The following is a 58,087-nucleotide window of genomic DNA, read 5'->3' as shown; positions in this document are numbered from 1 at the left end:
TTTCTTTTTCTCTTCACTCTTTTACGTATACTGCATATACGTCTTACAACCCATAATCTTTCGAAACATTTTTTCTAACAATTGTATATAAAATTCTGTCTTTAGATTGTTGGAGCAATATTAGAAAATATGAAAATAACACAAGAATTCTAGTGATAATAATCATAAAGAAAATCACAACATCAATAGTATACAAGATTAATATAAACAACTAGAGATAAAGTTAGAAAAACTGACAAACTTAGAGATTGAGGCTTGCATAAATGCAATGTCCTAAATACATAATTTCGCCCTTATTCTTGTGCTTGTAGTTCGGTGGGCATCCATCTCCTATGATTTAACAATCTATAATCCGAAGTCAAAGCACTTCAATCTTCAAACTCTGGCGAACTTTATATATTCTGTACTCTTAAAACACGACTCGAAATTTGACACACGAAGCATGAGAGAAATGAAGTAGGGAAACCCTATTTCTCAAGAGTAGAAATTAACTCTAATTTTTCTACCTTAATATGATAGTTTTATAAGTTTATATAGCACCCAAGTACTTCTTGTTAAAGAGATGTAACTTTTCATCTATAAGTATACATTATTTGACAAGGGAATGCACCTAAATAACATAACCTTTCCAAAATATAGTTAACACTATTTTTCTTTTAATTATTAAAATTATATATTATAATATTTTAAAGGGTAAATGACAAAAAACTACCTCAACTATTTGTGTCATGACACTATCGTACCTGATCTTTTAAAGTTGATAATGTCATACCTCATCTTTAGAATTTGGTCCAATATTATATCTCCGTTAGCTTATCCATGAATTTCTCAGTTAAATGCTGATGTGGCTTGATCTGGGGCCCAGTTCCTTGCCTATATGGATTCCACATGGCACCACATCCAATGTTTTCCCGCCAAATGACATCCAGTTGAGATTCCCAATACACGTGGCTTTCTCACAGGACGACACATGGATATTCCATTAGAATTAAAAAATTAATTTAAATTAAAATTGAAAAAAATTAAAAAAAGTAAGGGAAGTTGTAAATTGTGCCTTTCGAATTGGTTTTCCCCTCGGTACACCTAAATCCTGTTGATATAATTCCATTCCTAATTCTAGAAAAACAAGAACCCTAACCCTAGTTCTCGCAACTCCAAATCTTAAACAATCAGATTAGAAATTGATGAAAAACCCAAATCATCTTGTCGACTCGCTTCCCTGACTTCGTTGGTGTTGGAAGGAGGTTTCATATGGGTTCCATTGGCTTTGAAGAAAAATCGAAGGATTCGACATGGGGTGGTACGTGCGCGAGGATCCCACAAAATGATGCCTACCTATCGTAAGCTTTTTTTGTGCTTTTGATGATTCCAAATGCATACTTGACTTATTTTTTGGAATGGGTTGAATGTGGGTTTTGTTTATTCTTGTTTGAAAAGGTGGATTCATGCTTGGTGAATTCAAAATGGTACCTGAGGTGTTGGAATGGGTTAAATGTGGTTTTTGTTTATTCTTGTTTGAAAATGTGGATTTATGCTTTGTTAATTCAAAATGGTTCTTGGGATGTTGGAATGGATTGAATGTGGGTTTTGTTTATTCTTGTAGCATTGTTTATTCTTGTTTGAAAAGGTGGTTTATGCTTTCTTAATTCGAAATGGTTACTGAGTTGTTGGATAATGGGTTTGTTGCTGTGTTGCTTTGTTTATTATTGTGAAGATAAGGTGGTTTGTTGCTTTATTGCATTGTTTATTCTTGTTGAGAAATGGTTAATGTGCTTTGGTTGTTTGCATATAGTTGTGGTTTGTTGCAATGCATTGGTTTTTGTTGTTGGCTTTTAAAATGCAATTAGTTGCATATAGAATGTTGTGCATTAGTTGCATATAGTTGCATATAGAATGGTTTGTTAGTTTAAAATGCAATTGCTTCTGTTTGTTGTTGGCTTTTAATTAGGGTTTGTTTTTGTGAATTTTAGTATATCCACTATTCTCTATTGAATTGTATCATGATGGGGAGATAAGTTATGACATCTACGTTGGGGGAAAAGTGACATATATAGATAACTGTGATAAATCATGTCACTGCCCGTGATAGATGACTTTTTATAGTTTTTTATAACTGTGATAAAGACCTCATATCCACAGGCGGAAGTAATGGAAGTGGTAACTTTTTATAGCTTGCTTGGGACAACCCAATCTGCAATACTATCTTTGTTCCTAGAAAGAAACCCAAGTGCTTGGAAATTAAAACTCAACAGGGAGCTCCTTCTCATTGTTTTAACAGTAAGTAATTAGCACTGAACATATGTAGTTAAATTGTAATTAATCATCCCCTTGAACTTCATCGTTCGGGCTCTTTGTTGTAGGCAATTTTCGGGGGTCTAGTTCAAGGCTGTGTTCAACATTGGTGTATGAACATGAAGGGTCCATATTATGTGCCATTGTTCAAGCCATTTAGGATTGTTTTTGCAACCATTTTTGGTGTCAGTTTATCTGCAAATAGTCTTCGTTATGGAAGGTAATTAATTAGTCTTTGTTGCTTTTGAATTTCCTTTTTTGTTTTGGTATTCTATGAATTATAATCTTGCAGTGTGATGGGAGCAGTGATAACTGGAATGGGGTACTTTATTATAATCTGGGGACAAATCAGAGAAGATGAAATACATGATCAAGATCAACAATGTGTTGATGAGAATCTGGAATCTAGTTCTGAGAGGAAGGTCCCTCTCTTGCAAGAAGAAAATGCATAGATTAATATTAATTCTTAAACGGGAAAATTTACCTAGCACTGGGTGTATCCCTTTCTATGTCTCTCCTCTCACGTGAGAAGGTATGTAAACCTCTTTCTCTGTATCTTTCTTCTCAAGTTACTTGAGGAGAGAGATAGAGAGAGCAAAAGAGTATACACCTCGTGACATGGGACTTCTCCTCGAAAAGACCAGAAAGCTTGAGACAAAAGAAGGCTCCTAGACATTAGAATTGCCAGTCTGCTATGGCCAGTCGTGGATGCGCAGCAAACTCCTCACGTTTGATGCATTAGAATCTGAGCATATTGCGTGGCAACTGAGTGTACAAAAATTCTTGTAGGTTAATACATGATGTGCAGGGATTCAAGATCAATTGTATATGTTTTCTGGTGTCAATGAATTTTTTGCACACGCTTTTAATTTCATACGTAGCAGTTTGGTTTATAGGGGAAAGCACATGTCTTTGAAGATGGATACACAATCATGTGAAATGCAAATGAAAAAATTGGTATGTAAAAAATACCTCCATTTACTCAAACACACTTCAACTGTCAATTACAACATCATTGATATCATTTGGGGTCATCACAAAAGCTTCTGGCCAAGGACAAGGTCCCTGATGGATTGCAACTCAGTTACAACATCACTCATATCCTTTTGGTCTCTCGGGGATTCATCAGAACACGAGATTCCTATTTTAAATATTGAACTCAAACACACTTGGATTTTTTCAGCACTCATGATGCTGCTTTGGTCGGGAGTAATAGGGTCGAATAGTGAATCTGCAATTTCTGCAACTCGTTGTGGCAAATCCATCTTGACAAAATTGTGAAGGTTCAAGCCGTCACTAAACATAGGGTCGGTGTGTCTCTTCCCTGTAAACATCTCTAACAAGAGAATACCAAAGCTGTAGACATCCCCACATGTTGCAATCTTGCTTCCCATGCCATACTTTACAATTCAAACATCACAAAAGAGCAACATGAACTCGTTAGTTAATTAACTTTATTTTTCCAGCCAAGTAAATGAATGATCAAAATGAAAATAGAGAATCACATGAAGATGTTTACCAGGAGCAGCATAACCAACCGTTCTTCGTATTCGAATGGAACTTGTTTGACTTCCCACAACGTTACTGGTCAGGTTTGAGAGAAATCTTGCCAGTCCAAAATCAGAAACAAGTCCAGTCAAGTCGTTTGTCAAAAGAACGTTGCTAGGCTTGAGGTCACAAGGAACAATTGGTGCCTCGCAATGATTATGAAGATAATCCAATGCACAAGCAACATCAATGGCAATGTCTAGCCTCTGCAGAAAACTTAAATTTTTGGGTGTTCCGGCAGTTGGATGCAACCACTCCTCTAAGCTCCTATTGTCCATGAGCTCATAAATTAAAGCCTCGAAATCATTACCAGAAAAGTCCACACTTGAACAAGACGTTACAACCTTGACAAGATTCCGATGTTTGATATTTCTCATCGCCTCACATTTGGCTATGAAACTCTTAGAGGCTCCCTGGCGTAACATGTTAAACACCTTGACTGCAACAAGCTGACGAGTTCCATTGTCAACATCAAGAACTCCTTTATACACGGACCCAAAGCTGCCCATGCCAATCAGATTAGTTGAGGAGAACCCGTCAGTAGCCTTCAAGAGAGTGTTATATGACACTTGTAGAGTTCCCCAAAGCACTTGGACCTGCTCCTTTCCCTTTCGTTCTTGATGAACAAACAAACAGTAATGACAACGCTATAACCATTCCCAGAAAGGCAAACCCAGCTACAAAAGAGATTATTAGTTTCAATCTAGGAGACAATCTGCCCTTATTCTTGCACTTGGGAAGTTGGAGATTACCAATATCAATACAGAGCCCGGTGTTTCCAACAATTGAAGTTGCAGTTGCATTTTTGAAAACACCTTCAATCGGTACTGCTCCCAAAAGTTGATTGAAAGACAAGTTGAGTTTCATCAAGACAACAAAGCCCTCCAGAAAGTGTGGAATGTCACCGGAGAAATTGTTGCGAGAAAGTGTCCTCAATCCCTCTCAATGAACTCAAAGATGAGGGAATGGTCCCGTTGAAGAAGTTGCCTTGAAAGTGTAGGACTTCTAAACTCACACAACCACCAAGACTATTGGGAAGTTCTCCTGATAACATGTTGTCTGAAAAGTCCAATTTGCCTAAACTGCTCAGTTTCCCACTCTCCAATGGAAGAGAACCAGTTAACTGGTTTCTAGACAAGTTGAACAAAATCGATAAGGAGGTGAGACTAAGAACTTCTCGAGGTATTGAGCCACCAAAGTTATTTTGAGAAAGATCCAAATGCAATAGCCTTTGGCATTTCCCTAGATTTGAAGGGATGTCACCATGAAGATTATTTCCTTGCAACTCAAGTTTGGCCAACATTGGTAAAAAGAATCAACCTCTGTAGCATTGCAAGCTTTCCTATGTCAGTTGGGATATTCTCTGTCAAGTGGTTATTCCCCATACCTAATAATTCCAAGTTGACTAAATTGGATATCCCAGATGGGATGTTTCCATAGAGTTGGTATGCTCCAACCCCAAGCACTTTAAGCTTGGTTGAGAGATTGAATAAGGATGTTGGAAGCATCCCTCCAAAATTGTTATCCTGGATAAGAAACAACCTTAACTTCGTGGCATTGCTCAAGCCCGAAACAAAACTCAAGTCACCATCAGTACCGGTTCCAAGGCGGTTTTTAGTGTCTCAAGGTTACAAAGCTTTTGTTGATTTGTGGCATTGGATATTGAAATAGGAATGGACCCGGAAGATTGATTACCGGCAATGTTAAAGCTTTCGAGATTTGGAAAGATTGTAGCCAATTCTCTGGGAATCCCTTGACTTAATCAGTTGTATGAGACGGGAAAAGTAACTGAATTGGAGAGGTTATAAATGGAGCGAGGGACAATACCAGACAACTTATTTAAGCCTAATGAGAAAAATATCAACTTTTTCAACTGACCTAGGGAACTAGGGATGTCACCTGACAAGCGATTGTCGTAAAATGCAAAAACATCAAGTGATGAAATGTTCCCCAGGAATCAGGGATTGCTCCTGACGAAGTGTTGCGTTGACGAACAAGTTTTTCAAGTTTAGGGAAGGAGCCAAACTCTATAGGAATTTTACCCACCAACTGATTGGAGCCCGAATAGAAACCGATGAGGTAAAGACAATTTGACAAATTGACAGGAATAACACCAGTGAGTGAGTTTTGGGTCAAATTTAATACCTGCAATCTGCGCAAACGCCCGACTTCTGGTGGGATTTGACCGACAAATGGTTGTCGCTCAAATGTAGTACCCTGAGGAAGCTTAGATTTCCTATGTGTGGGGATATGGTACCCAACAAGCTTTGGTTCCCTAGGTTTAACCTAGTGATCCATTGTTGATGTCGTTGGCTGCATATGACACCTTGTCATAGGCAGAAGTGATATGATTCGTTCCATCTGAGCTTTGATGGCCAACAACGCCATCCTGTCTGTTTCGTTCCCGCCTAGTTTCGGATGCATGGAGAAGCTGAAGCAGCAGAGAAATACGTTAAAAAGTGAGCGTACACGTCCCGTTTCTTATCTTTTCTAACTGGAAATTGTGGTTCAGTAAGTTCCCACCCAACAACTAGGTTCAACAACAATCTAGAAAAACTTACAAGTCCAAACTTACAATTGTGGTTCAGAAAGTTCCCACCTCTTTCTTTTTTAACGTTATTAGTGCTCAGAAATATGATGTCACCTTCTTACCAACAGTGACGAAGGAGGGTGGTGCTGGAAAAAAGAACTTTGTCGCTCATGCCTATCCTCCCGACTACGTTGATGGGTTAATTTGCCATTTATAGGCTTTAAGTCTTTGTCTCCGAGTCCTATATTTTCTATCTCTCCATATGTGTCATGGTAGTGGTTCTCTCCGGTGTGTAGGATACACATGGGAATTGAACTAGCTTCTAAGTTCCCTCGTGAAGGATATTTTTGGACAAAGACCAAGTCTTCTTGAAAGAAAATTCTGAGTCTAACAACATTATTATGGTCGGAAAATCTCCATGGAGAGATTCAATTGCGACATTTGATTTACATGATAAATGAGACTTAGACAAAAAGCAACGTAATAAACAAGTGGGAAATTGCTAGGTTCACGCATGGACCGACTTGACTTGTTGCAGTAAACAGGTGAAGTCTAGGTCACGAGAGTAATGCTTAGGGTTAGGGCATATGAGCAAACGAAATAGTTTTCAAAGAACGAGGATTCTCTTCGGATCCTCTCATCGTGTCAATTCATCGTAAATATTTTAAATATTTTTATTTAAAATTACACACAAATAGTACTTGATAAAAACTAACCGCACAATGTACGATGAACAGAAACGATGGATCCTCACAAAGAGGATTCGGAAATGATCTTCATTCAGTATTCAAACTACCTTTATATATATATATATATATATATATATTTTTTTTTTTTTTTTTAATTTTAGTTTTTAGTTTTTGTGTTTGTGTTTGGAACTATGGTTGACAAAACTGAGTTCTGATTCACGTACCATGTGAATTTAATTAGAAAAGGATTCTTGCCAGATCATTTTTCTGGAGATACTAGGGATCCCGTGATTGTGATCGTGATCGTGCATCGTATATCATGCAGTCAGAAATCATTTCAAAATTTAAAATTTAAAATTAAATATAAATAGCACCTAATGAAAACTGATCACACGATGTATGATGAACGGTCACGATCAAGAGATCCCTAGAATTACCAGGAAAAGGATCCGGCAAGGATCCTTTTCCAACTTAATTAGTCTAAATTCATAGCACAAAATCATCGTGCTTATTTTTATTATTATTTTTTTAAAATGCTAGGTGGATTATCTCAAAAGTGGGATTCATTATGAACTCTGTCATCTTATATTTTTGGCATAATGTCCTATAATGTTGACATGAAAATTGACATTAAATTGTAAGGTAGCAAAAAGCCTCTTACAGTTTAACTATAATTAGTCACTTAGTACTACGGTTTGGTAGTATTCATCTTCACTTAGAAGTGAGAGGTATTAGGTTCGAATCTCGTGGATGACAAATTTGATACCAAATTAAGCTGCCCATTGTGTGGCTTAGCCGAACTTCCCCTCCCCTTAGTGTAAAAATATAGATATACTAAAAAAAATACTATAATTATTTCATACTTTTATTTTTGGGTACATCTATCAAATTCACATTACTTAATATGCACAATTAATTGAGCAAAATAATAATTTTGTGTCTCGATCTTAAATTTTTGTTCGAATCTTTCTTTTTTTATTAAACCTTATAAATAAGTGACTCCACTTAACTACTACTTTTCTTATTGACTTATCTTTAGACAATAACTAAGCGTTAGAAAAGAGGTAGGCAAAAGAGGAAATAAATGTGATCAAAGGCGGTTGGTAGGCTCTGACAAGGGAATTGATCATTGGGTACAATGAGGTGGAAATAGATCATCTCCATATCTCTTCCACCAACGTTATTCGATCAATTGATTCGGATCTTTAAAATTTCATCCAACAGTAAAAAAATTATTATAGTTTTTAAGAGATCAAAACAAGTGGGCCGTTAGATAAAATTTCAAAGGCAATATCACTTGATCCGGTAACTTTGGTGGAAGAGATCCGGAGAGTATCTCCTTCCCAATGAGGTAACTCACTCTGTCCTTAGTTAACTTACCTCCAAACTCAAAAATTAAAGTAATGCTGTGAGTTTTTTCGACCACTAAAAGGTTGGATTATCATGGTGAAGTAACCAGTTAAATCTTTATATTTAAAAAAAAAATCAAAAATAAATAAATTAGAAAAAAAAGTACTGCTATTCCAAATGGAGTAACGCTATTCATACCATATTTTTGTACCACATTTTCATATCATCTTACGTGGCATTTGATGTGGACAGCCACATCATTTGAATTAATCAGATTTTTTAATTTAATTCATTATTTAATAAACTAATAATTAAGAAAAACTAGTTAATTAAGAGTAATTCTATTTATACCATATTTTTGTACCACATTTTCATATCACTTTAAGTGGAATTTGTTGTGGGTAGCCACATCATTTGAATTAATTAGATTTTTAAATTTAGTTCATTATTTAATAAACTAATAATTAAGAAAAACTAGTTAATTACATGATGATTGTGATATACGAGGAGTCTTTCTCCTTCATTTCCTTGGGTTTTACAAATTTTTCAAATGATATGGTTGTCCACATCAAATACCACCTAAGGCGATATAGAAATGTGATATAAAAACATGATATGAATAGCATTACTCATTAATTAAATGATAATTATGGTATACGAGGAGTCTTTCTCCTTCCTTTCCTTAGGTTTTGCAAATTTTTCAAATGATGTTACTATCCACATCAGATGCCACCTAAGATGGTATAAAAATATGGTATGAATAACATTTCTCTTCCAAATGACATGTTTTTCTTTTCCTTCTTTCAAATTGTACGTGCGATAAAAGTAAAAGTGAGTGGACACAAACATTGAAACATTATAGGGTGCAATCTCCAAACCGAAAAATATTATAGGGTGCAATCTGCTTACAGATTAGGGTTTAGATCAAACCAGCTTTGTGCATTAGCATGCACACTTCGACTCATCTTATTTATTTGGCCATTATTTATTAAGGAAAAACTCCAATGATCTTCAAAGCTAGCTTATTTAAGCTTGCAAATAATTAATTAGCCAGAACATAGGCATCCAGCTCCAGGAAGTTCTTGGCAGCAAAATCCTTGATGATGCTTGGTTCGGGAACCTGTTCGTGTGCTTTCTCATACACAGACGACCATTTCACCAAGCTCCCGTCTCCCTTGGGAGTCACGGTTAGGGTGCACTTGAAGCTCTTGTAGTACTTGAGCAGATCTCCGTCGATCACCTTGTAAGCAACCGCCTTTCCGACTTCATCCACTGCATCGATCGTCTCCTTTGATACTTTCACAAGTGCAGAACCTGCCGGCAAGGACATACATTATTTATAAGGAAGTGTTCCCTCGTCAAGCTGTAAATTTGTCTCAGACGTACGTGAATTTATAATTTAAGTACATAGTAAGATAATATATGCATGTAACTACCTTCAGCATATGTAATAAGCCGAACGGATCCAACAGCTTTGCCATCGCCTTCGAGGACATCGATGCTTTTGTAGTCATGAGGAAATGCCTTGGGGAAGACAATGGTGGAGTCCCTAAGGGCTTCCCAAAACTTTTGAGCAGGAGACTTCACCTCAACTTCTACTTCAAGCTTTCCATCACATGAAGCCATTTTATATATATGGATGTGGTAGCTTTGGCTATAACAAGAATGTAATCAGAGGAAATTGACTGATTTTCTTAAAGAATTGCTTGAGATTTCTGAGAATTAGGGATCCATATATATACTAGTTTGAGTGCTTTGGAGGTCTTAAATTCAGTAGGAATAAGCTCAACTGCCACTTTATTAACCTCCCTCAGAAACACCACAAAAACTGATAGCATGCCATTCACGTGCATCATGAATGTGCAAGGAATGGGAGAAGGACCCAATACTTTAATTGGTGTTTTTGGTTTGCAGGCGTCACTTAAAAGAATAGGAAAATGTTAAACCTAGCTACAAATTTGTCGTTTGGCAGTGTTTTGCTATTTGATAAAATATCAATTAAAGGAGCATTCACATTTTCAAATCAATTTTCACAATTATTAGAAAATTGACTGAAATGGTGAGTTTACAAATTTCAATTATTGAAATGTATTAGTATTGCAAGTGATTTGTAGCTTAGCTGATTAAGAACACATTTGCTCTTTGACTTGAAGTCCCGTGTTCGATTCTCTTTTTTCGTAGTTTAGATGAATTTAGTGTAGATTATCTTATCGTTCATCAAATTGTTTTATTGAAATGTATCACTTTTCAATATTTGATTGATCTGTCGTTAATGTTAATCGATACCTTATTAATGTTTGATCAATTTATTGTCAATATTCGATTGATATAACGTCAACATATGTATCGTTAGTATTTAAGTTTGATCCGTTCAACAATTGAGTTATGTAACTTAATCATTTCATACAAATTTTCAACATTATGTACCTGTTGTATAGATGATATTAGCAGATTAGGACGACTCACCTAAGTTAGAGGCGAGTTTGCTCGACACTGCAACCATATATGAAATGGAAGAGACGGTTTTCAAATGAATCATTAATGTTATGCGTGAGGACACATGAAAAACATTACTAATGTTAATGCTATCTTATTTCTTTTCACGTTTCTTGATGTTGCTTCTTTTTTCGCTTTGTTTAGTAAATTAGTCTACATTTGGTGTGTCAGAGATACACCTTGCATTATTTACCCATCTGATAAACACCGAACTAGATAATCAATTATGTTCGATGCACAAATTAATCATTTAACTAAATATTTAATACAATTCGAAATATCAAACGAGACGTTAGGATTTACGTGAGCATACACATTGTAATGTCCTGGCCTCCTTTTCACACAACCAGAAAAGAATTGCTATTCATTTGGTCTAGAATCTAGAAAAAGTTCATCGTTGGCACACACACAACTATCACTTGTGGGATTCTGGATAACCTTATTACTTTTTAGCACTCCATCGATCGATATGTGATGCTTTTGAGTAACTTCAAAAATATAGGAACTGGGAAGTAACTTCAAAACGAAAGATTGGAATAATATCAAACTTTTGGGTCCCATTTGGGTGTTGATTGCGACTGACATTATAATATTTCTCCATGTCAAATTTTCAAAAATTAGAAAATAGTAACAAATAAAACAACAACAAAAAAAAAATGAGATGAACAGATATGAAAGCACCCTCTCAACTGCAAACCCTTCTTTTATTTTTATTTTGAGAAATTAAATCGTAAAAATGTAAGGAACAAGAGATGTTGCAGTAGCTTCAATTTCCTTGTCAAACAACTTCCTCATCATCCAATATTAAGCAAGCAAAAGCAATGCCCAACTTTCCCTTTTTCTTTTTTTTTTTGAGAGCTACCGTTTTAGGGTTGTTGGCGGATGATTTGTTGAGTACTCTCCTCTCCTAATTTAACTTCACTTGCTCTATACGTACACTCTCGACCCAATTCTCGTAATATATATATTTTTTTTCTTCTGTAATTTTCAAATTACGAAAATTTCGATTTCGTTTTCTACCCTCTCATGCATTTCAATCCTCAGTCCTGAGAAAAAACTGGATCAAACTTAAAGAGACATTATGCCTTTCGGTTTAGTTTCGGCATGGAACAAGCGTCGGCGGTCGAAGTCCCACGACCTTACGGACCCTTGTATGTTCTTTCTTCTAATTGTTCTTCTCTTTCTTTGCAGCTTTGTTTGCGGGTGTTCGTTGCCAACGTTTTGTTATGATTTGCGTGTGATCCCCTTTCAGGGATTTATAAACCGGTGGAGTACTGGCAGCTCGAGGATCAAACCCCCCAACCGACGAAAAGACACCATCATGGCTCGTCAATTTTCACACTCAAAGAAATGGAAGAGGCAACATGTTCCTTCAGTGAAGAAAATCTGCTCGGGAAAGGAGGATTTGGGCGTGTATACCGGGGAACTTTGCGGTCAGGAGAGGTATGTTTCGTTGCAGGAATGAGTTTCTGGATTTATGAACAACTCAGTTGTCCAGGAGCATACTGATGTGTGCTCTGTTTGGGAATGTAAAGGTTGTAGCCATCAAGAAAATGGAGCTGCCACCTTTCAAAGCAGCTGAGGGAGAACGAGAATTTCGGGTGGAAGTAGATATCTTGAGCAGACTTGAACACCCAAATCTGGTTTCTTTGATCGGCTATTGTGCTGACGGGAAGCAACGGTTTCTGGTGTATGAATATATGCAGAAAGGGAACCTGCAAGATCACTTAAATGGTTGGATTTCAACTAGGAATGCATACATATGCTTAATTCACATGAGAATAACCAATCAGTTTGCTAATCTTCGGAACAATCTTTAATCGTACGACAGGGATCGGGGAAGCGAAAATGGATTGGCCTCGACGGCTCAAGGTGGCACTTGGAGCAGCAAGGGGACTAGCATATCTGCACTCTAGTTCTGCTGTTGGGATTCCTATTGTCCACAGAGATTTCAAATCCACCAATATTCTTTTAAGCGACAACTTTGAAGCAAAGGTAAAAACGTGTTTGCTTGATTTGAAATTTTGCCTCACGTTGCTTTTGAACTTTGAACAAAACATATAGAGCTCAAATTTAATCACGATTTCATGTAGATATCCGATTTTGGACTCGCCAAGATGATGCCGGAGGGCAAGGAAATATACGTGACTGCTAGAGTGCTCGGAACATTCGGCTATTTTGATCCCGAGTATACATCGGTACGCATCTTTGAACATTCCATATGGCTGCATTAAATTTTGTTTCTCAAACGATATAATGCATCGAAATTCATGCATTCTGCAACTTCTCTGCGTTCAGTACTGTAAAAAAAGCGAACAAAAACAATATAGTTTGACACGAAGGCGGATTTTCTCCAGAAATTTCATAACCGGCATGTTTATATGCTTGTGATGCACGCTGCTTCCTGTAATTTTCACTCTTATTCATTTAATTCACAACCACCCATCTCAAATGAATGCTTGTAAGAAATTTTGATCACACTATTCATGGAAAAACCAATGTTACATAACAAGAGGTGTATTTGGAAACAGACTGGAAAACTCACTTTACAAAGCGATGTTTATGCATTTGGAGTGGTTCTTCTTGAACTTCTGACTGGACGTCAAGCCGTTGACATTACCCTGGGACCAAACGATCAAAACCTAGTGCTACAGGTAGAGTATATATTTTCTCACTCCTACTTATTATGCTGGTTAAGTACATTAGGTTGTTAAAGTAAACATGACTAAAGTTCATATGTTTCAGGTAAGACACATATTGAATGATAGGAAGAAACTGCGTAAGGTGATAGATTCTGAGTTGGGTCGAAGTTCATACAACATGGAATCTATAGCTATGTTTGCAAACCTGGCATCAAGATGTGTGCGTCCGGAGAGCAGTGAGAGACCCTCCATGGCAGAATGTGTAAAAGAGCTCCAGTTGATTATCTATACAAATGCGAAAGGCTTGGGAGTGGCTGTGGCTCCTAATAAACACATGTTCTAATTGCAGGATGGAGACAAGGTACAACATAATCGAAATCCTTTACTTCTGCTAATAAAAGAATTGTTGAATCTTCATAGCTTGGTGACCTATGATCTCAAAAACAAGACCCACAAAGAGAATTCGATAAGGATTGAGAAATACAAAATGCAGTTGAGTAGATATATTAGACAGAGAATTCATCACAAAACAATCAAATTGAAGTTGGTTTTCGTGTACAAGATCAAGAAAGCCTACGATGTAAATTAATAATGAATGAGATTCCAATCTAAGAGGGGATCATTTTCTTGTATCACTATGTTTGGAAACTTTGTAACCTTTCGTAAATTATGTATTGTAAACTGAGAGTATATGTAATTTGTACTTTATATGTCTTCCATACGAGCCTACAAATCACAAGGCGGAAAGAATAATACTACTGTTTCATATATCTCTATAGTTCCCTACTCTATTTACTTGAATCCTTCAATATCTAACTCACATGTACCAAAACGAGAGTGGATATGGTCATTGAACTATATGTTTGCATTAAGGTTAGAAGTCTAGGTCCCTAGGACTACATACAACATACAACAAATAGAAATGACTGATGAGATTACCTGCAACAAACCAAGTCTCTACCATACACATTACAAAATGCAAGCAATCGGCACATAGGATCAAGCATTCTACGCAAAAGACAACCCAGCTGGATAATCTTGACAACCTCAAGGCCTTTAATCATCTATCCTGAGCAAAGCAATGGATTTAAGGAACAAGGCAACAGTATGAGATTTTGCTGCATAATGATTTATCAATACAAAGCAGTAACTGCATGTACCTCAGAGACACATATTATGATTTTCACATAAACACTCATCGTGTTAATTCCTCTTCAGAACAGAATGTATCCGATTCTGAAAAGTTGGTTAACACTGGAAGTTTCTTGCACATTAAGTGCTTGCGCCTCTGCAACAGCAACAAAACCAAAATGGTATTCGTCTCTACAATGTCGTATCCTGCTTTTTTATACATGTTGAATGGAGCTGTATCAATCATCCTGCAATGCAAGTACACCTCTCTTGAGGAACTCATCTGCGAGATTAGTTCCTCGCTTGCCTTCAAAAGATGCCATCCGATGCCCCTCCTGAAAATTTACGAAGTCATAATCTTATATCAAGTCTCGTTTGTGACACAGTGAACTAAAGCTTTGTCTTTCTGAATCTGGTGTTATATGAGTGTAGTTTTGTAATCAGTCAGTTCAAAAAACAATACAATTACGAAAACCAAACGCATTCAATCTGCAAATTACGACAAGAATACAATGCAATGCAATTACGCCGAGAACATAACATGCCCAAGAAACAACAATTGATAAAGTAAAACTTCACTTGGGGAAGCAAAACAAACCTCCGAAGCGATTTTTTCACCGCCATGTTACTAATATAAGGCGAATTCTTGGGAGGAGTTGGTGTAGGAGGCGAGGCAACGGCACCCTTTTTGTTAAAGCAAACTTCCACCGTCCCCGCCAAAAGCTCAACTTCATCTTCTTCTTCTACTTCTTCCAGTTGTTCTTCTTCTTCTTCTTTGCCCTCTTCTTTTCTTCTTCTGTAAAACGCGATGAGCGTGGCGGTGTTGGGAAGAAGCTCCATTCTTTCAAACAAGTACTGCTTGACCAAGTAGCCCAGCACAGACACATACCCAGAAGGCAAAAGCATCGACTCCGCGAACGACTCGGCGAGCAACCCGACGGTGATGTCCAACTCCTCCGGCCTCATCACCCGAACCCACATCGACCCAGATTCCAATTCCTGGTAGTACCTGAAATCCTCGAGGCGTTTGAGCTGCTCGAGCTCTTCACTGCTCAGAAACTTACCTGTTCTAAGAGGGTATTCGAGAAATGACGAAGTTGTTGAAGTAGTAGTATCGGAATCAGTAGTGGTGGTGGTGGAATCGGTAGTCGTGGAATCAGCAGCTGTGGTGGTGGCGGTGGTGGTGGTGGGAGAATGAGATGGGGAGGAGGAGGATTTGAAGGCGAAACGGTCTGACTTGGGGAAAATAGAAAGTGAGTACTTGGGGAGAACAGTTGAGGAGGTAGAGGGAGTGACGGGAAGGTTTTGGTGGGGTTTGAAGTGGTGGGTGACGGAGAAGAGATGGCAGTGGCGGTGGTGGTGGTACCGCTGTGGATCTAAAGAGAAAGAGAGCGAAATAGTTGCAGCCATGGAAAGAAAAACAGTAGCTCAATGTCTACTTGCTTGCTTCTATTACTTGTTTGTATGGAGTTGAAATCTTCTGTAATCCCATTTTCTTCTACTTTTCCTATGGATTTTCCTGTCAACTGCACAGAAAAAGCTGTTATTTCTGCTCCAAAAGATAACTTATTGCATAAGCCCATTGGAGTTTGGAGAAATATTTAGGGAAAAAGCCCAAAACACAAGCAACGTAAAGTTAACTTTGGGCCTGCAGTCCTCTAAAGTCCCTTCACAAATGGCCCAAAAACTTTTGGTAAGAAAGAAAGATATTTATTTTTATGGTCGTCCAGATTGAAGAATTTATTTAGATTTAAAGATCGTTTAGATTTAAGAATTTATCCCCAAACATTAAAAATGCTCAAAATTGTCATTTTATTGTCCATTTTTTCATACAAGCAAAATCAAGAGGTAGGGATTCGAACCCAGGACATTGGATGATAGATATATTGAATATACCATTTTAAGGGTGCATATCTTAACATATTTGTGAAGCAAATTGAAGTAGCTAACTTTGGATAATTGTGGGTATGTTGAAATGGTAGAGGGCTTTTTCTTTTACCAATTGGAAGGTGAGTTTCTTTTGTGTGTACGAGAAATTGAAACTACTCCATATTATTACATGATACTTTGAAACTTTAAGGTATTTTCATTTTTTTTCGTTGAGAAATATCCATAAAAGTTGGGAAGCAAGACACGATAAGAAAGATACAAACTTGCAACCACACAAATTCCCAAAAGGAGAAATGCTTGGCTCCTTATGAATGAGGAGTTCCTCGTGATCAATACCGTTTATATTATAAATCACTCTATAAAGATCAATTAAAACTACGATCGTTTAGTCAATCGATAAAAGTAGATAAATAGACGATTTGTAATTCTTTTATATAGTTTGATGATTAAACAATCTCATATTTTACTGATGTTTTTGCAAAAATGATCTTTACAGTATAATTAATAACAAAACGGTTTTAATCATGAGCACAAAATTCGGTGAATTAGTCCTTGATTATCTTCAGGAGGATCTCCTTAATCTTAAGGATTCAAGTTAATTATTTCCGAAAGGCTTGGAACACAATTTGAAGGCTGAAAAATTGTAGTAAAGGTGGCAAGATTTACGGTATATTTGGAGTTCTCAAACAAACTGCAGGGACTTGCCAATTATCTATCAAAATTCTATACCACTTCTTCCAATTCAACTCAATCGTACACCTTCCAACCATATAGATTGTAATCTGTGGAACCCTTAATTTTGTTTTTCTTTTGACAAAAACTAATCTAATTTACGAGGAGGAGATCCAAACTTGGATGTAACGAAGCAAGCACACCAACCGGCCTAACTCACGTCTTCGTTTGTTCCCCCCTCAAAATTTCTCCACCACATCTTCAATCAACTCATTCTTGTTTTCTTCCATTACAACAGAGAGCCCAAACAAAACAACCAATCGATGCAGATTGTCTTCCTCTTCTTTGGCCTTCTCGCAGCTTCATAACCACCACACATACTGGGAACAAGAATGAAACAAACAAACAAAACCGACCAATGATTCTTTAATAACTCATTTTGCTCTCCTTAAGTCTTGAGAGGAACTTAACCACAACGGGGATGCAATTGCGTCACTGTTCCCAACCAATCAGGAACCCAATCAGCAAATGGAAGTGCGGCTTGGAATACCGTCACAGTAGCATCACCGTTACGTGGAAGTTCTTCTCCTCCATTCACTTCCCCTGATTCCATTTCTTCATGACCTCCAGCAGAATCTCATTCCATGTGTCAATAGGGCCTGGCAAGCACCAATGCACACAATCATTCTGCACCCTCTCAGGAACCCCATCAATAAATGGAAACTTATTCATGTAAGGCCCTGGATGCCCATCTGGCCTCATCAAGGACAATTTAGTCACATCCAATGCCTCCAGCCTAAACCCTACAAATTTCTCACCATTTGCCCTAGCAGCCTCTACTTCTTCCACCTCCAGCTGCCTCATCTCAGCATCCATTCCTTCAAGCTGCTTCTCCCCCTCCTTGTAGGGTTTGGTCTTTGAACAAGCCCCATTCTTGTCCCATTCCCCTTCGAAATGCGCAGGCGAAAACGTCGTCAGAACCACATCAATCCCATTCCCATTCCCTCTCCTCTCAATTATGGTATTGAAAGTAGTCCTCACAGCTTTCCTCAACACATCATAGAATTCAATCTCAGTGTGATTTAATCCAGGGCAAAAATGGCACCCCAGAACATCATCCCCCTCAAAATACACTGCTGGGTGCAAAAACCAATGCCCAACTGACAACACAATCATATCAAATCCCCCCAAATCTGCAGCCCACCTTTCATTAACTTGATCCAAATACAATTTATTATAATTCGGACCATTTGGTGATTTCTCAACCCCTTTCACAAGAAATGGTGACCAATAAACTGACACATTGACATTGTGGGATGGAAAATTCCATCTCCTAAACTTGTTCTCCTCCCCATCTGTGTAAACAAGGTTGGGAGGAGAGGCAGTGGCAAGCAGGCAGAGGAGGGACTCCAACTGGTTCCTGGCCATGGAGTCCCCCACAAAAGCTATGTGCTTGTTGCTAATGAGATGGAGAAAAGTGCTGGGTTCAAACCTGGGAAGCTGGCACTTGCTGGGTTTCCACCTCCAGTAGAGATAACCCAAATCAGTTCTTCCATGGGTGATGCAGTTCTGACCTTCCTTGATTGTCCCACAGGTTGTGCCATTGTACAAAGGGCCCAGCTTCTCATGGACCCATTTGCCCCTGGTGTAGTCACATGAAGGTGTAGTTTCTTTAGCCTTTTCCTCTTCTGCAGAGAGAAAAAACCCAACAAAAAATTCAGGCAAAATATTTGTTATCTATGATAAAGATTCAAACTCTAAGTACCTAGAAGAAAAACCAACCGGAAAAAATTAAATAAAAGCTAGTGCAGACAAAAGTGCTTTTAGTAAGTACCTTGAGAGGAGGAAACGGGGGGCAATGGGGAAGGAGAGGAAGAAGAAGAGGAGGAGGAGGTTGAGATGGTAATTTCAGTGGAGTGAGGGAGGTGATCTGTGGAGGAGAGAGAGGGAGAGGGAGTGTAGAAGTACAAGCGGATTACAGCAATGGGGAGGAGGACATAGATTGCATAAGGCAAGAGCTTTTTAGCAAGAGATGATGAGTGATGATATTGGTCTTTGAAAGGGCTTGTTGTTGTTCCCATTTCAAAAACTGTTTTTTTGCTTTTCTTTCTGGCAAAATGCTTAATCTATCAGCTGAGAGGAAGAAAGAGAAGTGCTTTTTTCTTGAGCTGGATTAAGGTTCTAGAGAGGAAGTGAGTTTTTTTTTTTTTTTGGCTTTTCTTTCTGGTAAAATGCTTAAACTATCAGCTGAGAGGAAGAAAGAAAAGTGCTTTTTTTTTTCTTGAGCTGGATTAAGGTTTAAGAGAGAGACGGTGAGGGGGAGAGAGAGAGAGAGAGATGCTTGTTCGTGGGGTGATTGATTCAGTCAAAGACACGTAGAGAGAAACCCCATTATCTCTCTGGTTAGCCAACTAATTCCAAATCCAGACCATTTTTTTGGTTTTGTGATTTGTTGTCTTCACGCCTCTTCGCCAGCTCCGCTTCTGCTTTGCCCTTTCTTTTTTCAGGTTTTTATTTTTTTTTTTAGAGACCTTTGATTTTTTTATACATTCATTTTTGGGCTGGCTTTTTTGTTTTCTTCAGACAAAAGAATATAATTATTTGTTCCGTTTCCTTTTGTCTAGGATGTGTAGGTATGTAAACTGTTGGTAAAGTTCCTATACTCTGTACTTTGGGACAGTAAAAACCTCAAATTGCCCTTCTTTTAGTGGAACATTCCCTTACAACCAGAGGCTGCGTGAGGATATGATCGTCTTTGAGCCGTAAAGTGTGTTCTCTAACCATTGCAATTATTGATAGCTTTGAGCCCTAAATAGAATTACCTTACAAGTCTCACCATTTTCGTTAGTTGCTTCATCCTTCTTAAGAGGATTTTGCTCCCTTGTAGCTGAAGCAAGATACTGGACAATATTTCAATAGTCATCAGATAACACATTGACAAAATGTGGAAATATACCAAAATTATATCAATATGTTGTAAAAACATGTCAACATCCATATCAACACCATAATGACATCTGATATCAACTATATATCAACAGTATCTGATCATATATAGGCAACAAATTAAGTATTCACCTTCAGCTACAGTCATGTGAAATCCCACTTATGAAAAGGGAGAGTTTTGAGTGAAATTGTTGTATGCGACATCATACTCATATGAGATTGAAACTATTAGTATATGAAACCCTTTTGGTACATGTCAATGACTTAATGTTGATACGGATTGTTCGTTGGGTCATAACCCTAAATGGATGGTTAAAGTTTCTAGCTAGTTCTACATCCTTCATGGAAGTAACTCCTTGATATTGACTCTTAGCAAATTAATTACCATACCAAAAATCCACCTACTTAATTTTTTTTCCAATTAAGGCCAACCATGTTATTTTAAAAATGTGCCTACAAACTATCCGACTCATAACAATCATGTGAAGCTAGCTAGATAACAGCCTAAAGAGAGGGATATTTCACCTGCATCGCATATTATATCATTATTTATCCAACAGCTATTATTTTTATCGTATCTGTTTATCGTATATGGTACAGTTAGTTTTTGTTAAGTACTGTTTGTATTTAATTTTAAATAAAATTATTTAAAATAATTTATAATTGTACGATGTATAATGAACGAGTATGATTCACAGATCCAACGATGATCTGAATTCATTATTTATGTCACTCTCTTACCTAATCGATACATCAAGCTTCACCCTTACCCATCATCATCACTTTCACATCATACATTAGGACATGTTTGTATATATTTTTCACATGATTAAGCCATTAGAGTCGGTGGAGTAATTTAACATATGTCAACCTCAAATATAATGACACATGTAGTCCTCCTTAATTGTTAGCATTTTGTATCAAGCACTCAAATTATCATAATTAAAAGTAAAACATGTTTTATTGGACAGGACTGCTTCTTAATTAACGAGAAGAAATTCAAAAATGATTTGCGTATAAAAATACCAGTACAAAAAGGTCTTAAACAACAATTTTAGAGCTCGTTTGAAAAGTGTTTTGGAACAATTGAAAATGTTTTTAAAAAAAATGTTTTTTAAATCAAACCTTAGTAAACATGCAAGTTAATCATGGAAGAAACACCATATATGTGTTTCTTATAAGAAATACTTTAAGTGTTTTTGAACCAAAAAGTATTTTCTTTAAAAGCACTTTCAATAACTTAAAAGCACTTCTCCAATGAGCCATTAAACTGTAGTGAAACACATAACCTTTGATTTTCTTATGAGTCATGCTACGGCTCGCCTTATTGACAATTTGTAGTGAAAAAATTAGTAACAATGATTCAGATGCAATCTAGGAAAGGGGCACACATAAAATACCATAAGTTCCGCAATATCTTTTGATGGTGATTTAGTTTAGTGACATTCAATCTGCATATTATAAAGTAATATCTGAGTTCAAATTATGAGCTGTAGTTGTTAATTAAAAAAAGTTTTGAGAACATCTTATACATGAGAGTAACATCAGAGTTCTACAATATTAGTTGAGTTGATGAAGATTTGACATAGTGACGCTTAATCTACATACTATATTAGAAAACAAGTAGTAATTAAGAAGACGTTTTAGCATCATTGCGATGGCTTACACCGCCGAATTTGACTTCCTTTCACCCACTCGAGAGCGAAGTTTCTTCTTCCCTCTTAAGTCATAATTTTTCAGCATGGAGTCCTCTGATTTGGAAATTTATGATTAAAAAAACTCCCACTAAACTGATCAGCTCTAGCAAGATAGATCCATGCATCTTGATATGGAGCACTTGCAGGAGCCATCTAGCTAAGCATGTGTGATTTGATTGGCCAGCTAGTCAACCATATACATTAATATATAGAACACAAAAATTAAAATCTAATCATTATAAATATATATTTCATACTCCAAAACAGCATCGAATTTTAAAACCCTAATTTTATATATATTGGTCAGTGAAACCCTAGTTATATAAACATGGAAAAACAAACATACAGCCATGCACGTTGTGCTGGCAGTGCCGCAGTAAACCCAAAGGGAACCAAACCATGAGACGAATAAATAAATGAAAAACGTTGTATCGACAGAATTCAGAATCACAGAAGCTGCAAAAAAGTACAGCAATAATTTGGACTGATTTTTTAAGGTACGTACAAAATTAAAAAAGAAATACTACCAATTAAGTCTGGAAATAAATATTTTCGTCTTTTTTTAATCCAAAATATTCTAGTCTATGAGTAATGATTTTTTTTTTTTTTTAACCGAATCTATATGCAATGAATTGAATTATATCAAACATTGAACGCCATGGCCGGATGTATGGAGTGGTGGCCAGCTCAGATGACCCACGATTAGGGCAAAAATGTCAAAGTGAGGGGGATGTGGGGGCATGTCTTTTTTTTTTTTTTTGGTATGGAAAAGAAACTTATGTTCAACGAACCGTTGAGAGTGTAAATTCAATCTTTGAGATGTTAGAGATTTTGACATGTATTTATATAGAGTTGCGTTATTCTCGATATTAATAAGTACATTTAAATTAAACATGATCTTCTTTCTGAAAAACCGCTATCAATGACGTCTCATCCCACAAAAACCCTTCTCCTGTATTCGATTCCACGTACGGTCTGATGAAATGTATATAAAAGAAATTGAAATAAAAGGGAGAGAGAGAAAAGAGCTTTGCTTGCTTGCCTGCCCCCAAGTTTTACGAAGGAGGAGGATTCTTTACCTTTTTAATCTCTCTATCATTCTATGTCTTTCTATTTGAACGTCACAGTTAAACCACATCAACATCTTATATTGATTTTTTTATAGAGATAAAATAAAAAACAATGTGTAAAAAAAATGGATGGAAGGGGATGAGAATAGGAGGGTAGAGAATCATCCTCCAAAATTTGTATTGTGAAGGAGAAGGACCGCTGCTGCAGAGTGATACCGAGGTGAAGAAGATGAGAGAGTGACAAGACATATTTTGCTTCAAAGCACCGTCGAAGGAACCAAAGCAAAGGGTTAATGATAGCTCTATTTTTTTTTTTTTTTACCGGATTCTTGATAAACAAGTAGAAATGAAGTACAAGAAATGAGAATCCAGTTCAAAGAAATTTAATACTGAAATATCTTGGACTAGGATGCCTGATTATGTAACATGTCCAACTATCCAATATCAATACATGTTACCAACATATCATTTATATATACGATTACTCATAGTAACAACACTTCAATTACATAAATTGTTAATATGCTTGTCATTTAAAGTCTTAAGTAGAATGTAAACAACCCAAAATCTATTGCTTCACATAAGTATCATTTATCCCATAAAAGACATGAACGAATTTGAGTAAAGCTAGTGGTTAGGGCAGACTTTCGCCATCTTCTACCATCATTTGTATTATCTCTCTAATAAAGATAAAGTATTTTCTTAAAACCAATTTTTAGTTGAGTATTTTGGTAAATTTAACATTGGATAAAATGGTGTTTGAAATAAGAAAAATTGGTTGGTGACTTGGTGTCCATGGATAAAAAGTGTACAAAGACCCACTGTAATTACCAAAAAAAAAAACAAAAAAAAAAGACCCACTGTAAAGCTAATGTTTTGCATTGGATCACAAATATTTGGGCCAAGTGCAAGCCCACCTTGGATCAGGAGCCCACTAAAATATTAGGAGCAACGAAATTAACTAGGGCTTCTGTATCACAAAATCAGAACTCCAATCTGGGGAAAAATAAGGCATGGCCATGGATGGCGGCTTCACAGAGGAGTTGGCCATCGGGTGCTTGGTCTCCATCAAGACCACGCTAAGCGACGAGTTCCAAGGCCAAGTCATCACCTTCGATCGCCCCTCCAACATCGTCGTCATTCATATCCTTTCACCGTTCGCAATTTATTAATTCAGTCAGTAATTTCGTTTCAAATTTTTCTTAAAACCCTAGAAAAAATGTGATCTTTCTTGCAATTCTTCTTTAACTTTTGGGATCACAAGAGGGTTTGAAAGGCGGTGCGCGGCGGAACATACGGCTGCTGAAGGCCAACTATATAAAGGAGCTGTTGTACTTGGGTCAGGCGGAAGACCCACTTGATATCAAAAAGTGTTACCTTGATCTCAATAGTCTGCGAGCCAGGGAGGAACTGGCGATTAGGTAATTGATTTGATGATCCAATTGGGAAATGTCTTTGAGTGATGATTGCTGAAGTGTTGGGTTTTGTGTTGGGTTGCAGACAAGCGGAGGCAGAGTCGGAGAGGATAGGCGTTGGGGTCACTGGCCAGGCGCAGAAAATTTTCGATGCCTTGTCTAAGACGTGAGTTGTTTTTACTCAGTTCTTGCTGATTTAAGTTGCAACTAAAATTATGAGGATTGCTGTTTCTGCATCATGATATCAGCAAAAACAACCCATTTTACTGTAAAGTGCAAATGTTGTTGCATGAAGCTGATTGTATTGGAGCTTCTAATAAGAATTGGACTTTTCAGTAGCTTAAAGATTAGGAATTTATGAGGTTTTCGGTCAGAACATCTGAGGAGAGACGATCATTTTTATGGCATTTTCATTTGTTTAGAGAACTTTTGAATGATTATGAGTCTTGCACGAGAACGGATGAAAAATATAATATTTTATAGCATCAGTTGCAATGTAAATCAGTCCTAGGTTTGGTAAGAAGTTTATATTTTAAAAGTTTGGAAATTTACATTTTGTGGACTGAGTGCCGTTGATGATGATGATGATCACTGGGTGCCATTGATGATGGTGATGATCAGGCTTCCAGTGCGCTGGGACAAGACTGTTATAGTTGTGATGAATGAGGTCCGTGTAAGCAGTCCATATACTCCCGAGTCTGTCAGTGGAGGAACTCCTGCTGCCAATGAGCGGGTGAAGAAAGTGGTAAGATACTTGAAAAATACCACTATATTTTAGATTTATTTTTCATAAGGGAAACATAGGCATGAGCACACTGTGTTCCTTTGCTAATATATTTGATTTTTGTTTTAGCTTGAGCTGGAGAGGAGGAGGTTGCAAACTCGTGGTGGTGGTCAATGATGGTTTCATGTTTGCACCTGATTGCCTGATACGGAAAGACTTTTCCCTCGAGGCATAACTCATGATGGGTATGTTTGTATACTTGGCCTTCTCTTCGGGGAACTTGTTATTTGTTCTCTTGACACAGTTGAACGCATGAATCAAAGAATCAATCTAAATTCTTGCATATCATTAGATCTGTTGCTATTTTTTGGTCTTTCCAACAATAGGTTTGTCTTCTGTGTTTGCTAGTGCTGTTCATTTGACTTTCAGACAGTTTGTTGTGCTCACATTGAGTTATATACCAACATCGTTACACTTTTACCTATTGAATGTTTGGGGACATGCTATCTAATTGTGCATATCTCACAATTGTTAAAAATAGGAACAACCGAATAAATAATCTGATAGGACTTGGAAAACTAGAATGAGTTTGGATTATTTGGCTTTTATGTTCTGTTGAAATAAAGATAACCGCATGCCGCAGTCTAACCAGAATACCTTTCAACCTTATGGCTCTTCCACACACAACTTCAAGATTAGCAAAGTGCGGTATAAATTTAACTAGAGAAAATGGCAAAAACCCAACAAAAGTGATTTGAAAGGAAAGAAAGAAAGAAGTCAATTTAGTCTATTCCCGAAGGCAGGTTGAACTTCTTCTCTGTTCTAGATTGATGTAAAATTTGCATTTTGGTTTAGTGGTTCTGTTTGTTGGTTATATTCAATGTTTTAAAAGGCTTGCCTCAGGGGCGTGAGGGTTGCTGCCTCTGTTTTGAGGGAATGGGCGGAAGGCGACAGAAGGCGTCGTTGGAGCCGCCTAGGCGGTGGAGGTGCGCCTCAGGACTTTCAGGCGTCTCTGTTTGGCTGCTTTTATTTTTTTTTATTTTTTTATTTTTTTATTTTTTATTTTTTAACTCCCAAACCCAAATTTTGGGTAGGGTTTTAACTGCCACATATATCTTCCTTGCACTATTGTCTCTCTGCCCTTTTTTCTTTTCTTTTTTTATTTTATTTTTTTACTTTTTATTTTTTATTTTTTATAATGGATGTATGTGTTTGTCTGCGTGCATTGTTGTATGTGTGTTCATTGTGCTTTTTATCCTCTATTTAATATATATATATATATATATATAATATAATATATGTATATATATGTGTGATGATTATTGATGAATAATCTTCTTTTTTTAATATAATATATGTGTACGTTCAGTGTGTATGTTAAAAAATTTAGGTCCTGTGAGGCGGCCTAGGTCAGGCTATCCCTCGGACGCCTCGCCCACGTCTCACGCTTTTAATACACTGGTTATATTCTCCTTTGGTGTTAGTCAAACAGCACTTTTGTTCAAATGGGGTTGAGGTGGTGAGTAGTGTACCAAAGTTGAATATGTAAAAGGTTTTATAGCTGGATGTCAACCGGCTTGTGGGATTTGATCGTTTAGTTGAGTCTAAAGAAAATTAGTGTTGCTACTTTTGAGGGTCGACTTTTTAGATATCTCGATTCGATTCGACGGAAGAATCCAACGTCGTGGATGCAACAAATTAACCAAATAAGTACTCCATTCTTATTTTGGGCAAAATTGTGGTCACTCCATCCTATTTTGGGTTTCTTATGGACTAGGTAGACAAATGCGGTGATGGGTCATATTCCAACACAATGCAAATAAATGACACGTAATTTTTCGACACAAACGAATATTTTTTACGTATGAAGAGCCAAGTTTTTTTTTTTAAAAGAAAACGCGTGCCAATTGGTATTCCATATGAGACGGGACGAGGTATGGATGAGCTTGAACATGAAGGGGAGGGGCTATTAGGAAATGAGTTAATAGGAGCCGTTGAATTTTAATTGAGTGGTTCAAATTTTCAGGTGTGTCGACTTCGGAATGGAAATCCAGAGAAAATTTCAATTCCTAAGGAATGCTCTGATAGGTGTTTGTATGGAATTGATGTGCCTGCATCTACGTAGTAAGATTGATTTACTATCTAAAATGCAAATTTGTGTGCCAAAGGTCAAAGCAGGAGGTGACCATTGTCAGAATTACGTGTTGCCGAAAGACAAGTGTAAAGTTTCCTTTAGGCTCTAGCAAAAGATTGGAATTATGATCGACACTTAAACACGTGTCCATCTGTAATTGGATGTAAGCAGAATCTAACATTTCAACAACGAAGTCTTATTCTATGATGAATTGTGCTTATGCAACTGTTTCTGACGGCCACCGCTCAGGCTACAGCTTTTAAGGACAAGGAGGTTTTCATTCATTCAATTATCTCCTAAGCAACGGAGAGTTAGGAGAGATTTAAGTGCAATCAGATTTATATATTTTTATCACTTAGAAGAGAAATATACAAAAAAATATACACACAATTACATTTATAATTTTAATTATAATTCGTAAAAGAATAAACTTTTAAGTGCGTCTGTTTAGACAATTTTATCATTTGACCGTACTCATAAACCGTCATATCCCATGTATTTTGGGCCACAACCCATCCTCTGGTCCCACTCAATTGTGTCTGGTGCCCTAAATATGTGATCGAACTTAAGAATGATTATAGGATTATGATGTTGATTTGAGACTTAAAATCTTTCCAGAGGAGATGATTACAGAATTATGGTGTGAATTTAACTAAGCAAATCTTAGCAATCATTCTTCTTCAAACTATGATGAGTCAATTTTACTTGTTGGTGGAGTCATAGCAGATGGGACACTCAGTTACATGAGAATCAATTGCCATCCCTCACATTTTATATGGCTGATGAGCAAGCTTTTCTTGTTTATTACGGCTATTTCTCTTTTCTCTTTTCTCTTTTCTTCTTTTGTAAAGTTGATTACTTAATCTATTTATATAATGTTTTTGGGGTTAGGGAAAAGAAGGTAAAGATGGGGCCTTTTGTGGGGGCTTGGGAATAAAACTTTTTCCCATGTTGCTATGTTTTTAATGGCGTTTCAAAATATGAAAAATGCCAGGGGAATTCTTTCATGAGTTGTAAATTTATCAGTGTGTTGGAAATACAATTCGGTATATCAAGTATAATAATATAATTGATTGAGATATTTTCTTTCAAGAGTCTTACTGATTATATTATTACACGTGGTATACCGGACCGGGTTCACGACACATTGAAAATCTCTCATAAGAAGTGAGACTCTCTATCCCCTCATTTTTTTTAACAATGTTTTACAATGTTAACATGAGAATTAATGTTAAACTGAAGTAATAGAGTAATCATGAAAATTCTCACTTTTAGAGAAAATTCTTAGCATTTATCAAAATATAAAATACCTTAAATTTTTTAGCAGTTATATTTAATTGTTATGTTTTTGACTAAAAATCTCACGGTTAAAATTTTAAAATATTCGATATTTCAAACGATCTCTTTGTGTTTTCCTTTATCTACTTGGAAGGAAGGTCAGAATCATGAAAAGTTGTAGCCGAGTGCCAATAGTCCTCATCAATTCATGAATTGACACGAGCTAGATCCAAACTTAATAAAAAACAATTTCAAACTTTTTATCCAGTGGAAATTATGGGAAGCTTCACATCAAGAAATAATTTAATTATATCTAAGTGGAACTGTTCAATGGTTTGGAATTCTGGATATATTCCCATGCAAACTCCACGAACAAAAGTTAGGGTTAACTACGACATCCTATAGGCTTATTAGGGTCGCTAATGGAGCATTTTCTTTGGCATCTTGTTCTTAAAAACTTGGGCATCCTTCAACCCAACTATCACCGATCCGTGGCCCACTTGGTCCCAAAGTTGATACATTAAACACAGTTTCTCATCTGGTGAGGACTATGGAGAAAGAATCTGTCTTGCAGTTTTAGTTTCTTACTCATCACGTGATGAGAGATAAATACAACGAGATAGAATCAGGAATGCAAAAGTCTAAAATGTTCATCAGGTGAACCTAAGTCTAGTTAGAACTTGGATCCAATGTGAAATTAATTTGTACAAACTCATGTACAAAAGTAGTTTCATTTACAAATTTGTATTTTTTATCAACGGAGAAGATCATCAAATTTACATTCGATCGAGATATCAAGTTATAGTATTTGATAAGTATTATGCATTTTCGTGTTTTCTGACTTTCTAACTTCTCGTAATTGGTTTGGATTAACAATTTTGGTGTTCAAATAATCGAATTACATGTAGATTCTTGTACACGCTATGATAAAAGATTTTGTGAAAGCAAATTTTGCGTTGGAGTTCATACGTGAGAGAAAAACAAGGTGGCACTGTCTCTCTACGGACAGCTCAGAACTTGACTGTCCAAGTGTCATGTATGCCAAAGCCCTGAATCAAAAGTACACTCAGAGACAAATCGAAGGAGACTTCGATCTGTCTATGCAGTTTGACAAATACTTGAAGAAAAACAAAGGGACTGAAAGTTACCGATCATTCATCACTCTCAGAAGCTCCTGCAAAAAACTAAGGTATGGAAAATAAAAAATTTGACCTCGCTTCTCTCCTCTGCAAATTTCAATATTGTAATCTGCATACTCTGCAAAAAAAGAAACTTCTTTTACCAACGAAATTAGAAAAGAAAAAAAAAAGAACAGGGAATTTCTTTTACTTCCCAAAGAGCTTTAATGGCAGTAAAGAACGGTAAAGGTGACGGTGGAGAAGCTGCTTTTACACAAAGCTTCATTCTTACGTATTCGAGGAAAAAGAAAGACGACCGACGTTACAAAAGTTAAAGATTATGCATTTGAAGAGATTCGATTTGGGTCGGAGAAGTGTTTTTATTTTTTGAAGGGGGAAGGCTCTCAATTTCTCTCCTGCTTTTGCTTTTCTCCACTTCTTCACACTCACTTTAATGTTTTCTTGGAGTCCAAGTGGGACTCCTTTGGGTTGTAAATCTCTCTCTCTCTCTCATGCCACCTTTCATCAGTGTCTCTCTTCCTCGTTTAAGCTTGAGCAGCAGAATTTCTGAGACCAGAGTTTTGGAGTTCTTCTCAATACAAGAACTTGCCTTCTGAATTTTCGATTTAGTTCTTCAAAAAGTAATAATCTTTTTATTTTTTCTTCCTCTTGTAGTAATAATCATTGTTTTCTCTTTTTTTTTTTTTTTTTCAATTTTCAGTCTTGGTGTTTATTTCAGTGGGATTCAAGTTGGTTTTTGGTGCTTTGAGAATTTGGTTTTTTTTTTTTTTTTTTTTCCCCCTCTGGAATTTTGGTTGGCATGCTGAGTGATAAACCGATAATTAACTGAACTTTTTGGATGTCTTGTAGAGAGGAGAAGGAAACAGGAGAGAAAAATGGCAGGAGGTGGACATGCACCGCCACCGAAACAGGAGGAGCTACAGCCTCATCTGGTCAAAGATCAGCTGCCTAACGTTTCCTACTGCATTACCAGTCCTCCTCCTTGGCGTGAGTGCCTAATTCTCTTTCCACATTGTTGACATTTTCTCTTTATAAGGATTTGCTCTGCCAATTTGGAGTCGTTTTATTTCGTTGATACTTTGTTATGTGGCGCTACTGGTGATGATCATTTTCGCGTCTAGTATTCCCTCGTTGAGTTTTATGAATCTCAGTTAGGTTTCTGCTTTTGTATGTATGCTTATGTTGTATTTGTTGGGAGTCTTGGGACACATTTGGAGAAAATGAAAGTTCTTTCACCTTCATCGGTTTTTATTTATTTATACTGTAACCAGCATTTGTATACCGATGTGATTATTGTGTGTGATTGTGGAATTATTTCTCAATGCAGCTGAAGCCATCCTACTTGGTTTCCAACATTACTTGGTGATGCTTGGCACGACAGTTCTGATTCCCACCTCTCTCGTTCCTCAGATGGGAGGAGGAAACGTAAGGCTTTTACAATGATAGTAGCAATCAACCATTTTCGATCATTCTTCTCTCTGACACGCTGATCTGTTCCTGGATCATGACTCTTAGGTGTCTAACTAATTTTTTCACCATCTTATAGGAGGAGAAAGCAAAAATGATTCAAACTATACTCTTTGTTGCTGGATTAAACACACTGCTTCAAACATTCTTTGGGACTCGTTTACCTGCAGTGATCGGAGCATCCTATACCTATGTGCCAACAACCATTTCGATTATCTTGGCTGGTCGGTATAATGACATTGTGAACCCCCAGGAGGTTGTTCCATTGGAATCTCACTAGTGCTTTTCAATTACTATTGTCCTTTGTGACAGCATAACAGCGTCTGACATGTTCCATGATGGATATGCAGAAATTTGAGAAGATAATGCGTGGAACGCAGGGTGCACTTATTATTGCCTCAACTCTGCAGATTGTAGTTGGCTTCAGCGGTCTTTGGCGCAATGTGGCGAGGTTTGTTAAGACTCTGCCATATTATTAGTGTTAATAAATTCTTTTCAGTTGCGTTGTGGTATTTTGGCCAAGCTAATATTTTCTTCAGGGTGTTTTTAATATGTTCATTAGTGAGCACCTATGTCGATTGCATCGCTTTCAATTTTTGCGTGTTCATTGCAAACACCAAGTTACTTTACAATTTAATGAAACATTCATGATGATATGGGTTGCGATTTAAATTTCATTTTTGTTTTATGATTCGCTAAGCCTCTTAAACATGTGTTGTCGATTAATTATCAATTCTTTCTACTTGTCCAGGTTCCTAAGTCCACTTTCTGCTGTTCCTTTGGTCGCTTTGTCAGGATTTGGGCTATACGAGTTTGGTTTTCCTGTGGTATGCGTTTACATTTCCTTTGTTGGTTACGAGATTACCTGTTAAAACGTTCATTTGTTTTCCCACCCTTCTTTTAAACTTTACTAGGTTATTAACTCTGGCTTTGGATGTGTAGTTTGCGAAGTGTGTGGAGATTGGGCTACCGCAACTGATCATGCTACTTATATTTTCACAGGTAAGCTTCGATCATTTGATATTTTTTTCCCTTCTTTCTTGGTAAACAACATCAACTGTGGATCACCTCAGTTGAAATAGTCGTATGGAAGTGTATTAATCTAGTGAATTTTTCCAGTACATCCCTCATTTGTTGCGCAGTGAGACGCATTTCTTTGATCGCTTTGCTGTTCTATTTTCGGTGGCCATTGTGTGGATTTATGCTCATCTGCTTACTGTGGGTGGGGCCTATAAGAACACAGGACCCACAACTCAATTAACCTGTCGAACTGATCGTGCTGGTATCATAGGTGCTGCTCCATGGTAATTCCCTTGTGGTGCTTCCTTCTCGTAACTTATGATGCTTTATACTACATCATTATGCATTTTCGATGCTGATTGTTCAACACTTTATCAGGATAAGGATTCCATATCCCTTTCAATGGGGAGCTCCCACATTCGATGCTGGAGAAGCTTTTGCAATGATGGCTGTTTCATTTGTTGCTCTTGTAGAGGTTTGCATACCTCTATTCTTGTTCTCGTTACTAAGATTTTTATAACTTCCCAGTAGTTATTGTCGATGTGTTAATATTTGGAAGATCGAATTGATGTATCATTCCTTTTGATTTGCTTATTGTAACGTAAGTTTAATGGTTGAACAGTCCACCGGTGCCTTTATTGCTGTGTCAAGGTATGCAAGTGCAACTCCGCTGCCACCTTCTGTTTTAAGCCGCGGTGTTGGTTGGCAGGTAATCACATATGATTTCATGTTTCATACTTAGAACTTCAAGATTAATCTTTATAAACTTAGCAAACATATTTATTCTTTATAACGTTATTTTGAGTTTAGGGAGTCGGAATTCTTTTCTGCGGTATATTCGGCACTGGGAATGGAGCTTCAGTATCTGTGTAAGCTTCTTTTGCACCCGTACATATCTAGAAATAACTTAGGAATAATTACCTGACTATCTTCCCAATTGTCATGAAAACTGTTGTTGAATTTATCTCCAGTGAAAATACCGGTTTGTTAGCATTGACACGGGTTGGTAGCCGAAGGGTGGTTCAAATTTCAGCCTGTTTCATGATCTTCTTTTCCATACTTGGTAAGTGACTTACGGTACAATTCCTGCGTTATATTTCTGCTTATATATGTGCTAAACAATCATTGGTTTTCAGGAAAATTTGGAGCTGTCTTTGCCTCAATTCCGGCACCCATCATTGCAGCATTGTATTGCTTTTTCTTCGCTTATGTCGGTATGCGTTGCCAACTGATGAATCCGCTTTTGATAGTAGACCTTGGTGGGAAGGTCACTTAATGTATTTCTCCATAATTGTGTATGAGCAGGTTCTGCAGGTCTTACCTTGCTTCAATTTTGCAACCTCAACAGTTTTCGGACGAAATTTATCTTAGGCTTCTCCATTTACATGGGCTTGTCGATTCCACAATATTTCAACGAATACACCCTTATTAGAGGCTACGGCCCCGTGCACACCGGAGCAAGATGGGTACGAAACAAAACCATTCCTGTCTTCTTCTAAACTCCTTAAAATTACTATCTTTTCTTGTTCGAGTCCCATACCTCATGCAAGAGATTGGTGACTCATTTTTCCCCATGTTTTTTTGCAGTTCAATGATATGATCAACGTTCCTTTCTCGTCCGAACCATTTGTGGCCGGTTTCTTGGCAGTATTCTTGGACATCACGCTACACCGCAAGGACAGCGCTACAAGGAAAGATCGCGGCATGCATTGGTGGGATAGATTCCGATCTTTCAAGACGGATACAAGAAGCGAGGAATTCTACTCCCTGCCTTTCAACCTCAACAAGTTTTTCCCCTCAGTGTGATGATATTCAAACCGTCTCAAATGCTCCAGCATGATCTCATTGTCTGTACCAAACTAGAACATGAATCTTGTTTTCCCTCCTTTTCTTCTATTTACCCTAAGGAAGGACACACCATATCACATATATGAAAATCTTTGTCCTACTCCTTCTAGCAGCCTCATCCAGACTCTGACTGAACTGTGTGGACGTAAAGAAGTAACATGGGCTTGCATTGGGCCTTAGGGTTTATAACGGCATAAATCATTTAGTCAAGACAGTGTATTCAACTTTTGCATTTAGTTTGATTTCCTCTTTGTAAATTGAAATAGTTATGTATCTTCTGGTAAGAAAACATGAAAACAAAGACTCCTTTAAGGACTTGAATTTTTTTATCAGCTTTTAAATACTTAATTGAACAAAACAAAAACTCAAAAAACTCAGGACGTACCCATATGGACATGGCAATGCCACATGGCTCCTACCACCACCAACAAGGACCTTACAGAAACTTTCATAAATTATAAACGACTTCTGAAATTTTAAGAGGGCGGTTTTATTTACACATATTTTTTTACTTTTTATAAATTTCTTGTTAATTTTGGTTCTTTAATCTTCTTCGGTTCATTCAATTTGATGATCGTAGGAGGATGAAGGTAAAAAAAGATAAAGTGGATATTACCACCCTTTTAAAAGGGACAAGGAGTCCTGGATTTTAGTTCCATTCCACCATTATTTAGGGCAAATTAGGCAGAAAAATAAGGGACTGGGACACTACACACTCAATGGGGGCCTCCTGCATTGGTCATGCCGACAACCTCTCTTCGCAAACCTCTTTGGGTACTTCATGTCTCTAACAGCTCGGTCATGAGGCCTGGTAAGTGGGGGGAGATTCTTGGCCACCTCGCTCTTCCTATACATATTCTTGGCCGTCCACGATCACATATTTTCCATTATATGTTAGAATGATAGAATATCTCATGAGTCACACATATTTTCGATTATATTTTAGAATTTCTCTCGAGCCATACCTCTCGTCATACGACTACATATTTTCAATTATATGTTAGATCTAATCTTCCACGAGCTGAAATATAAACTGTAATAATCTTCGTCACATTCATGAAGTAAACTAAGAAATCCCAGTTGTATATTGCGCTTTGAGCTTACACTACCATGTACATACCTCTGTAGAATAAGCTTAGCAGGGTGGACAAACCCATTTTGTAAAAACCAGTTGTTCCTGTTAAGGGAAGGAATCAACCTATTATGTTCATAATATGTCTCCAAAAACTAGGGCAGCCCCAGCTGTTGATGTGATTTAAGCAAAAGAATCACAAGGGTGACAAGCTGGCCACCACAAAATGGTTGTGTCAATTTCTAGTTTCTCAACACCATGGATGGTATCCTTCTGCCTAATCAAATAATTCAATTTGATCTCAACTGTTCTTTCCGACATGCAGATTTATACCAAGGAAAGGAACCATTTGCACTCATAAATCATAGAAAGAAAATAAGGAAAAAAGTGTAAACATCAACAAAAGATGCATGCAGCAAGACTGTTTCTGATAAGTCTCAAGAGAACATAAATATGTTTATATCCATATTTATCCAATTATTCTTGGGAGTGTGACATAAAGAAGGAAAAAAAAGAAAGGTGGTCGAACATTGAGACCTCTTTCAGTAAGTAAAAACTGAATGTTGCTAAACTAATCGATCATGCGTGTTGATATAAAGTTTATTCTGCTAATTGGTGTATATTCTTGTAAGTGCATTTACAAATTAAAAAACTTCTTGAGCCGATCAACCATTGTTGACCAATTATGATTTTAGAATTAAAGTTGTCAAAATGACAATACTGATCTGATACATATCAAAATAAAAGCTTAGTGCTTAATTAACAATGTTGCTGCATCTTTAATAATTATTGGCTTGATATATATGGCCACCTTTGGAAGAAAAAAAATAATCTCATCTTCCGGTCCTCGTTGCTAATTAAGACCGAGTTAAAGTTATATCCACTAAGAAATTAAATAAGTTAAACTAGTAAATAAATGTAAGTTTAGGGGCTAGTTTAGAAGCACATGTAAAATGACTAAAAGAGATTTTAGAAAAAATGTTTATAGGTTCTAAAAACACTTAAAAGTGTTACCAGCAAGAAACACCACTTATGCATTTTTTGTAAGAAGCACTTCAAGTATTTTTCTAAAATTCACTTACATTTTTATTAAAGATTGATTCAAAAAACAATTTCTGCTATTTTAAAAGCAGTTCTAAATAACCCTTAGATCCGCTAGGCGGAGTGCAATGATGTTGCACTTACACAATCTAGTTGAGAACCATTAGATGCTACACTGCTAGATTAGACCATTAAAGGAGTGGAGAATATAGGATGATTGATTATTATAGGAGAACATTAGATGCTACACTACTAGCTAGATTAGACCATTAGAGGAGTAGAGAATATAGGATGATTGATTATTATATCATATGCTTTTAATAATGTGTTCTTCAAGAGTCCTAGGAGAACATATGACAAACAAGCACTCAAGTTTGGATTATGTAGATAAAAGCATCTTATTCTGATTTTATTGTAAAATTTGGTTACCACTTATAACGCCGTGAAAGTTGATATACTAAAGATATTCCGAAGCTTAAGTTAGTCAAATATAATTAGAAAAATTTATGTGTTTGGCTAAGTAAGATGAGATTACATTGTTAAGGCAAATAGTGGAATGTTGTGATGTCGATGTGTGTCTTTGAACGTCAATAGGATGCAATTAGGGAAAGAATAAGCGTTGTATTTCTTATCTGGAGGGCAAATGTACGTCAACCCGTGGAGTAGCTCTTCACTTCATGGTGATTGGTAGGGTTGATCGTTGAACGATCGATGTTGATTTGGTGATCTTTTTGCTCATACGTCCATGCTATAAGGTCCCTTAACGATCGATCACCAGAAACAGGTTGCTATGTTTCCATTTTTGTATATCAAGGGGACTTGGGCGGATCGACAAGGCGAAATGGCTGCCCACTCAAAGTGGTTTAATTCCTCCAACTTAATATTACTTGTATGAAAGTATTAAAAACCCCCAAGAAAATTGAGCAGGTTGACTATCGGTCAAGCAAACGTGCCACCAACAACATGCAAGTGAATAACTAGCCCTCAATGTTGACCTTTGAACTCAAGGGCACCCAGGAAGAAAAGACCTTTCCCATGGTCCTAAGTAGCATTGACATGCTTCCCTACGTGATCGTCAATGAACAATGTGCCGTACAATGCTTCTTCCACAAAATTCCCAAGTTTTTATTTTTTTTTCAAACTAGATAACTTTCATTAATAAAAATAGCTAGTACAAGATATGGAAAATCCAAAAGGCAATCTAAATACAAGCATATTTTGAAAAGAAAATACAATAAACATGCTCAAAAAGAGCAAACCACAAAAAGCCCCAGATCTGAAAGACTGCTGCCTCCACCACACCGGTTGCGTCACCATCGCAAATCCTCCACCACGATCAAGAAGAACCCACAAACAAATTGAATGAACAAAAAATGGGGGTGAGCGAGTCACCCACGCAATAACCGCTTTATCATCTTACCAAACAGTGCTAATATCATTTTAACTGTAGAGAATGAATCTCATATTGATGAGAGGAGAGACCTTTCATGGGCTTATAAGTAAGTTGGGTTACTTCCTACATTCCCAATTGGTTTTATGGTGAAATCTCAACTTTCTTCATGGTATTAGAGTAGGTTGTCCTATGTGTGAAGCCAAACGGCCACACGCACTCCACACCACCCATTGTATTGTTCACGTGTTAGGCTTGAAAAATTCACCATACGTGAGGGGGCGTGTTGAGAATGAATCACACATTGATGAGAGGAGAGACCTTACATGAGCTTATAAGTAAGTTTGGCTAGTCTCCATATTACCAATTGGTTTTATGGTAGAATCTCAACTCTCTCCATTAACAACCACCCAACACTAAAGTGTGACGAGGAAGAGAAGCACCTGATAATTGACGACGTGAAGAACATAAGAGAAAGAGAAGAGCATAAAAGCCTAGATCTAAAACAAGCTCAGAAAAGTTGAGACAAAAACTCAAACAACACTAGAAATTGTAAGGGCCAAAATGAAATAGAAATGGCAAATGAGATGAGAAAGAAGTGGTTGCGATTGGCAAGTAAGGGGAGTTGCCACTGACCCCATCCCAAAGTAGGAGCCAGGGGCAAGGGCCTGTTTTTCTTTTTGGTTTTTTTAGCTATCGGCGCAAAATAGAAGCCATAGAGGATTAGGCTCGTTAGAGAGACATGTTTCAGTATGTTAAGAAAACGATTCAGTATATCAAGTATCGTAATATAATTCACTTGTATTACGACACTTGATGTACCAAACCGTGTTTATGATATACTGAAAAATCTATGCGTCAAAGAGGGGGGATTAGGGCCTTTTTTTTTTGGCTATCCGAAATAGAAGCCATAGAGGATTAGGCTCGTTAGAGAGAAATGTTTCAGTATGTTAAGAAAATGATTTAGTATACTAAGTGTCGTAGTACAATTCATTTGTATTACGACACTTAATGTACTAAACAGTATTTTTGGCATACTAAAAAATCTATGTGTCAAAGAGGGTGCACTTTCAATCACAAGCTCTTCCTAATTAAAATACAATTAATTATAGTTCCTCCGTAAAAATTGTACCGACTCCGTATTCGATCGAAGATGATCCAGATGCATGAACAAAAACGGAAACCAAGTGACATCAGTTACAGTTCCTCTTCTTTACTTAATTGTCCTTTTTTGTTACCCTAATGTCGTCGGGATCTTCGACACTTCGATTCGATCCATTCTTTAAAGAAAATAAATTAAAAAAATTAGTTAGAATGGATAGTTTGTGTTTAGTATTATGGTGGGGGGAAGAATGTGGTAAAACACACATTGAAACCCATTTGTCCATAACAAGAAGAAAAGAACAAGACGAACAAACCCTACACCAATTAAACAAGACCCTGTCAGAGTCCACTGGTTGTTGGCAAAGATTTAAACTTTAATTAGATTTCAAGAATGTATTCTTTAATACAACGATATATATTTACAGTAAGCGGTGAGAGATATGGATTAGACCGCAAAATGAACAGTCTATAATAATTTAGTATCGAACTCGTCATTAACATAAATCAAATTTAAAACCTTCCACTTACACTAAAAAATAAAAAATAAAAATACTAGACGACATTTTTAAGTTCGTGATTTCAAGAATGTTTAAAGGCCAACGAAAGGAGGAACAGACATTCAGGACCTAATCTTTGCCTTGCCGCCCCCACAAGCTGCAATCTATGAACATCAATATTATTAATTATTATTGAAAATTTTGAAACCCATCCACTTCTTATATTTAAAGCTGTCCAAGATTATAAAAAGTGAAGGGATTTATAATTTAATAAAAACCAATTATTAAAAATTAATGACTGTCACACCCAACGCCATAAGAAGTTAAGGCTGCATTTAAAATTATTGGGGTGTCAACTCCTACATTGAACAAGAAATAGTCCGTTTTTCATTTAATATTTGAGCAAAAATAAAAAATCTCCCAACACCTCGCATGGCATATTACACACACTGACATTAGCCAAAAGGGATGTTTATTAATCTCATGTTTATATAGCTTAATTAAACCAGATTCACATTAATCGTCAAAGACTGTCAGAAAGATTACCACTTGTCTCTTAACTTGGTTAGGATTTTTGCTCACTATCCAAGGATAAATATTTTTAATATACAGACCAAAAAATTGTACAATTGTCGTTCTTCATTTGGTCAAATTTTACGTTTGGCTTGTGTAGCTGATTTAGGGTTCCAAATCGACTATGTGACAACAATTCTAAATTTGTTATGTCTTGTGTCAGAATTTGCTCCCAAAAATTTAAACATGATTTGATGTGGCAGTCGACTTCAGTAATCATCTTTTCTTGTGGGTAAGATGTGATATTTTCATCTTAATCCTTAATACAAAGAATTATAAGTTTATTAGGGGATTGAAACGATTGTTTTTGTTGTACATGCATGTCGATGACCCAAGTTCTCGTTCTTTGGAATAGTAACCATGACTAAACCATTAGAAGTCAAATTAGAAAATGGGTTACATATTTTGAATTATAAACGAAAACTTACAACTCATTTTTATGTTTAAGTAGTGAAAATATTTAGTACGACAGTTTGAACAGTCAATTACAATATTGAAAGATGTATTTGTATGGTGTCTATTATTACATGAATACAGCCGAATTTATTTCTTTGTGAAAATGTCTGATCATTCGACTAATGAGGCTACTTTACCCAAATTTTTATTTTTAGGTATCATCATCATGCAACGTGATATGAAAATAATCATCTAGATTTTCGTAATTCTAATTGTGAGAATATAATTTTTGAAATAGAACAAAAATTAAAGATGAGCAGGTAGATAATTTGATAAATAAAATAAAAGGTGCAAGTATGAACGCTCAAATTTCTCGTTAAGTATTTTTAGATGTCACTTTGGTCCAATCCTACTCAAAATTGCGTTGGACACTGAAGCTTGTACGAAAAGTTGTGCATAGTGCTTAATAATATTTCCCGCACTAAACACACATTAGTGGGTTGCTTTATGCGTAGAACAGCCCCCATGTTGAATGAGTACTACTCTCCTCATACAGAATTTCAAAAATTAATTACACAAAATAAATCATGCATGATTGGCAGTGGACGCAACGTGTATAAAGAGCTCCGATCGCTCTGAATTTTTCACATTCCGGAATCCATCTTTCCTCCCATTTTCTTGGCAACCAAACACAAAGTTAGAACCTCACCAAGATATTGTGTGATGGGATGTCGTAGTCGACTGTCCATACTCAAAGCAAAAGAATCTTAGCACACGCACGCACTGCCCCATCTGCCGCCTTGGTCACATAATATTTTTCTTACATTAATCTGTAGCTTCGGTTTTTCCTAAGTCCCTAAACCTTCCCGTCGATACCGCGGAGCGTGTCCTTCCAAACCACTACCATCTAACATCTCTCCACATGGCAGTAAACTCGCTTCGTAATCACCAAGCCGGTGCCCCCTTACTCGTTGCTTAACTGAGCTCATAATCACTATTAGTACTAATTAAAATAATCGGCATTGTTGCTTGAGAGATATTTTTTATTGTGACGGGAATACGAGTGATACACCATTTGTTTTTATGTAAGTGATTACACTAAAAAATCTTTCGTTGCGTAGACATGTTTCAGTGTTAACTAGGTTTTAAACTAAAGCACGCAGCATGAGTTAGTTGGGGAAGTGAGAGAGAGAGGGAGAGGGAGAGTGAGGGAAACATAGTAAACCTTCGCTTATATCTTTGGGTTTGCGGGTTGTGAACTTATGGGAGGAGAGCTGTACAGAAAGTGACTTCTTTCTTCTTCCTCTTCTATTTCTTCTCTTCCTCTTCTATTTCTTCTTCTTCCTCCTTATCTCTCTATCTTCGTCGTCGTCGTCTTCTTTCGTAAGTTTCTAGAGAGAGAGAGATGGGGAACTGTCAAGCCATTGATGCAGCAGCTCTGGTGATACAGCATCCGAGTGGGAAGCTAGAGAGGATGTATTGGCCTATAAGTGCGAGTGAGGTGATGAGGTTGAACCCCGGTCACTACGTTTCCCTTATCATTCCGTTGCCGGTTTCCGAACAAGATCACGAACAAGTAGCAGAGAATAACGAGGAGGAGCACGGCAAAGCGGTGCGCTTCACTCGCGTCAAGCTTCTTCGGCCAAACGAAACTCTCGCTCTCGGCCATGCCTACCGGCTGGTCACCACTCAAGGTATGGTCTTTGTGTTCATGTTTTTTGAGGTTGTTGTCGGGTTTTGAAAGTTTCTGTGTGTTGATGTTTGTGTTTTTTTGGGATGGTATTTGTAGAGGTTACGAAGGTTTTGAAGGCGAAAAAGAAGAAACAGCAGCTCGAATTGCTCGAGAAGTTGCGAACGGGGCAAGGGAAGGAGAATTCGGGTTGCGAAGAGGCAGCAGAAGAAGTGAAATCTAGTGACAAGGAGAATATCAAGCATGTATGTAGAATTTGAACAACCCTTCTAATCTTTTTGTATCGACAAACTTGTGTCATCGGTCGGTAATACTAATGCTTTAGCTGTGTCGTAATTCAGACTTCAAAACGCGAAAGGCACCGATCAAGGACATCATCAGCGAATGCTGCTGCTGCTGCAGCCGCACTGAGGTCCAAGTCTTGGCGCCCCTCGTTGCAGAGCATCTCCGAGGGCGTAAACTGATCAGCGGTTTCCAAACTTCGATAGCGAACAAATTGCAGAGTAGACAATAGAGTGCAAAAATTGATCGAAACCCGAAATTAATGGAGTCGGGAAGGAGTTTTCTAATCCAATGTCAATCACATCCCCCCCCAAAATTCATCCCATGTTGAAAGCAATAATCCATCTGTATAGCAACACACAGAAAAAAAGCACTGAATCTGACATTGTATTAGAAGTGTGAGTTTCCTGGTAGCCAATGGGTCTCTTCCCCATTTTTTTGTGTTTTAAATATAAATGATCTGGAGAAATACAAAACCAAAATATAAATTTGTGTGGATTACAAAAATAATACATCATTTCGGTGTTTTCGAGTTCCAAATTTCCCAGTCTCGATCGAGGTAGCTTTGAGCCCATAACAGAGATGTTCTTGCAGCCAAAGGTGCTCCAGGTAATTCCTTTTCTTTCAGAGCAACCAACATATCAGTGAAAGGCTCTACCAACAATGTCCCGGGTCCTCCATACCCCCTGTGCAAGAATTCACTGAATATCTGGTTTGAAACAATAGGTTAAATTAGTTAATTGAATTCTGAGTGATTCAAATAGTATGCAACTCCAACTTTTCAGACGTGAGCGTAGCCAAATTGACTACAACTAATGTGTTCTACCCTATGCACCCGGGTTTTAATGCACCACCTATTGATATTGTGGGTAGGAATAAGATAACATTCGCCAGAAGGTAAACGTGCAAAGATGGTATGAACTATTTGATGGAAGCTGTCTGGAAAATAGTACAGGGGAGTGAGGTCAGATTTTTGTCCAAAAGGCTCAATTATTGTACTGTTTTACAGGTCAGGCAAAACTCATAGCCTCACAGGCTCTCACGCACCATAGAAATTAGAAAAGAAAGGAAACATCTGATTCACATAAAGGGTTGGCTTGCACCAAAAAAGGTACAACTCCTTAGGCCCCCAGTATTAATCTTTATCATACAATTGGGTAAAAAAAATTAAAATTTGAAAAGGAATCCCTCAATCCTTTCCCCCTCCAGCCGGCCATGGCTTGAATTTGAAATTAAAACGGGGAGAGGGATTCCAGATCAACATTTTCTATGCCAATAGATCCATCATTCCCAAAGACATCACAGCTTCAAAACTAGGGCTCGTCTGATAACCATCTCATACTTTGTCCATTACATTGTTGCCATACCTCTTCGAGGGAAACATTTTCCCCCACCACATTGATTGCCGTTAAATCACACTAGCGACAATCAATACGCTGGTTATGTGGTGACCGAAAAAATGCACTCCTCTTAGAATGAAGGGTCAGTTTCAGATTACAGGTCCTTGTACTTAGTTGTATATAATTATACACATTACTCGTGTAATCAAAGTAGACAGTTCTTCCAATCTTCACAAATCACATTGTCCCAGGGTTGGAAAAATTAGGTGACTAGACCTAGCCATAAGTGAGTCAGAAATCAAATCCAACACGCATATCACAGACCACAGATGCAATGAATGCTAGGACCACATGTCAAATAGGTAATCAAAATCTATGTCTCCACCGGCCACCAGGAAGTCCAGAATAATAAATGTAAACCAAACATGAAGAAAAGAACCCACTTGCAATCGATCAGGTCTCTATGATGCAGAATCCGAATGTTCTCATTACCATATCATAATTATATTCTCTCATTAACTTCTCACTGGAATAGGCCGGAATCTGAAGTCCAAGCCCAGTAATTTTGCCCTAAAGAGTTTTGAATGCACCAGAAGTTCACAACCAAGGCCTATTTCTAGCACGAGATGGGCCAGCTACTGCTCATAGACTCATGTACATATTCACTGTTCATCAACCTTTTTATTATACAAGCAAAATTGGGTAAGGGATCCAAAATTTCGAACTCAGGTCTTTAGTTGCGGGTTGAATACTCTTATCCACTTGAACTACGAGAGAGCGGGTGCATCAATCATTTGCAACTCCAAATTGGTGAAACAATGGCATTCTATTAGCTACCCTCAAATTCATAAATACAAGCTAAATCATATTCTTCCTAGAAGCTAACGTGGCGGCATATGGTTTTGTTACGTTAGGACACAACTCCCTCAAATTACACAACTAAAGTTATCATTTTTATCAATCAACTGTTCAACACAGAAAACGGGAAAAGAAAACCCATTAGAGATATGAGTAACATACCTCTGCACAGACGTCTACCACACTATGGAGGTCATGCCCAAAAGCCTCCTTCTCCTTAAGTAACCTCCTGGAAAGCTCTGCCCTGAACTTCTGAGTCTCCTGCAACAAACAAGTCGAGCTAATAACACAGCATAAACATGCATCCAGATCAACTCCACAAAAAAGGCATAAATTCTCAAGCATACTTACAGATTCTGCGAACTGGGGAATTGGGTCAGGATAAACATACTTGTGGGGCGTCGCCGCCGTGGCTCTCGGCGGCTTTACGGCGGAGTTTCTGAATATGGGTTTTAGTGGCGGACGAAGAATATGAATAACGGTGGACATTGGGGTTTTGGAGGGAGGAGTGAGTGCTGGGCTCGAAACGAGCGGGCCACAGCCACAGGGTTTGTGGAGCGCCATTGTTAAGGAGTACGCAACGACATTCAGATTGGCGGATATGATTCCAACGAAATCAAAACCACAGCAACATTATTTGAATTGGGCCGGTTGGCTTTTTCGTAGAATTGTAATGGGCCAGCATTTTAAGATCGCTGGCTTACGCTTGGGTTTCAGATCTTATGGGCCTCTATGTAAGTTGAGTTCTTCCCCATGTTGATAATTCGTTTTATAGTAGAATCTCTTTATTAGAACTGGTTGTCTCACGTATGAAGCTCAATGATCTCACGCACTCCATGCCATCTCATTTGTGTTGCTCAAGTGTTTGAGTTGAAAATTTGCCACACGAGAGGGGCGTGTTGAGAATAAATCTTAAATTGATGGGAGGATGGACCTTGCAAGAATTTATAAGTAAGTTAGACTACTCCCTACATTACCAATTCATTTTATAGTAAACCTCAATTTTCTTCGTAATAAGAATAAGCCGCACTTTAATATTCCGTTCTTTTTTTTAGAATTACTCTATCAATGACGTAGCCGGGGCCAACCACACAGGTTTTTCTACATGACAAGCATAGAAGAAAATTTTTTAGGGAAATAAAACCAGAGAAAGGTTGTGTTATTGTGCGTGCAAAATAAGTGGTAGAGTGAGTTTCCCAACAAAAAAAGAAAAGAAAAGTGGTAAAGTGAGAGAAGTTTTGGATACAAATGGAAACTCAAAAAACTTAAAATAAAATGAAAATAACAAAGTTTTTTACCTTTAAAATAATAAAGTTTTGGATCCTACACGTTATTGTACTTTGCTTAAACCACAAAAGTTCTAAATTACTAGTTTACTACCACGTTGGGAGGAGACAGTCAAATGGGAAAAGGCAATTAACATAGAGAGAAGTGCTTCGTATTAATCCCTAATGCTAATTAAAAAGTGTGTCTACAAATTAAACATGTTCATCCTCAAACAATGTGAACTTTCTTTTCAACTTAATTGCATTAATAAATCAAACATTATGGAGGAAGTTTTCTGCTAAACAAAAGCATCCACCCCAATTAGCGATTGTTGGCCTATGGATAAGTTCACATCCAATTCCAAACCCTACATTATGTTTTCTTTTTCCCTCATTTTTTTTATGATTCTTTTCGAAAATCAATATTTTGATACGGAAGAGTTGAATACAAAATTTCAAGCGAATTCTTAAATTGGTTGAGATACAAATATTTTGTCATACTCTTGACGTTTCGCCTTAAAGATTTTTTTGTTTCTTCTTTCCGTATGGGTTAATGAAGTGGAATGCACTAGAATCAATTGTTTATATGCATTCGCCCTTTATCTTTTTCTTTCTGTAACATATTCCCACATGCAAAGACAGAGAGGAGAACTGATATGGCACTTAAGAAGTAGCTAGAATATGTTCATGAGGATAAAGAAACTAATACGAAATTAAAACAGGAAATATTTGAATTATCATTTGAATTGTCATTAACCAAGAGGAGCATATATTTCAATTTGTACCCAAGATAAAAGGGATCTATGCCTTTACCCCTAAAAAATTTCAACGACCACAACCTTTCACAGTTGGTGTTCTACACCTAAACATAATTAGGCAATTTTCTAATCTTGTCTTTGTCCTGGTTATTCTTTTAATGCAGTCTGAGTAGAAGCTTTCGGCTAACGTCCTTTTCGGCTAAGGCACACGACTTACTAAACTCAAGTCACATTTTCCATTCGTACTTGGTTATGTATTCTTTATGCAATTTATTTGTCTAGTGATTTATTAATTAGTCTCATATGTATGACAAGTTTCTTTTGTCACATTATATATGACAAGTGAAATTGTAGATTGTTTACATGCATTTGTTGATTAGGGTTTTGAGATGATCATGGCTCAATGTATTTTTATGCAATCTACTTTGTCTAGTGATTTGTTAATTAGCCTCACATATATGATAAGTTCATTTTGACACACAATATATATGACACGTTAGAATGTTAACATGCATCGTTGATTAGGGTTTTGAGACGACCATGGCTCAACAAATTTTTTGTGCAAAATCTACTTGTCTAGTGAGTTGTTTAGCCTCATATGTGCGATAACTTTATTTTATCACTTAGTACGACACATTAAATTGTCATATTGTTAACATGCATTGTTGATAAGGTTTTGAGACATTCATGCCTCAGTACATGCTCCTTAATTTCAACTATAGCAAAAGACATTTTGTTTGCTTTTGATCAAATTATGACAAGAAAACAAAAATGTGTTGTGTTATGTGTACATATATAATTAATAAGATGCATATGCATGATATGATCTAAACGAAGAGATGGTAGCTGTTTAATGTATATTGATGATTAAACGGACGACCCTTTTGTCTCCACTCTTGAAAATGGAGGTCCAGCTTCAGGCACTATCAAAAAAGCAAAAGAAAGAAGAAAAAAAATATCAGACATACACGCTCCCTCGATAATAGCCAACCGGCCTTCGTACATCGGCTCCTACCCCCTTTCAACTTCTTTTCGTGGCATCCAAAGAGTCCTCTCCAATTTTGATTTGATCAAGTTGTAAAAATAAAGCCAAACACATGCACTAGGCCTCCCCATACAGATACCACGTTTACACATATCTGCATGTCGTCATCTGTTCGATTGAGCTGGAAGATCATTTTGAAGAGACAACATGAATTTTACAGGCGTTGGAGGGGTATTCGATCAAATTTTGTGGAAAAATTAGCTTAAATGACCAAAATCAAATTTCACCATTAACTTATTGATGACTTATCAATTAAATATCGATAACATACTGATATACTGAAAAACTGATCATTTCAGTAATTTTGTCCGATTTCCCAATTTTCTGTTTTAATTTGAACATCTTTTCTTTTAATTGATTTAATTCTTTTACATGGGGGATGGTGACAATGAGTATTTCAAGGACTTGAGAATGGTGGTGTCTTGCATTCAGCATAAAATCAAAACCCATATCTGATATCCGAAATATTCAGCATCATTCTAGCTTTTGAACCCTTTAGTCTAAGGGGCCTATGGACTTTTGCAGAAACCCCACGAGCATATGGTTTTTACAACGAAAGATGACCTTTAAAGGATGAATATTTAGGGTCCTCTATCTTTGTCATTGGCCTCAAAAAGTTCAAAATTCCGCAAGAAAAAGAGTAGGTAAAGAGCTAGATTCTGCTCCCTACACCTCCAAACCTCTTACTTTTGAGCACTAAGAGAGAAAAAGAAATTTTGGCTTTAGGGTTTATACTTAGGATTCCTCACTTTAGAACCCCATTTTGTTTAGAGAAAAAGAAGCATGCGGACAAGTTTTCACCACTGAAAAATAAGAGGGTTGGGCCCTTGCAATTCCATTCCCTCGTATACAGTTCAAGAGAAACAAATTACATGGCTATATATTGATATAATCGCTTACAATTTAAGTGACAGATCATGTATTTTCATTCTTAAAATAAGTGATCGATCGAGTTTAATAGCATGAATCTTAAACTTGATTTGTACTTGGGAAAAAGTAATAATCATTTGCCACTAGTTACTCTAATTATTTGAGTTATACCCATGTGATCTCTACCTCATTGATCTATGATCTACAGTAATCTCAAGTTTCTCAAAAATTCAACAGTTGATGCATGATTGTCAATTACCACATCTAATATTTCAACATATGCTCGGTATATAATAGGTGAATGATAGCAACATGTTAATCATCCCCACACTTTACTGCTTGGTCTTGATCATGATGGGAGGGATAAATAATGTTGGAAAGAAATTGCCTACAAAATCCAAATTCACAGATGCACCACACCACCACCTTCCTATTTCTATTAGAAAAAACAAAGTGTATACAGAAAAAAAAAAACAAAACAAAACGTTTTCACCTTTTTATATCCAATGAGAAGGCGTCGCGTCACCATCATGTGTTCGATATAGTGCCATCGAATTATACTCAAGGGACCCTGAAAAACCCTACTGCTCAATGCTCATGTGAGTTAGGGCACTATAAAAAGAATATAATATCAGCACTGCATTTGTATCTACTGTTGTAAACAGCACCATCTATGGCTGCGGCTGTGGAAAAAATAAAAGTATATGATCTTGGATAAAGATGAATCATCTGTATCTATTTTGTGTGATTAAAATTGTTTGATGGCAATGTCATTGCGCTCCTCGGTTTGTCCTATTTCCCGTCAGATTTATGTTTTAATTAAAGTTAAGCTTTTTTGTCACATATCATCCATAGGGCTAGGAGGTGGGCTAATTGTGATTAAATTACACCAAACCTGCGGACCTGCATTTTGTCTAATGGGTGACCTTTTTAGTGGGGGAAGAAGAAGAATATGGTGGATCCGAATTGGCATTTGGTAACGGATCCGTGTGGTCCAAATTAATCTTCATCGCTCCCACCAAAAAAAGAAAAACCCTAGCTAGCTGGCCCTAATGAGGCAATTCCATGTTCCATGAATTGATTAATTAGCAAGTTCCATTCATAATTAACTAAATTACTAAGTGGATTCCGACAGCTTGGATCGATCAAGGGATCCACATTGTCGAAACAAACTTAATTAAATCCTTTTGTAAAGCAGCAAGGAATTACCTAGCTAAGCTTCATCAATGTGAATAAATTATCTAAACCTATGTTTTTCTCAACTCAGAATTTACTTAATTTATTTGTTCAACACTTGTTCATCAAATTTAAACATTCAACTTTCTAAAACATAGTAAAACCTAAATACACTGTAGAAACCCTAAAATTTAATAATTAATATGGTAGCATGGATGCTTTTTCGCAATGTCCTCGATGGATGATGGCATTATTATACCCTAAAAGGGCAACCATCCAAGAGGAATTGGAGAAAGTGTACTTTCTTTCCAATAATTATCACTACGTTGGTTGTTTTATTTCATGGTGGTCCATTTAAACAGCCATATTGACATAATTTAGATGTGTGTGTGCAAGGGCGAAGCTAGAAATAATGTTTATGCGAGCACAACTAAGCAATGACAGATACAAGTCTTCATGGAATTTCAAAAATAGTGCAGTGGCAATTTTTTCAAATTTTAAGTGAGGCATTTTGCCGAGCACTTGTCCAATTCATACCCATTGTGTGCTTAGCCATTTTAAGTGTATTTTAGGGTCAATATTGTTAGAGTGAACAAATAGATAAGTTATATACGTATAGGGCTAGGAGGTCAAATTTATTAGACGTATGGGAGATAATTCTTCTTCTTTAGCTACTAGAATCAACTATACAACTAACAATATATGTGTTGGAAAGGAATCCTCTTCAGATCCCTTTCTCCTAATCCACTAAGTCTGGAGATCCAGACCATTAAAATTTGATTCAACGGCTAAAGTTATTATAACTTTTAAAGTGGATCTCTATTTGTAGTCATTTGATCAAATTTCAATAGTCTGAATCCTCGAACTTGGTGGATTAGGAAGAATGGATCTGGAAATGATCCCTTTTCATATGTGTTAAACCCGCCTCTTTGTAATTCAGCATGAGGAGCGAGAGATAAAGTTAGTAATGGTGGTGAGTTGATTATTATTCATTATAATTTGATCCAATGTCGCATTGACGGAAAATGATTGCGATTTAAACGGAGCCTTCGTACTTGCTCAGACCACTTTTTTAACTGGCCAAAAACTGGGGGCCTTAGTAAGTTTTGGCTCTTGTGTGTGTGAGTAAAACTAAGAAAAATAAAAGTGACGTAGGAAGATTTGAGAGATGATGGATACTCGATCGGTTTGCATATTGCCACCTGGAAAATTAATCGAGAAGATGATGATAAGATTGCATGACTATGCATGCAGTTGCTTTAAATGCATGGTCACCTTTTGAAAGCCATATGTACATAAGGGGCCATAATGTATGATGCTACTACATGCAAAAATAATATACCCCATGTCGGGGATCTGTGACTAAATGACATGCTCGTTGGCCTTTTTCTATTTGTAGTGAGAAGCTGTAAGGGCTTAATTAAAAGCACCTTTTCAAGGCCTTGGCTTTTTCCCACCATATCATCTCATCTCAGCCTAGCGCCCACCACAGCATACACCCCCACCTTGTTAACTTTCATATTAACGAACTGAAACCCTACTCGTTTAGCTGATCATCAATAAAATACAATTGTGAAGGTGAAATATCACTGCATATCAGGCAGGGTTGTCTGATATCTGGTAGAGATATTAGAACAGCCACGGGCCGATCATGAAATAACTTGCCTTGATACTAGAGATATACATATGTCTGTGTGTATAATTATATATATGCTTGTGTGTACAACTAGAGATATCTCCACTAAACATCTATCACATGACTTACTCAAAGTGACGCAACAAATTTTTTTCATCCATTTAAGTGAACAACATCTATCACGTGACTTGCTCACAATAACTCATTAGATTTTCTAATCGTTGGTCACGAGAGGCGTTCATATGTGTGAGGATGTGAAATCAAATTGTCTATTAATATGAACAGTCACGCTCAATGAATGAACGGTCTTTATTGATCGCGGGACCAAATGTGGTCTTCACTTTGCAGGAGCTACAATCACTCACAAACTTCCACACAGTAAATAAACATAAAGCACCAAGCTACAAATTATGTATTGTCAATGATGTGCCAGAGAGATGAAAGAAATCTTGATGATATTTTATTGATGATGAATCAAATACAACACACATGAAAAGGCCCCAAAGACCTTTGTATTTTTTTAGGACAATATTAAGGAGGTTTCTTCTCCTCGTGACTTTTTTTTTTCTTCAAATAAAAAAAATCAAATCAATGAAGAGAAATAAAAACGGTGTAGACACGAGTGACCATGCACCACCCGTGTGAACACCAGAGTTCATCAGTATGGTTATAGGCCCACCTTAAGGCTAATAAAAGAGGCAATTTCCCGCCAAAAATGCACACATACAAAGGTGTGCAACACGCACTCTGCCACCAAAGCAGTGTGAGAGAGCACACACACCACTCAAAAGTCTAAAATGGGTGAAGCCACCGATCGTATTCAGTCTTCACCTCCACCCGTTCATTTGGTCTTCCCGTCAAAAAACGCACGCGGTTGAGGAGTCAGAAGCAATAATCAGCCTAGATGAGGAGAAAAATTTGGGCAACGGTACACGAATCATATTATCTTTGTTCCCAAACTGCATCGTAGCGCTTACAAAAGCATAAAATTCTTGTATTTCAATTTCATTTGACTCCATATTGGTCTCATTCAGCAAAAACTGCTCAAACTTCAAAGCTCGATCCCTAATTTTGCCAACCCTTTCTTTTCTTTCCTTGTTTTCATGTCCCACCAACTTCAATGAGGCCTTTGAATTCAATCCCACTTCATTCACGCTTCCATGACTCCACTATTTTTATATATCATATCTCTTTACTAAAACAAATCCCCCTCCCTTGGGAATCGGCAAAGCCATTATATAATGAATAATGGCAATGCCCACCAACAAAAACAACAAATAAAATAATAAAAGATCTCCAAAACTCACCAAACTCTCATACATACAGACATTATATATACTATAATCTACACAAAACCCCACGACCAGGTCAATTTTTAATCCCAAAACCCCGCCTAAAAATATGAGGTTTCTAGACAACTTTTGGACCACCATTTTCATTTCCCTTTTATTTATAATTCCCATATCCCCTTACTCGGAGTTTCCTTTGTCATCATCTACCCACAAGCAGTTATTTAGTTTCCTCCTTTTATATGATATTGGTGACGATGACGATGGCGAAGATAATGAGATCGATGACGAGGACGATGAGTCCGAACTCGACCTCATTCTACCCCGAACCGTAACTCGGAGTTGGAGTGGTAGCACATTGGGTGATGACTTTTTATTCCGACTATTTCCAACCACTAGATCTTGCATTAATCGATAGCATCGGATTATTTTCTCCTGCAAATTAATTAGAAAAATGGATATATTTCGGAATTTGCAAATTAAAGTAAACATGTAGATTAGAATAATTTAAAATATAATGTTGCAAAGCAATCATAATCTGTGCTTACTTTGCTTAGTCCATCACACCATGATTCGGCATGTTCAGGGTTTTCTAGTGACAGATTCGGGATTTCATCGGCTGCAGAGAGTATTGCTGCCGCAGCAATGCATGATGGCCAATATTCAAGAAAGCTAGATTCTGCGGATCGACATAATTATGAATTAAGTAACAACAAAAGTCAAGAATAACAGCTAATTAATTACAAGATCACAATGCATATACGTACGTACACCTACACAACTGTATTACGTGTATATATATATATACAAATCTGCATGTAAATATTACGTACAGTACGTACCCTGGATATTGGATAAGATGATATCCGTGGCGCGTGAAATGAGAAAGCCAATGAAAGTTGCCGTTGGATCGAGCTTGCATGCAAAGAAAGCGATGAAGCTGAAGGGTGTTATGGATCGTAGCCTCCAATCCAAAACGCTCAGCACCAGAAGCTCCATCCTGCGGACTGTTCTGGGTTCGAATATAAACTTGGCACCTTCCACCTATGACACGTGTACATCTTACATTATAGTGACATGCTAGCTGTTTTATAATATTATTGCCATAACTAAACATTAAAATCAATATTCCAACCAAAAAAACACATTAAAATCAATAAGTCTAGATTAAGAAAAAATTAGGATTGATTACGTATAATAATTAATACCTGAAGATCCAACAGCGAAGGAACCAGAGGTTCCTCCATCTTAGCAGCTAAGGACAAGCAAGCAACGCTTAAAAGTTGCATCGGCCACCCATTTGCTTGCTGATCAAACAATAAACATACAAAACGCGTATTATTACAAAAAGTATTATCGTCATCATATGGACTTAATTAATTAAGATTCCTGTGCAATTTGTTGGTTTGCACTCGATACACAATGCTAGAAGTATTAGCACGTGTCAGAGACAAAATAACAAAGTTAATATTAAAAAGACATGTAATAATTAGTATCATTGTACTTTAATACTGTAGTAATTATACACTATAAAGTCAGATTAACCTAATAAAAAATTTGGAGTTTAGTTAGAGGATCGTAATCGTAATTGTAATGGAACAGTACGTACAACGAATCACCTACTGTCCAGATTGTACAGTGGACTTTTTGTTCTGTTCGATTAATTTCACGTACGTTTGAAAAGTCTATACGTACTTCGAATAGTCAATAAAGTAACTACATCTTTCACCAATAATTAAGATATAATCTTAAATATTATTCAGCTTAATCGCTAAAGAAGATTAAATTTACCGGCAGGCGGCGGGAGTATAAGAACCGATCCAAGTAGTTAACGGAGAGATACGCCGTCAGTGGTTGAAACCCATAGTAACTTTGGACCTACATACAGAACGTAATATTGATTAACTGATATTACAAGGGAAGTAATCCAATTGAGCCGCCAGTATTCGTCCGAAACTGAAAAGCAATTTACAGATAGATCCGGCGGCTGATAAACAGCGTCTTCGCCTGACGCTAGCAATGCAAGAGACACTAAAGATAATAGATCTAAAGCTCTCACGCGCATGCGTTTCAAGAGAACTGATTTTTTACACTATTCATTTGACCTGAATCGAATTTGATTAATTTAATTCCATGTAAACGGAGGAGAAAAGGATGTGGAACGATCAGTTCGTTCACAATGGTCTACATTAATTATATTAAAGTTAGCCGCCGATTTACCTTGAGAATCCATGCAACGGAGTCGGCTCTGGCGGTGACGTCGAGCGACTGAGAGTGGAAGCGAGACAAGTAATCGAAACCGGGGACGAAGTGGCGCTCCCCTTCGATGAATCCGGCGATGCATTCTTCGCTACACGCCGGAGATTCCACGTCCGACGAGCATTCCGGCGACTCTCCGGACAGTATTCCGGAGTCTTCCGCGCACAATAGGTCCGAAAAACAGTCCGAGCTCCATACAGTCGACATGATGATGATGATCGCCGTCGTCTCTGATCGCTTGAGTCATTGGTTACCCATCACTTATCGTCGTCGGAGATTGATCCGAGAAATCGCCGGAATGCTTGTCTCTCTGTGGAGAGATTATGTGTGTGTGTGAGAGAGAGAGAGAGAGTGAGTGAGAGAGTGTGGGAGCGAGGAAGATGAGTAAACTTGAGATTTTGATTTGGAGACTATCAGTTTCGTAGGATATAAATATGAATTTTTTGTATTTATTTTTTTTCTTTATTTTTCGTTTTCGTTGGAGGTGAAATTTCGAGAGTAGGAAAAAGGAAAAAGAAATAGTGACGTGATTTTCCCGGGAAATATATGTAGTTCTGTTTATGGAGGAAAATATTATAATTACGTAAAGAGTGCGTGACGGCAACTGGAGTTTCATCACGTCATCCATGGGAAATCCTAGTTATAATTCACGGATTTGGATCCTCTCCTGATCATAGGGTCCAAATCCTGCTGACCAAGAAACATGGACTGTTGGATCAAAATTCAACAACTACAAAAAGAATGATCCTCTAAAAATTATAATAATTGTAACCATTAAATTAAATCCAACGGTCCGTGTTTCTTGATCAGCAGGATTCGGACCCTCTGCTCAGGAGAGGATCCAAATCCATAATTCACAAGTATATTGTGATGATGCCATGTGGCCCGTTTGATTTGTTGATAAAATCTAAAATATTTTATTTTTTGTCAAAAAATTAATCTTGTTCTGGGGAGGGATTTTTCAAGTATCAAGATATTGATGTCAAATTGTTACAAAATGTTAGGTACAAAATATTGAAAATACATACATGTATTACAAAGACATGCGAGATATATTATAAGTTCATACTCGAAAAGGGTCGTTATCTCTCTTATATATACACCTTTATAATATCTAATATAATATTTTATAATCTCTTTTTAATTGGGCATCAATCCCCCAAAATTTGGAAATTTCTCAGCCAAACGTAGCCAATTAAGTTTTTGGTATCCTCCCATTTCGTTATTGCTTATGGCTATATGTCACATCCCATCTTGGGGGGACCACTTCCGGGGCCCGCTCCACCACCGATATTGTCCGCTTTGGGCCCCGACTACGCCTTCACGGTTTTGTTTCTGGGAACTCACACGAGAACTTTCCGGTGGGTCACTCACCATGGGAATGCTCTCACGCGCTACTCGCTTAACTTCGGAGTTCCCATAGAACCCGAAGCCAGTGAGCTCTCAAAAGGCCTCGTGCTAGGTAAGGATGAGAATATGCATATAAGGATCAGTCCCCTGGACGATGTGGGATGTCACACTATATATTCCGGATAATTAAATACTCCGTCACTTAGAGTATGTAGATTTAATTCAATTGTAGTCCAATTTTCTTTAGTAGCTATACTTTAGATTGAATCTAGAGACTTTAAGTGGAGAAATATTCATTACTCAAAGTATTGTAGATTTTCTCGTTTGCAATTTTTCATTTCAAAATCAATATTTTGTAGTTCTTTTGATGACGGTAATGGAGTAAGCAAGAAGTTTGTTGGAAGTGTGAAACCAATTTTAGATCAACACTTTGCTAATTCTGGTCTATTCTCTAGCATTAATTTTTTTTTTTCTCTTAACAAAACGATATGTATTCTAAACTACTTTAACTCACATGTAAACAAAAAAATAATTGGATTGAAGAAGGCAGACATTCTGTCCTAATCAAATGCTTTTTATTATTTAAAAATAAAATAAAATTCTAATTTTTAGCTTAAAAATGTGTTTACAGTTTACAAGGTTGGTTTCCAGATGAAACAAAGTAGTCATTAGAAAATCACAAACTGGTTGGTTCTTCCGCATAGTCTACCAAAATTATTCATTTGTATATATGCCTTGGTAATGGAACTAATTCTTAGTATCTTTTTGTTTTTTTTTTTTTTTTTTTTTTTTTTTTTGTCTTTAAATTGTTTTATCCCCTGCCTTTAAATCTTCAACAATTGCATATATTAGTTATATAGTGTGCCCTAGAACGTGTAGCTAGGAACGTATGGAGGAGGATCAGGATTGACAGGACATAGAATTATATTGGTGGACCTTGTGGTAAGGTACTGTAATTATATATTAAAATTTTTACAGTATCTAATATTGGCCTAACTTTTCCATTGAATCTAATTAAATAATTAAAGGAGATAATTTGGATAAAAGAAAAAGAAGCATAACTGCCCCAGTGAAAGAGAATGGGTCTGATGGTACTGTGGCACTAAGAAAAAGTAAAAGGAGAAGACTGCGCACCAGTTAGACTTGGGATACAAGAAACCAAAGGATCTCAATGCTTAAACTCCTTGTTAATAGTGTTTGTTCCTTGTATTTAAGTTCGAATATACCCTTTTCAATAAATTATATACAGTAAGTAATTATTGTATGTAACAAATAAAAGGGGGGCAATTCTTTGAAGCAATCAGGTTGTTATTGGTTGGCAGCAAATTAATACATTTTTTTTTCCCTTCTATCAACACCCGCATCCGTTGGAGGATTAACTTGGGATTTTTTTTTCAACTTTGGGAAGAGAAACACCATTAAAATCAGAACCAGGTGATAAGAGGATAATTTGATTTGTATGATAACAAGAGAAGAATTATTGTATGTGCCGATTATATATGTATAATATATTCTTAATTATGTACATGTAAAGTTTATTGTTAAACACTGAATACGCCCAAAGTTTAATTGTAACTTTAAGTGGAGCATAAGAGAATGCGCAAAGTTTAACTGTAACTTTAAGTGGAGCATAAGAGAATGCAAGATGTAACATATGAAAAATTGTGGATTTCTTTGGTTTTGTTTTTTATTTTTATTTTTATAGGAAAGGTGGATTTCTTTGTTTTGATAGGTCACAAAAAGAAGAAAAAAAAAAGTAAAAACGAAACTCTCTCTTTCTCTGTGACATCATGATTTAACTTTTTGAACTTGTAAAAGGTTGCAATACTATGGGATATTATAGGTGGCTTTTTTTTGGGTAGGTTACTTGAACCTCAACTTAATCTCACTTTTTCTTTGAAAAAAAAAAAATATAGTCATTTTGCTCTCAGAAACTTGATTTTTGCTCAACTTTGCCGAGATTTTGACTATTCTTTCAAAATGTGACTGATGTGCTGATATGACATAAATATTGCTTATGTGGTGTCTATTCAAGCATATAAGATAATGGTCTTTTGGTAAAATTATCATGTCTTGTTCCTTCTATTCGAGTTACTTCCATTACCAGTCAAATTAAACAATCATTCAGTCTCAAATTCATGAATGATGATGCTTGCGACTTCATACTGCATGCCAAAATTCGTCGTTGAGTCTTCTTCCTTCTCTTCGATTTTCTTCC

General features: G+C 37.0%; 11 protein-coding genes across 13 annotated transcripts; 5 read left to right on the top strand and 6 right to left on the bottom strand.

Annotated features, from left to right (window-relative positions):
• Window positions 1-2,148: 2,148 nt before the first annotated feature.
• On the top strand, window positions 2,149-2,744 carry LOC125471370 (WAT1-related protein At1g60050-like). Its single transcript, XM_048571698.1, has 3 exons — window positions 2,149-2,277; window positions 2,361-2,512; window positions 2,585-2,744. Exons 1-3 carry the CDS (start codon window positions 2,149-2,151, stop codon window positions 2,742-2,744), a joined length of 441 nt encoding a protein of 146 aa, XP_048427655.1.
• Window positions 2,745-3,326: 582 nt separating this feature from the next.
• LOC125471369 (probable LRR receptor-like serine/threonine-protein kinase At3g47570) lies at window positions 3,327-4,772 on the bottom strand. The gene is made up of 2 exons (XM_048571697.1): window positions 3,798-4,772; window positions 3,327-3,692 (listed from the first exon to the last, which is right to left on the bottom strand). Exons 1-2 carry the CDS (start codon window positions 4,347-4,349, stop codon window positions 3,327-3,329), a joined length of 918 nt encoding a protein of 305 aa, XP_048427654.1. The 5' UTR covers window positions 4,350-4,772.
• A 4,508-nt stretch (window positions 4,773-9,280) lies between these two features.
• LOC103950938 (MLP-like protein 423) lies at window positions 9,281-10,122 on the bottom strand. Its single transcript, XM_048572133.1, has 2 exons — window positions 9,846-10,122; window positions 9,281-9,723 (listed from the first exon to the last, which is right to left on the bottom strand). Exons 1-2 carry the CDS (start codon window positions 10,033-10,035, stop codon window positions 9,452-9,454), a joined length of 462 nt encoding a protein of 153 aa, XP_048428090.1. The 5' UTR covers window positions 10,036-10,122; the 3' UTR covers window positions 9,281-9,451.
• A 1,475-nt stretch (window positions 10,123-11,597) lies between these two features.
• On the top strand, window positions 11,598-14,255 carry LOC103953494 (probable serine/threonine-protein kinase PBL28). The gene is made up of 7 exons (XM_009365229.3): window positions 11,598-12,056; window positions 12,158-12,348; window positions 12,441-12,639; window positions 12,737-12,900; window positions 12,999-13,103; window positions 13,437-13,559; window positions 13,651-14,255. Exons 1-7 carry the CDS (start codon window positions 11,987-11,989, stop codon window positions 13,888-13,890), a joined length of 1,092 nt encoding a protein of 363 aa, XP_009363504.2. The 5' UTR covers window positions 11,598-11,986; the 3' UTR covers window positions 13,891-14,255.
• Window positions 14,256-14,290: 35 nt separating this feature from the next.
• On the bottom strand, window positions 14,291-16,210 carry LOC103950940. Its single transcript, XM_048572204.1, has 4 exons — window positions 15,847-16,210; window positions 15,277-15,810; window positions 14,708-15,013; window positions 14,291-14,616 (listed from the first exon to the last, which is right to left on the bottom strand). The coding sequence occupies exons 1-3, from the start codon at window positions 16,086-16,088 to the stop codon at window positions 14,743-14,745; spliced, it is 1,047 nt and encodes a 348-aa protein (XP_048428161.1). The 5' UTR covers window positions 16,089-16,210; the 3' UTR covers window positions 14,291-14,616; window positions 14,708-14,742.
• Window positions 16,211-17,209: 999 nt separating this feature from the next.
• LOC103950941 (xyloglucan O-acetyltransferase 1-like) lies at window positions 17,210-19,761 on the bottom strand. Its single transcript, XM_048572163.1, has 2 exons — window positions 19,075-19,761; window positions 17,210-18,928 (listed from the first exon to the last, which is right to left on the bottom strand). The coding sequence occupies exons 1-2, from the start codon at window positions 19,319-19,321 to the stop codon at window positions 17,835-17,837; spliced, it is 1,341 nt and encodes a 446-aa protein (XP_048428120.1). The 5' UTR covers window positions 19,322-19,761; the 3' UTR covers window positions 17,210-17,834.
• A 4,181-nt stretch (window positions 19,762-23,942) lies between these two features.
• On the top strand, window positions 23,943-26,354 carry LOC103950942 (protein LSM12 homolog). Of its 2 annotated transcripts, XR_007253557.1 has the most exons (6): window positions 23,943-24,096; window positions 24,215-24,374; window positions 24,454-24,534; window positions 24,990-25,113; window positions 25,222-25,337; window positions 25,996-26,354. XR_007253557.1 is itself a non-coding variant. In XM_048571536.1 (5 exons), the coding sequence occupies exons 1-5, from the start codon at window positions 23,967-23,969 to the stop codon at window positions 25,267-25,269; spliced, it is 543 nt and encodes a 180-aa protein (XP_048427493.1). In that variant the 5' UTR covers window positions 23,943-23,966; the 3' UTR covers window positions 25,270-25,440. The 2 variants fall into 2 exon arrangements, 1 of the variants encoding a protein (XP_048427493.1); XM_048571536.1 differs by lacking the exon at window positions 25,996-26,354 and having other exon boundaries at window positions 25,222-25,440.
• Window positions 26,355-29,536: 3,182 nt separating this feature from the next.
• On the top strand, window positions 29,537-34,306 carry LOC103953499 (nucleobase-ascorbate transporter 6). Of its 2 annotated transcripts, none has more exons than XM_009365235.3 (15): window positions 29,537-29,693; window positions 30,493-30,630; window positions 30,971-31,068; window positions 31,190-31,366; window positions 31,461-31,561; window positions 31,862-31,937; window positions 32,053-32,112; window positions 32,230-32,414; window positions 32,509-32,605; window positions 32,753-32,839; window positions 32,941-32,999; window positions 33,102-33,193; window positions 33,267-33,344; window positions 33,436-33,596; window positions 33,718-34,306. In XM_009365235.3, the coding sequence occupies exons 2-15, from the start codon at window positions 30,519-30,521 to the stop codon at window positions 33,934-33,936; spliced, it is 1,602 nt and encodes a 533-aa protein (XP_009363510.2). In that variant the 5' UTR covers window positions 29,537-29,693; window positions 30,493-30,518; the 3' UTR covers window positions 33,937-34,306. The 2 variants fall into 2 exon arrangements, with proteins under 2 accessions (XP_009363510.2, XP_048427477.1); XM_048571520.1 differs by lacking the exon at window positions 29,537-29,693 and adding an exon at window positions 29,989-30,263.
• Window positions 34,307-41,226: 6,920 nt separating this feature from the next.
• Window positions 41,227-42,535, top strand: LOC103950933. Its single transcript, XM_048571476.1, has 3 exons — window positions 41,227-41,745; window positions 41,841-41,986; window positions 42,083-42,535. The coding sequence occupies exons 1-3, from the start codon at window positions 41,457-41,459 to the stop codon at window positions 42,203-42,205; spliced, it is 558 nt and encodes a 185-aa protein (XP_048427433.1). The 5' UTR covers window positions 41,227-41,456; the 3' UTR covers window positions 42,206-42,535.
• On the bottom strand, window positions 42,391-44,852 carry LOC103953488 (protein PLASTID REDOX INSENSITIVE 2, chloroplastic-like). Its single transcript, XM_009365225.3, has 3 exons — window positions 44,573-44,852; window positions 44,384-44,482; window positions 42,391-42,732 (listed from the first exon to the last, which is right to left on the bottom strand). The coding sequence occupies exons 1-3, from the start codon at window positions 44,783-44,785 to the stop codon at window positions 42,538-42,540; spliced, it is 507 nt and encodes a 168-aa protein (XP_009363500.2). The 5' UTR covers window positions 44,786-44,852; the 3' UTR covers window positions 42,391-42,537.
• Window positions 44,853-51,409: 6,557 nt separating this feature from the next.
• Window positions 51,410-55,014, bottom strand: LOC103953487 (cyclin-D1-1-like). Its single transcript, XM_009365224.3, has 6 exons — window positions 54,481-55,014; window positions 54,052-54,138; window positions 53,469-53,567; window positions 53,103-53,304; window positions 52,809-52,939; window positions 51,410-52,695 (listed from the first exon to the last, which is right to left on the bottom strand). Exons 1-6 carry the CDS (start codon window positions 54,724-54,726, stop codon window positions 52,441-52,443), a joined length of 1,020 nt encoding a protein of 339 aa, XP_009363499.2. The 5' UTR covers window positions 54,727-55,014; the 3' UTR covers window positions 51,410-52,440.
• Window positions 55,015-58,087: the final 3,073 nt, after the last annotated feature.

This window comes from the organism of the source record quoted next, unplaced genomic scaffold (genome assembly GCF_019419815.1).
Source record: "Pyrus x bretschneideri cultivar Hongxiangsu unplaced genomic scaffold, Pyrus_bretschneideri_v1 Contig6, whole genome shotgun sequence".
In the NCBI taxonomy this organism is placed as follows: domain Eukaryota; kingdom Viridiplantae; phylum Streptophyta; class Magnoliopsida; order Rosales; family Rosaceae; genus Pyrus; species Pyrus x bretschneideri.
The sequence above is the reverse complement of the archived record's forward strand: the minus strand, read 5'-3'. Positions and strand labels throughout refer to the sequence as shown.

Excerpts from the sequence above, each read along its gene's own strand:
- LOC103950938 (XM_048572133.1), bottom strand. The coding sequence starts at position 10,035 with ATGGCTTCATGTGATGGAAAGCTTGAAGTAGAAGTTGAGGTGAAGTCT. Across the intron at positions 9,724-9,845 it reads GCTTATTACATATGCTGAAG|GTTCTGCACTTGTGAAAGTA; the intron begins GTAGTTACATGC and ends CCTTGCCGGCAG.
- LOC103950933 (XM_048571476.1), top strand. The coding sequence starts at position 41,457 with ATGGGGAACTGTCAAGCCATTGATGCAGCAGCTCTGGTGATACAGCAT. Across the intron at positions 41,746-41,840 it reads CCGGCTGGTCACCACTCAAG|AGGTTACGAAGGTTTTGAAG; the intron begins GTATGGTCTTTG and ends TGGTATTTGTAG. Across the intron at positions 41,987-42,082 it reads ACAAGGAGAATATCAAGCAT|ACTTCAAAACGCGAAAGGCA; the intron begins GTATGTAGAATT and ends GTCGTAATTCAG.
- LOC103950942 (XM_048571536.1), top strand. The coding sequence starts at position 23,967 with ATGGCCATGGATGGCGGCTTCACAGAGGAGTTGGCCATCGGGTGCTTG. Across the intron at positions 24,375-24,453 it reads AGGGAGGAACTGGCGATTAG|ACAAGCGGAGGCAGAGTCGG; the intron begins GTAATTGATTTG and ends GTTGGGTTGCAG. Across the intron at positions 24,535-24,989 it reads TTCGATGCCTTGTCTAAGAC|GCTTCCAGTGCGCTGGGACA; the intron begins GTGAGTTGTTTT and ends GGTGATGATCAG.
- LOC125471370 (XM_048571698.1), top strand. The coding sequence starts at position 2,149 with ATGGAAGTGGTAACTTTTTATAGCTTGCTTGGGACAACCCAATCTGCA. Across the intron at positions 2,278-2,360 it reads TCCTTCTCATTGTTTTAACA|GCAATTTTCGGGGGTCTAGT; the intron begins GTAAGTAATTAG and ends TCTTTGTTGTAG. Across the intron at positions 2,513-2,584 it reads AATAGTCTTCGTTATGGAAG|TGTGATGGGAGCAGTGATAA; the intron begins GTAATTAATTAG and ends ATAATCTTGCAG.
- LOC103953499 (XM_009365235.3), top strand. The coding sequence starts at position 30,519 with ATGGCAGGAGGTGGACATGCACCGCCACCGAAACAGGAGGAGCTACAG. Across the intron at positions 32,606-32,752 it reads CATTTGTTGCTCTTGTAGAG|TCCACCGGTGCCTTTATTGC; the intron begins GTTTGCATACCT and ends ATGGTTGAACAG. Across the intron at positions 33,345-33,435 it reads CTTTTTCTTCGCTTATGTCG|GTTCTGCAGGTCTTACCTTG; the intron begins GTATGCGTTGCC and ends GTGTATGAGCAG.
- LOC103950940 (XM_048572204.1), bottom strand. The coding sequence starts at position 16,088 with ATGGCTGCAACTATTTCGCTCTCTTTCTCTTTAGATCCACAGCGGTAC. Across the intron at positions 15,811-15,846 it reads ACCACCACCACCGCCACCAC|CACCACTACTGATTCCGATA; the intron begins CACAGCTGCTGA and ends CGATTCCACCAC. Across the intron at positions 15,014-15,276 it reads GTGAAAAAATCGCTTCGGAG|GAGGGGCATCGGATGGCATC; the intron begins GTTTGTTTTGCT and ends GTAAATTTTCAG.
- LOC103953488 (XM_009365225.3), bottom strand. The coding sequence starts at position 44,785 with ATGGCGCTCCACAAACCCTGTGGCTGTGGCCCGCTCGTTTCGAGCCCA. Across the intron at positions 44,483-44,572 it reads TTCCCCAGTTCGCAGAATCT|GAGACTCAGAAGTTCAGGGC; the intron begins GTAAGTATGCTT and ends TGTTTGTTGCAG. Across the intron at positions 42,733-44,383 it reads TGGTAGACGTCTGTGCAGAG|ATATTCAGTGAATTCTTGCA; the intron begins GTATGTTACTCA and ends GTTTCAAACCAG.
- LOC103953487 (XM_009365224.3), bottom strand. The coding sequence starts at position 54,726 with ATGTCGACTGTATGGAGCTCGGACTGTTTTTCGGACCTATTGTGCGCG. Across the intron at positions 53,305-53,468 it reads CTTCGCTGTTGGATCTTCAG|GTGGAAGGTGCCAAGTTTAT; the intron begins GTATTAATTATT and ends CACGTGTCATAG. Across the intron at positions 52,696-52,808 it reads GGTGTGATGGACTAAGCAAA|GAGAAAATAATCCGATGCTA; the intron begins GTAAGCACAGAT and ends ATTAATTTGCAG.
- LOC125471369 (XM_048571697.1), bottom strand. The coding sequence starts at position 4,349 with ATGGGCAGCTTTGGGTCCGTGTATAAAGGAGTTCTTGATGTTGACAAT. Across the intron at positions 3,693-3,797 it reads CTCCTGGTAAACATCTTCAT|TATGGCATGGGAAGCAAGAT; the intron begins GTGATTCTCTAT and ends TGAATTGTAAAG.
- LOC103953494 (XM_009365229.3), top strand. The coding sequence starts at position 11,987 with ATGCCTTTCGGTTTAGTTTCGGCATGGAACAAGCGTCGGCGGTCGAAG. Across the intron at positions 12,057-12,157 it reads CCACGACCTTACGGACCCTT|GGATTTATAAACCGGTGGAG; the intron begins GTATGTTCTTTC and ends ATCCCCTTTCAG. Across the intron at positions 13,560-13,650 it reads ATCAAAACCTAGTGCTACAG|GTAAGACACATATTGAATGA; the intron begins GTAGAGTATATA and ends CATATGTTTCAG.
- LOC103950941 (XM_048572163.1), bottom strand. The coding sequence starts at position 19,321 with ATGGGAACAACAACAAGCCCTTTCAAAGACCAATATCATCACTCATCA. Across the intron at positions 18,929-19,074 it reads CCCCGTTTCCTCCTCTCAAG|AAGAGGAAAAGGCTAAAGAA; the intron begins GTACTTACTAAA and ends TTCTCTCTGCAG.